Source organism: Tursiops truncatus, chromosome 16, assembly GCF_011762595.2.
Source record: "Tursiops truncatus isolate mTurTru1 chromosome 16, mTurTru1.mat.Y, whole genome shotgun sequence".
NCBI classification, from domain to species: domain Eukaryota; kingdom Metazoa; phylum Chordata; class Mammalia; order Artiodactyla; family Delphinidae; genus Tursiops; species Tursiops truncatus.
In genome coordinates, this window is record NC_047049.1 from 3,686,349 (window position 1) to 3,758,437 (window position 72,089).

Consider the following 72,089-nt stretch of genomic DNA (forward strand, 5'->3'; position numbering starts at 1 on the left):
CTATGGACATTGCCATCAGCTGGTCTGCATCTGAGTGAGGAATTCACACAGTGAGCAATGAAGCTATGGGGAAGCCTAAATGATACTATTTCAGGGGCACCCCCAAACGTCATCAGAGCCAGAGTTAAGCTTTTAGAAGGAACCTGTTACATTTTTCATTCATTTTTATTCACAGATTAATTTCCTACCTACTGAGTTGATCCAGTAGCCAGTGAACGGTCACAACTGTTCATACAACTTTTCTCCCATGTATGACAGTCGGCCATGAGGTGATGTTCACGGAAGCTGGCCAGGTGTACCCTCCTCCCCTACCCCAGTCATTGGCTTCAGTAAGAAGGAGTCTGCTTCTCGGAAACTTCTGGGGCCAGGTCATCACTGAAAACAGGATTTCCCCGTCCCATGGTCCAGGTTCTCTGCTGGCAAGACCGCAGACACCAAAGGCTCGGAGACGAACCATGGCTGCCAGATGGCGTCCGCACATCTCTGCTTCACGTGTGGAGGCCAAGTGGGCCTCCTAACAGATCCGAAAATCCATGTTTCTGGAGCTGGAGGCGGGGCAGTCCTGTGCTGGGAAGGGGCTCTGAGATGGCAGACCGTTTACACCGCACACCCGGGGCACACCAAGCACACTTCCTAAATCACGCCTCCTTCCAAAACGCATGTGGAGGCTCTTCCCAGAAATACCACCTTGCCAGGGCCGTCACTCTGCCCTCATAGCTTGACAAACAGCAGTGAGTGTTTTACACACACAGCTGAGACTTGCACGCACAAGGCATCTGGCTGGGTTGAAATCGCGTGGGGGTAAAGATGACTATGAAAACTGGGTCATCACGGACTTTCAGTTTTTAGAAAATACCCATTTCTGATCATGAGGAGAGCGAGGACGACAGTGATGGTGGTCGTGTCCCTTAGACAGCTCTGTTTCCCCTACAGTTCAGATCTAAAATAATCTGTTTCCAGATACTGCAGTGGAACCCCAGAAAATAATAAAGGTATTTTCTGATAAACTCCTTAGTCTGTGGCATAAACCTGGAGCACTGACATGTATAGCTTGAGGCTTATTTTTAGATCCTCTAGAGAATGAATGTGTGTGAGAGAGAGTCGGAGAGAAAGAGCAGAGAGAGAACGGTTTAAATCATAATAACTTCATAAAACAGAGTTTTCTTGTAATATTCTTTGGTAATGTTGAGCTGAAAATAGATTTACAATCAAAATGGGCTTAATCTGATATTAAAGAATTCTCTTAAAATTCCCCGAACAATTGAGATTTTTTTCCCCCTTTGGTTTGTTTTGCGTTAGCTCCTCCAAGAGGCTGTGGATATAAAGAAATATATTGACGTTAATGAAAATGAGTCTTATGTTTCTTAGTCGAGACAGTTTCAGCTCCAGAAGATCTGCTACAAATAACCCTCATGTTTAACTGAGAGGGTGCCTCTACCTCCCCAAGGGACAGATTACACCCAAAGGGACAGGACATGCATGACACGGGGCCTTTCTGACAATAACAGACCAGGGAGTAGATGTTCCCAAGGTTAATAGGTATTTCTGAGTCCACACCCAGAACATTTGAAAGGATTAAAAATCTATGTCATCCCTGAGAATGTGGCACCTGGGCACTAGGGTTCTGGTCTAATCCTTTGATGACTCAGATCAGAAACTGGGAAATGGGTAAATTTTAGGAAAAAGCTCCACCAGAACTAGTGCCCTTTCTCTTCAGGAAGGCAGCCTTGGCATCAAAAGTGCGTCATTTTCGCTTGGCTTTTTGTCCTCATGGAGGCCTTTTCACATCCGGGGAGCAAATCTATTTCCCTGCAGATCTATTACCTCGGTTGATGAGGTCTAATAAAAATCCTTAATTAAAAATAATCGTATTAATGATAATGTCCTAATCAGGAGCCGTAATTACTAGTTTTGCGTATAAAATCATTTGATTTTGAAACACATCATCGCCCAGATCCAGCTGGCTTCTTACTGACCAAACTCATCACATAGCAGAGAATATTTTGAAGTAAAACCACAATGCTGTAGACAGTTTCCTTCATGACTCACGGCATGTCAGGAGCTCCTGGTTTCGACGGAATCACAGTAGATTGTGTCTCCAGATCTGCACGTGGCGTCAGCGTCCCAGCCACACGGACTCCACTGAACCCAACTCTTGGCAATTTGGTCAACACCCACATCTGTTTCCGGTTAAGCTCTACCCTGGTTCACACCGGCCATAGTACATTTCCCACTGCCTCCTGTGTGTCTTCACAATCAGATGATGCTTTGGGACACAGACAACGAATCACTGTAATTACTCTAATATGGCCATCACCATGTGGCCAGATGGCTTAACCTTTCCCGAGGTGTTCCACACTCCCGTTGCTACCGACCATGCTTTCCTTTGGTGAGTGGAAGGAAAATTTCCTCAGAGCAGGAGGTGCAAACAGAGACCCAACCGGTACTCTTGGTGGCCCCAGTGGTCCACACGGGGTCTTCAGGGACCACTCAAAGATGAAGTTTCTCCTGCGTGCTCACATGGCGAGTTCTTAAGGATGTGCTCAGCCCTGAGGCTTTGCAGTCACGTGTGCGATGCCTGCTCCAGTGGCTTTAAAGGTAAATCATGACTTCAGAGGAGTGTCACAAGTGATTGATGGCTCTGAAAAGTGAAAGGCAACGAAGAAATGAACGATAAGCTGAGTATACCAGGCAGAATGTTGAATTCTTTTTTTTTTTTTTTTTGACTCTAATGACTTCATGTAAATCTGTCTTGGCTATAGAGGTTTATGAATAAACTCAGGGCCAAATTCTTAGTCATTCAAAGGTTCTGAGATTTCAGATTGCATATAGCCTGCTGTCGTGGAAGGATTCTTAAAGGATTACTGCTTTAGAGTTGCTCGGGTTTTGGCATCTGCCCCAGCCCTTTATTACATTTGGCAGGTGACACCGGAGAACACTTTGCTTCGAGTGGCTCTGGGAGCAGCATTCTGTCCCGGAGGACCTGGGGGTGGAGTGCAGGAAAGAAAACCTAGCTGCTGATAACATCTTGAGTCTCACTTTTTGGATCTTGGCAAAGCACCTCAGATTACAAGTATATCTGTAATGGGTTGAATTGTATCCCACCTCCCCCTCAAAAAAGATATATATCTACCCAGAATCTGTGAATGTGACCTTATTTGAATGAAGAGTCTTTGCAGATGTAATTAGGAATCTTGAAATGAGATCTTACTTGATTTAAGGTGAGTCCTAAACCCAAGAACAAGAGTCCTTCTAAGAAGAGGAAGGACAGAGACTTATAGTGGGATGTTCTCATGAAGATGGAAGATGGGGCAGGCCTAGGAGTGACATATTTAAAAATCAATGAACACCAAGGACCACTGGGAACCACCGGGACCTGGGAGAGAGGCAGGGGACAGTCTCCCTCAGAGCCTCCTGCAGGAGTTCTCTCTGCTGAGACCTTGATTTTGTACTTCTGGCCTCTAGAACCGCAAGAGAATACAGAGAGAACTGTTGTTCTGTGCCCCCCTGTCTGCCTACGGTCATTTCTTGCGGCAGCCCCAAGAAAGAAATACACTCCCTCTAATTGGTGTTGTGGCCACCTCCACCTCTATGAGAATTTTAAGTGAACGTAATATTTCCTTCCCCAGGTTTCTGTATTTGTATCACATGTCTGAAACCCAGGCTCGTTTCAGCAGGTAGATTTTTGTTGGCTAAAGGATGCCTCTGTGTTCTGTAGCCCTGTTTACAACACACCAGACCTCAAGGGCTCCCTAGTAGGGCTTCTGCCTTAGGTCAGATTCCCTGAAGCAGAGCCTGAGGCAGAGATTTAGATGCTTGTGGCTAATTACGGGAATGAGCTTCTGGAAACACCTTAACAAGAGTACTGTGAGCAAGATAAGAAAGGGGAAAGAGGTGAGAAAGGATATGGTCTCAGCTAAAGCCTGGCCTGCCCTGATCCAGGGGTGGGAGGTGGGAGGGAGCTATGGAGTACATCACACCCCTATGACCAGACAGCTGGTCTTGGTACCCCCATATCAGCCAGGACCAGTTCTGGCTGAGGAGGGAGGAGGGTGCACAGCCCCAGGGTGCTGGGGATTGAGGCAGTGGTGAGCTGTGAGCTGGGGGTTGGGCACTGGGGTTTGCATTAATAGCACCTACTACAGGGGGGACCCATAGATGATGGATTTCTTGACAGACACCCCTCTGCCCTCTGTGCCCCTGACCCATCTCAGAACTGCCACCCTATACATAATTTTAAACCAACTAGGACCCAGCTATTCCAGGACCACTGGGTGATGCAGTGTCCCAAGACAAATAACTCCTCAATCCCCCTAAACATGGGTATTTGACGTTCCCGTGTTGGAGAGGTGACAGGCAACATCCACGTTCTCATTTTTGTTATTTATCAACATTTCAAAATGAAACTTCAAGGGAATGGTGTGTTTTAGTTTCATCTGTTCACTCATCCATTCCACACCCACTGAGTCCTGGGCGTGGGGTTGGAAGCTGAGGATGTAACAGGTCATAGTGTACGCTTATTTTGCTAAAGAGCACAGAGACTGGGGCCGGGGGCAGACCATGACCACATCGTAGGGCCAGGTCGAGGGATGGCACCCTAGGCAAGTGGATAGGTGAGTAGGAGCGGGGGTTTTAGGAGCCTCTAACTCTGGCAGACCAGAGGAGTAGGAAGATAAGCATTTGCCGGTGGGGGAGGCATTCGCCAAGAGGAACAGAGAGTGGTGTGGGCAAAGCCTTGGAGGGTCCAGAAACTGTTGACTTTCCCGCACGCAGTGACGAGTCTGGTGGGGTAAGGATGGTGCACTAGGGTGGTGGTGCCAGGCGGGAAAACAAGGTGGGTCCTTGCCAAGCAGTTTGGTGATGACGTTTAGGTCAACAGATGCAAACTTCCTACTGAAATTTGGAAATTATGGCAACAACAATACGAAAGTGTGATGTTTCCGTGAAGTTTTAAGGCGGCGTAGCTCGAGGTTGGATCTCAGATACTAGAACTGAACCACCTGCCTGGCTCTGACCTTGGGCAAGTTGCTTGAAGTGGCTCTGTCTCAATTTTGTCATCTGTAAAATGGGAGTCCTAAGGCGGTTGTGAAGATCAAAGGAAGATAGTGAAATGCTCAGGTCAGTGCCTGACCCGTGGTGTGTGCTTGGCATGTTTTAGCTGCAAAGAGCCTAGACCAGTGCCTGACCTCTTGCAAGAGCTCCATAAATATTTGCTGAATAAAATCTTGTGTCACGTTGTGCAACTTCACACACATTTTATATTTAAGGACATAATGTCTTTATGTTTTAATATAAGATGATTTTTCTCCAAAGGTACAGTTTTAAGATAGTTGCTCCAAGAGGATGTGTCTTATTGTTGTTGAGGTTCTGTGGCCTCCCTGGGGTCCCTGTGTGTCGGTGGGATGTGATCTGCTTCTCTGTGCCTGATGCACCAACTGAAAAATGTCACCCATGGGAGGAGCTGTGTCCAGGGAAAGGATGGGATTCTGCAGGTCCGGCCTCGGTCTACCATGGCGCGTTTTGCATGTTAAAAGATCTTCAAGGTCGGGACCCTTTTTATGCCAGTGATGTGGGGCGGGCCAGGCCAGGATAGCAGATTTACATGTTGCTGCCCAAAGCTCATTCTTAGGAAGTAGAAGTGCTTGTACTTCCAGAGTGAAGGCATGAAACATTAGAAGGTCCAGGTCGTAAATCTCTTTGCTCTCAGTGGTAGAACTTCTGATACTCAGCTGGTGTGCGTAGGATGAGTTGTCAGTATACATTTTTTCTCTCTATGTAGTCAGCCGTTTCTTTAAAAATATAGCCTCGTTGTGTGTCTTGTGGTCTATTATTATGGGATCGGGTAGTAAAAGAGCCGTCATTATAAATGTGTGTAATGGAACAAAGGAGGTTGCCATGGGAACCTAGACTCTAAATTTCCAGAAATTTCTGAGTTTGATTCATGAACTTAATGTTTCAGGGACCTGGCTGTTATACTAAAGACAGAAAAAAATGCCATTTTAGGTAGCACTTTTCTATCTAAAAATCCCCCAAATGCTTTTTCTAAAACATTCTAAGACAGTTTGATGGCATATGATAGAGCATTTATTTGACACACGGATAAGCAGAAACAAGGACTCCAACTTTGCAGCAGTGACACTGCAATGCTACAGAGCACATACAAGTAAACTATTGGGGTTTTAGCAAAGTTCAAGTTCTTTTCGAGTTGCTTCCTGGGTGAGAAGTACTCTGTGTGTCCTTCTGCAAACCTGGAGGACACACAGCTATTGAATGATCCTTAGTTCTGCCCTCACAGCAGAACTAAACCTCCAATGAGAGGCTCCCAATCCAAACCCAACACGCTTTCATGATACGCTTTTGGAAGAAAGATAGCAAATTAGAAAGGGGAAGAAGGGAAGAAAAGTGAAAGGGAATTGAGTGAACACTTCGTTCCTAAATTGCTTCCATGTGGCTTTGGAGATCCAGGAAAGAACTTCAAGGAAGATGGGTTCTCATCCCCAGAGATGAGCCATGTCTCTTCTTTCTCACTCCAGGAAGTGGCTTAACCTTCCAGACGGACAGCCTTTCAGATGTTGGTCCAAGGATTCTAAGGTTCAAGCATGAAGGTTCCAGAATGGCTATGGTTGTTCCAGCAAATTCCAAGAGTGCGTGTTTCCCAAGCTGTCCTCAGACTGTGATGAAGCTTGGATTGATTCTGATCAATGAAGCTTGGATGATGGTCTGGGCAAGGGGCTGACTCACTGACCCACAGCAGGAAGACCCTTCAGTGACAGCCTGACTTCTTCCCCCCAGTTTGGTTGGGAGCCACATACAAACTGCTCCTGGGAATCAGGGGTACCAGAATGCCCTGCTCAGGGTGTTCATAATTCACCTGCTTCAGAGACTCCTGCACCAGAGCCCACAGCATCCAGAGAGGGATTCCAGAACGAAGAATCCAGAAGAATCAGGAGCCAGAAGCGAATATTTCATGAGACACATGGACAGTTGACCGACTCCCGAGTCGCCCTTGGAGTGACATTAGAATCCCCTGCAGTCAGCCTGGGGACACAGCCAAGTGCCCCGCTATGGTGCAGGCATGCGTGGGGCCTCACACGTGAGCAATACCCAAGGAGCAGCTAAAAAGGTGATGGGTTGAAATGCAGCTGTTGGATATTTTGAGGGCAGGTGGATGAATGGTCAGGCAGGGGAAAGGTGGGCAGCTAAGCATTGAAGGGGAAGGTTTCAGAGGGCCTCCCTGTCAGGAATAGCTGGAGACTCAGCCACACGCACAGGACTTGTTGTATTCGATTTGGAGGAGCTGAGAACCCCTGTCTTCTCAGTTAGTTTGTGTTGAATGTCTGGATACATGAATGAGAGCCACTGTTAAAGCATCAGGAATTTAGAAATTGAAAAGGTAAGTGTAAGCACAATGTGTTACTTCAGCAACTCCAAAGTGCTCACCATGCTCTGGAAACAATTCTGCTCAGTTCACCCAAAAAGCGTTGGTCAGCTGTTACGGGCAAGGGCACGGGCCGCCCACCAGGGTGCCCATGAATCTCAGCCTCTGCCTTCGAGCAGCCCCCGATGGGGAGCTTAGTTAAATGGGCATGACTTTGGGTTGAGGACTGAAGTGACGATACAGGCCATTCTGCTCCTGAGTTGACGGTTAAAGACGCCCACGTGCAAAAGGCCCCCAAAGCACGGAAAGACTGAGTGGGATTCAGCACATCTTCCTAAAAGCCTGGCACAGAGAGTGGGTCTCACTTTTCATTGCAATCAGAATTGGGGCAGAGGGGGATCCTAAACAAGGGCATATTACAATTTCCCTGAAACTGCCCAAGCCAGGGGGCAAACGGCAGTTAGAAGTAATGGAGGGAGGACATCCTAAAATCTTAAGGTGTTGCTTTTTCTAAAATTAAGCTACAGCATCTAAGGGGACATCCTTGCTGATGAAGAGACCCAGAAGCTCTAGGTGGCTTGAGATCCACTCACATAATCAGTGCTGAGCCTGAACCAGAACCCCACCCCCCACCTCCCCAGATCCCCTGATTCTCAGTTGAACATTCTTTATATTGCTCTCATGTGTGGAACCTTGTTCAGTGTTTGTCCTTAAAAGGACACCATGGAAAATAACTTGAATTAGGGCCATGCTCTCCTTCTGGTGGTCTGTGTCACTTAGGAAAGGCAAAATTGTCTGGTCCCCATCGTGCTCTCTGGGTCTTAGTCTCCAGGGTGAAGGGAGTACTCACGCTAGGACCATTGCCGTAGGCTCTAGGTGTGAGTAGACATCTCACTAGGGCGTAAAGAAGAAAAACATCTGTGCCTCATGTGCTAGTTCATACCCCTCGGGGAGCCCCTCGACAGATTCACATGTACTCCACTTTATCCCTTCCCTGTTGTGTTGCCCTGAAGATGACTCTTCAGTGATTGGACCAGGGGTCCCATGGTTGTCCCCACTTGTTAATCCAATCTTCCCACCCTCTACATCTTGCCCACCAACGGATCCCCATCTCTGCCAGACACTTGCAGCAGAAGAGCTCCTGGGATCCTGTTAGAACTCTCCCTCTGAAGACTCCAAACCCACCTCCGTGAGCTCCTAACCCATGATCCCTTCTTTTGTCCCCCCGATGGTACAGAACAAACTCAGACCTTCTTCAGTGAGACAGACACTTACATTCTTGATGTCATCCCCTGGATAAACCCCGACTCTTTTCTTCGCCAGGAGAGACGTCACGGGTCCCTTTAGCCTTTCCTTGGTGCTGAGCATCCACCCCCTCTCATCCGGGACCCCCTCCTTCAGACAGACGAGGGAGTTTGCCAGAGTATTTTTCAGTGTTGCTCAGAATTGGATGTAGGTGTAGTAGGACTGTGTAGATGGACGTCCAAAGTGGGCATCCTTTTCATTTTGGTGACCTCCTGTAGGATCCAAGGTAGCCAGTGCTGTGTGGGCGCATGCGTGCAAGCGCGTGGGTGAGGCCTGCCTAGCAGGCGTGGATGCATCAGGCAGTGCCCCGCGACGATTTCCCGGACTTTCCGACTCCCTGTGATGAGTGAGAGAGACGGGAAGGCAAAGACGGCTGATACGATGGTGGTTTCCTCAGGACTCCAGGACTGAATTAATTGTGTACACCTTGAGGAAAGTGTGGAGAAAACAACAGGAAAGCTCCCTTTAAAGTCGTCTTATTAAGGGAGAAGCATCCTGGCCTCTCTCTCGCAGGGAACTTCCGATCGGCCTTATCAAACACGAGGTGCTTGCTAGATGCAACAGGTTCCTTCCTCCAAAGCTGTGTTCTCACATCCTCACACCCCCTGTAGGCTTTGAAATCAGTGTTCAAAGTGGACTTTCTGAATTCATGAAAACCCACAGGTCTGTAATTCATCCCTAATGGAAGTCAAACATGACACTGGTGAGATAGAACACGGTGACCTCCCCCTCTCTTCACAGTAGGTGTCTGGGATAATAAATATTTTATTTTGCTACAAAAACAAATAACTAAACATACCCTCTGTGTTTGTTCGGAACTCGACAGTAGCTTTTGTGTGTTTACTCTATTTCAAAGCTGAGTAAGGAAACCAGAGTGTCACGTCGGTAACTGGGTGCACGCGTACAAAAGGAAACCAAAGCTGCTTTCATTCTCTACAAACCGCGTATTACAGGGATGCCAGCCAGTGCCACTATGTGGAGGGACTTGGCCTTCTTCATCCAAGCCCTGGTTTGGGGTGCAAAGAGTAGCCACCACAAAAACAGGCAAAGGGCAATGATGTTCGGAATTCATTATCTCTTGACCTAAGTGGTTACGATCAACTTTCCATAACCAACGTTCACCAAGAAAACACCAACACGTTGACTGACTTGGTGCCGCGTGGACCTCACCTTCCTGTGCCCAGGATGCGAGGTCTGAGCTCTTTGGCATGCTCTAGAGCAGAGAAAACTGAGTGAAATTCTCAGGTTACCAGTCTCCAGGAGGATTAAAGGCCAACTTTGATGAAAATCACCCTGTTTCATGGTCTCCATCATGCTGTAACAATTGTATAACTGTAGTATTTTAATAGCTTCAAGAAAGTACTCCTGATAAGTTATAAGCTTTAAATCAAATAAGTGGTCAGGTGAATAAAATGGGAAATACAGGCATCTGTCTGTTTATGCTGCTACCTTTGTGACTATTTGTGATTTGTCTGATCGTGAATGGTCTGAGCTGGTGACTACGCTGACAGTTCTTCTAGAATTCTATTTGACCTTCTGCTTCTCCGGTCATGTTGCTATGACTTAAGGACCGAGGGAAGATTTTCATGTGACTAAGTCTCCAGTGCATTTGTACAAACTAGTGGCCACATAGAATACTGCCCCGGGAACTCAATGTGGCAGCGACCAGAGTAGGCCAGGTCTGGGTGAAAAGAGTTGGCAATAGCAACATGATATTTAGATTTCATTATAGTCTGCCAGTTCCACCATTTCTTCTGGCTTTCAGAGTATATGGATCTGTGTGAATTCTCAGAACAGTACAGAAGAATGGCCCAACATATTGCCATCAGGGCATACCCTCGAAACATCTGCTCTACCTCTGCAATGATTAACTGTTCACATCAACTTGGAGGGTGTTTTAGATGAGATTAACATGTAATTCAGAGAACTTTGTGTAAAGCAGATTGCCCTCCCTTGTGTGATGGGCCGCATCCAATCAGTTGAAGGCCTGAATAGAACAAAAAGACTGACCTTCTTGAGCAAGAGGGAATTCTCCAGCAAACTGCCTTCAGATTGGAACTGCACCATTGGCTCTCCTGGGCCTCCAGCCTCCTGGCTCACACTGCAAATTTGGTCTTGCTAGCCTTTACAGTTGTGTAAGCCAATCCCTTGTAATAAATCTCTTTCTTTTTATATACGCATCTTATTGGTTCTTTTTCTCTGGAGAACACTGACTAATATGATCTCCTAGCCAAACCCAGTCAGAATTAGATGCTATCTAATAACAAAAACATAGTAATGTGGTTGCTGGCTTGTTGTTTCCCACTTTGCTTTCTGTCTTCAAGTGGCTGACACTATTTTGGGGAGATGGGGTAGAAAAAAATAGCATTGGCTATGGCTCATGCTTGGGGTCCTCCCTCCATCCTTCTCACTCTTGTCCTCAGCCTGGGATTATTGCTGTGGGCTCTGCTGCATGAGGTCAGCCAACTGGGGATCCTCACAATATCTCTCATGGTTTCCAGCCCTCCCACCACACCCCTGTAATTAGATCCTTTGTAAATAAGCTCTCCTTGAATTATTCTCATTTGAGTGTGTCATCTGTTTTCTGCTGGAATTGATGATATCCAGCTACGATTTTTTTTTTAATATGTATGGGTTTTTTGGACTGGAGAATGGCTTAGGATTGAGGCATTAATCATTGAAGGTCTAAGTCCACTTCTGAGGGAGTTGGCCATGGCTTGTAGTAAGCCAGCTTGTCTTCAGCAGAAAGATGGAACTAATTCCACTCACACTCGGTCTTATGAGGGATCCTCTGGCAAGCATTATGAGGTGACAACCTGGCTTTGCTCTCCAGTCTTCAGGAACAAGTCATTGCCCTGCTGTCCTCAGTCAGCCCTTGGCTCTGCAGAGTCCCAGCACTAGGAGTCTGCGGCCAGTGTCTTCCATCTTCCACCATGCCCTTAAATGTATGCACAGCAGCAAAGCACTTTCTAGAGGCTCAACTTTGGTAGCCAAGGGAAACAAGGGAAAGGGTGTTTGAGGCACAACTGAAGATATTCATGACCTAAATCAAAGCAGAGTTTGGATTTTTAGCAGGAAAAGTCTCAGAGACAGACCTATGCCAAGGTCATTGCCAAAGAATGACAAAGGAGAGGAGGTCCAAATGTCATCACCTCCAGGAAGCCTCCCTGGGTCTCTTAGGCAGGCAGGTCCATGGAAGATAATGTCCAGGATGGCCTCGTGGAGCTGGCAGGCCGATAAGCCTCAGGAGTCACGTCACTCTTCACCTTAACCTGGGCAGTGTGGTCTTGGCCTCTTGGTCTGAGAAATGTGGTCCTATCACATTGTCCCCATTCTCTGCAGTTGTCAGCCTTCCTGTGGCTGCCCTAACAAATTATCAAAAACTGGATGAACTCAAGCAACAGAAATTCATTTTCTCACATTTCTGGAAGTAAGAAGTTCAAAATCACTATCTCTGGGCCAGAACCAAGGTGTCCCCCAGCTCCCCCATCCTCTGGATGCTTCAGAGGACAACCTGTTCCTCGTCCCGTTTAGCTTCTGGTGGCTGCTGGCATCACTTGGCTGAAGCAGCATCACTCCCATCTCCGCCTCTGGGATCACAGGGCTTTCACTCTTCCATCTGTGTAAAATCTCCCTCTGCCTCTTTCTAATCAAGACCCTTGTGACCACATTTAGAGCCCACCCAGATAATCCATGATCATGCCCCCATCTCACGATCCTCAAGTTAATCACATCTCTAAGGTCTTTGCCATAGAAGGTAACATTTACAAGTTCCAGATATTAGGACATGATATTTTGGGGAGACATTATTCTGTCTACCACAGTGTGTGATTGTGTTTGTGAGTGTGTATACATACCTACATACACACATATACATATATTTAACTATTTGAAATACCATATATAAATATCATCAACGTATACACTTAACTTTACATAGATGTTTACACATATAAACATTATATTTTAATGTGTGTATATTGTATATTTAAACTAGGCTTCTCCAACTGAAATTTCAGCCCCTTTGCTATAGGGATTGAGTTTGCTGGTCCCTGTACCTCCAACACCTGGGGCAGAGCTAGGCGCATCGCAAGGGCTCTACGTGAACTTGCCATGCACACCACCGACTTCAATATGGGATTGGCTTTGCAGGGGTAGCAGCGGTAAGCAGACTCTGTGGAGCTTCTCCCAGAGGCCTGGGAAAATGTCTCTGCCTGGGGCTGCCTGGAGGCGTGATGGACCGAGGGCTCCGAACAGACCTAGATGCCCTGCGGTCTGCTACCTGGCAGCTGGCTGGACGATGGCATCTGGAGGGGACCCTTTGCAGAGAGACCTCTGTCGAGCCCACTGTAGGCCAGTGCTCCCTTGCTTCAGCTGGGCTCTGATGTGGAGAAGAACAGTCTGCTTGGCTGTTCTCCGGGCCACACAGAAAGGTATCGGATGGCACGTGCCAGACCCTGGCGTGTACCCGGCCACCCATTCCTTGCGTGGATTTTTCTGAGTTGAACTATGCCACCTTGATTGTCCTAAGTTCCCCACACACACTGCACTACACGGCCAGTCTGTTGGTCCTATGTGTTTAACTAAGACCCTAAATAGTCCTTTAATACAGTTTGGGGAACTTTTTTTATGTGTTCCAGGGGTTTATATCATCATTCTTACTGTACTAAAATTTACATGCCCTTTTTTAAAAAAAAAAATATTGTCGTTTAAATTTTTGTAAGCTCCAGGGTTATTTTATGACCCATAAACTGACACAGTATATTAAAATCTTGGAAGAATTTAATATCAGCACAGATTATCCTAAAAAAAGAAAAACCCACACCTAATTCCTGGGTATTATAGGGAGAGAGGGGTATCAAGTATGTTAAAAGGTTTAATAGCTGTTAGAAAATTTTACTGCTGCTGTCAATAACTCCGTAATATATTGGGCTAGTTAATAGGTCAATGGAACATATTTATATCTTGCTATAAACTGTTTACCCAAGAACGAACTAATTTCTAATGATAATGAAACACGGAGTCAATAAATATTAATTTTAGCATTTCTAATTTAAATACAATTTTTTACATCTGCCATAAATGTTGGGATGGCAGCATTAAGATGTGTATTGTTGGTTTTGTGTACCAAGGGCAAATGTGTTAAAAACTAGCTGTGATATTTGGCCTGTAACACAATGTTTGTGACACAGTCTTCAAGGTGTGTGATTCTTTGTTATTAAACTCATAATATTACTAAGGATGTCATCTAAAATATTTGTTCCATCACTATTCATTTTAATATATCTTTGAAAATAAACATCTTTTAAATGCATCTTTTATTCCTGTCCTGCCCACGCAGACGTAGACAATGGACTTGAGGACACAGTGGTGGCGGAGAAAGGGGAAGCTGGGACGAAGTGAGAGAGTGGCATGGACATAGACACACTACCAAATGTAAAATAGATAGCTAGTGGGAAGCAGCCGCATAGCACAGGGAGATCAGGTCGGTGCTTTGTGACCACCTAGAGGGGTGGGATAGGGAGGGTGGGAGGGAGACGCAGAGGAAGGGGATATGGGGATGTATGCATATGTATAGCTGATTCACTTTGCTAAAAAGCAGAAACTAACACACCATTGTAAAGCAATTATACTCCAATAAAGATGTAAAAAAAATAAATAAATGCATCTTTTAAAAATATATCTTTTAAAATCATGGCAAATTTTTACATTTAATACATTTTGAATTCATAGATCACTTCTTTTCTTGATTCTAAAGCTTTTCACTTAATTAATTCGGTTTTGCAACCCAACTGCACGAACCCAGCAGATGTAAATCTCCCTTTCTGTGAAGGGCATGTTTCCGGAAGAAAAACGATGTTATAAATTGATTGTGTTTCCAATAGATTTGAGAGGTTAAGGGATGAATTGTCCATGATGAGTCCTTTTGGAAACAATAACACTTGGAAAGTAGATGTTTATAAGTTTTTTTCATCCCACGGGGTCTCCTGAAGAAGGATGCACATGCACATAAAAACATAAGGAGGGGACCTGACCATGGCTCTTTATTCATGGCAGGGAAGATGTCGTGGTGGACAAGTGTTTATGGACCTCCCTCTGCCTGGCACGTTACTGGGCACAACAGCCATCCATCTGTCCATCCATCCGTCCATCTGTTTGTTCCCGTCATTGGCGTTGCCTCCGTCACCACTCCACTCAAGTCCCCCTGGTTGAGTTTCACCTCTTCTTATTAATTCTCCTAATGCTGTTTGCTGGTAGAAACTGAATTGTGCTCCCACTTAGTCCCCAAAAGCCACAGGTTGAAACCCTAATCCCCAGTATCTCAGAATGTGACTGTACAATGAATGAGACTTTAAAGAAATAACTCAGGTAAAATGGGACCATAGGAAGCTCTAATCCAAGATGACCAGTGTTATCATAAGAAGAGGAAGAGACACCAGGGATGCAGGTGCAGAGGGAACACAGTGAGAAGGCGGCCACCTCCACGCCAAGGAGAGAGAACTCAGGAGAAGCCAGCTCTGCTGACACCTTGATCTTTGGACTTCCAGCCCCCAGAACTGTGAGAAAGTAAATTTCTGTTGTTAAAGCCACCCAGTGTGTGATACTTTGTAATGGCAGCTCTAGCAGGTGGATACACTTGCTAAATCATGAATCCTATTTTTTATTTTAAGAATATATCACTCTAGTTTTGAGAAAAGTATAAGTCAAAAATACTTCCATAGGTAGCCAGCGGTTCTCAGCCTTAGAACTATTGGCATTTGGGATGGGATAATTTCTGTGTGGCAGGGGCCGTCCTGGGACATGCAGAAAATTCAGCAGCAGCCCTGGCCTCTACCCACTAGATGCCAGTAACATCACCTGACTCAGAACAAAGTTGTCCCCAACCATTGCCCAGTGTCCCCCAGGGTGGGGATGGGGGACAAAGCTGTCCCTGGTTGAGAATTGCTGAGGTGCACCTTCGTTGAAGACACAGACCCCAAGCGTGTGCACGTGTGTGCCGCAGGTATGTGTGTCCGTGTCCACGAGGATGCAGCACGGTGTGCACACATCATGTAAAGAAAGAGAATAAACAGGGCCTCAGAAATCACCCGGGTTAGGCCCCTACTCTTCAGATGAGATCACAGACCCAGAAAGAAGGGCTTTGCCCAGGGCCATGGGGCTCTGGTGCCGGCACCGGAACAGGACTTTGCCCTTCTCCCCCTGCAGAGCAGAGTCACCTCTCCCTGGTTTCCACGGGAGGACAGGACAGTGGCTAAGGCAGGTTTGCGACCATCAGGGAAGCCAGAGGCGATCCTGCGACTGACCCGTACTGGGAGGCTCGTCCTGTTTCCTGGTACCTCTCTCCAGCGAAGTTTATGAGTTCAGGCGCACTGCACTCTTTCCGGCTACCTCCAGCTCCGACACACATCATTGTACGTAGCCCTGGAAAAAGCAAAGAAGATCAACTTGCCATCCACGGGGGAGCAGCTGTGGAGGTTGTAGCAGGGAGAGAGATGATACCAAGCAGGGTGGTTCCCTTCCGCCCCGCCCCCTCCCCGCTCGCACCCTGCTCTGTGCTCCTGGAGGAGCCTGGCGTCCTCAGCCTGCATCCTCCAGGCTTCCAGGTGGTGTGGCCAACAGGGGGCCAGTGGGAGCTCTGGAGGAGGAGAGCAGGGTCAAGGTGGTGATTCCCTTACGCTCTCCCTGAGAGCCTGCGGGCCGGGCAGTGGCTGTATTTCCTGGAATCCTTCTCTCGTAGCCAGAGCCCTCGGCAGCCTGGCCCTTCAGGCCGGATGGGAAGGGTTCCCCGTCGTTGCTGCCCTGGGGCTTCACTACCCTTCACTACTCCCTGCAGCTCTTCTCTCCAAGCGCTTGCCTGTGCCACCTGTGGCTGCCGGGACCTGGCTGGCGGGGACCATTCTTTGATTTCTACTGAGCTGAATCTCCAGCTGGTGGCCATCATCATCCTGTTCTGTAAGGGTCACTATTGCCCTCCATTTTCTCTTTTTCGTTTAAACTGACACAATCCCCCCAATGAATGTGTTATATTAAGGATTAGGCTTTAATAATCTAGTATCTTATTAATATATTTTAATATTTAATGCTAACATTTTATGTGGAGTTCTCAGTCATATTACTCTAGTAAATTTTTGCTAATAAAATTAATTGTTTTTCTATGTTACCTTTTGAATAGTAAAGATTATGGTGGAGTAAAAAATAATTAGATTTCTTTGGGGTGAGTGATGAGAAAGGTTTATTTCTCTGGAAATGATTCATCCTCTGCATCCTCTTCTAATTTCTTAAGCCTCCTGTAGGCATCTCATGCCCTCCAAATGGGCCCTGAAAGGAAGGTGATGGGTACCTGCCAATGTTCCTTCGATGATTGTTAAAATTTTAGAATTGGGGAAGCCTTACAGAAAATCTAACGAGCCCTTAGTTTTATAGGTAAGAGAAGGGCATCTTCTGTCCCTCAGCAAACATGAGCTACCTTTGCTGAGAAGCCTCTCTTTCCTCCTCACATCCTCCCTCCTTGCATAAGGAGGCTGACGCAAATCTTTGCATAATCTGATCTCTGAATTAGTAACTCAGTCACATAGCGCATTGGAATATGCATGTTGCCTCGCTGAGGATGGGGCCTCGTCTTCTCGGCCTGTAGGACTGTTTGATGTGCATCCTTTCATCCTCTTCCTACCCCCACTCAGGACAGACTTTCCACAGGGGCGTGATGAGGACCAAAGCACGTGGACAGAGGGGACGCTCACACGTTCCCACCAGAAGCTCCCCAGATCGTGGTAGGAGGTCTGCGTGTTATCATGAGGGTCTCCCCTCCCCAGAACCTGGGAACCCTCGAGCTCTCCCCATGCTGTGCTCAGCACCCCTTCTCCTGTTGGAATCCCACCCAGAATTGAGGGGCGATCCTACATGATCTGGAATTTTTCCTCTCTTACCCCCTTCAAAACTTTCCCTGGGGGTCATCCATCCTATTGAATCGTCAGGCTGGAAAATATTCCTACATTCAACGAAGACTTGGAGCTGGGAATTTGGGAAAACTAGTATCTAATAAGGTGTTACTGATGACTAAGTCCTTACTGTGCCAGCAGCCCGCCAAGTTGTTACATTAAACCAGCCCCAAGTCTCCAATGATGGAAGGAACACAGAAAATGAGTTGGGGAAGTGGACTGTTTGCGCATATCAACAGTCCTGCATCTGCATCTCCTGTGGGGGGTGGAAAGTCCCCAGCCTGGCCCCCAGCCTGCCGTCCCAGCCAGTCCCGGAGCTTTTCTAGAGCAGATACCCCCAGGACCCCAGGGCTGCCTCTGCCAGAGCGATCCGCGTCTCCACGCCTTGGCTCCCTCTGCCTTTTCTGCCTGGAATTTCCCATTTCCCTCTCCTTGCCCATGTTACTTCCTTACTTAAAATGTGTTTCGTTTTTTTAAAAATAATGGATCATAAAGAGAAGAGGATCTATATCGACCGTGATGTCAATACCCAAAGTTAATATTTTGCATTTAATTTCGTCCCTTTTTATTGCACATATATTTTTGTATTTTTTAAGAGCTTCATAATTTAATATTCAGAGAAGGATTTCTATGAAGCAAAAGAAGCTTAAGTCTCAGACCCTCTGGCCTGTGTGGGGCTCCTTCCTGGATGGCTGATTTATATTCTCTCTTGAAAAGAGGCCACACAAGTTGTGTAGTTTTCAGTGCCCCCCAAATCTGGATCTGCCCTTGTTCATATTACCCATGAGTTTTCCCAAGGTATTAAAATCTCTTTATGAAGAGGATTCTGGGGGGTTGGCGAGCGGACCCCGGGGGTGCAGCAGAGTCTATTCCCTTAGTGCTGGTCTAATATTTTGCCACCACAAATTACATAGCGTGCGACACATTTATGCATTAACCTTTGTCCACATTTCTTATTATTTCCTCGGAACAGACTTCCAGGAGGAGAATTACCAGGGAAGAGAGGAGATATAGATTTATGGTCCTTGGTAGTCATTGGCAAATCACTTTCCCTGATGGACATGTTGTCAGCATGATGACCATTCTACCCAACCGTACCCTTGCTGGTAATTAAAAATAAGTATTTTAAAATTCCTCTCAATTTGGTAGGTGACAAATGGGATCTTCTTTTTCTATCCTTAATTATTTGATAACTTACGAGGCTGAACCTTTTAATAGCCACCATCCATCCGTATTTATAGTTTGTAAATATTCTGGCTGTATCCTTGAGTCTTCACACTCTTTTAATCAACATATATGCACTTTGTGTATTAGGTATGTTGATCCTTATGCATCATACTGGTTTGAAATATAGTTTTCCTAGTTTGATACATGCTTTTTCATTTTCATATTGGAAGTTTTTAAAAAAAATTTTTTTCTATTTATTTATTTATTTGCCACGCTGTGTAGCTTGCGGAATCTTAGTTCCCCAACCAACCAGAGATTGAACCTGGGCCCCCAGCAGTGAAATCGCTGAGTCCTATCCACGGGAATTCCTTAAAGTTTTGACATCAGTAATTTTGACATCAGTTTCAAGACCTCAAATGATTCTTTTATCGATGTTTTTACTATACTGTTTTCTCCTTTGCATTTTTAATTAGAAATACTTCCTACACCCAAAGGTCGAAGCATATAATATAATACTTGATTTTTATACTTAACTTATTTTTCCCTATAGTGTTTGCTTTAGTATATGATGTGAGAGGAGTTTTCAGGTCAACGTTTTGCCCGTTGTGCCAGTCAGTTGCGCTGGCACCATCTATAAAATGCACAGTCTACCCTCCCTGGTTTGAAAAGACGGCACCTCTGCAGGGCTGGTGCTTCTCAGGGGCTGCGAGGTGACCGGCTCTGTCTCATGGACACTGTCCCTGATGCTGGCTTCATGACCGGAGACTCTTCTGCACAGTCAGCTATGGGAGGGCAACAGCTCACCCATTACTCTCATTGTGACAAACTTATTCTTTTCTAAAAATTCTCATTTTCTTAAGAAGCTTTGTTATCAAATATAACATACCTATTAAAAAGTGCATAAAACAAATGAAGAACTTCACAAATTACTAAAGGTGAGTATTTATGTAACTACCACCTGCATCAAGAAATAGAACGTTGGAGGCCCCCCGAAGAGGAGAGGCCTGGCATGCTTTGACCTCATCCTTCCACGCTGCTCCCTGCAAGGAAGCTCTGGCCTGACTCTTAGGGCAGTCACAGCCCTGCTTTGCTTTATTATTTTTAACTAAGTAATGTAATGTCATTTTCACATTTTTAAACTTTATGTGAATTAACTTTATATAAAAGGACTTTTACGTTCTTTAGTATATGGCTTTTTTTTGTTCAATGTTTCATTTTTTTGTTGTTGCTGTTGCGGTACGCGGGTCTCTCACTATTGTGGCCTCTCCTGTTGCGGAGCACAGGCTCCGGACGTGCAGGCTCAGCGGCCATGGCTCATGGGCCCAGCCGCTCCACGGCATGCGGGATCTTCCCGGACTGGGGCACGAACCCGCATCCCCTGCATCGGCAGGCGGACTCTCAACCACTGTGCCACCAGTGAGGACCCCAATGTTTCATTTTTAAAACTCATCCATATTTTTATGTATAATTTTAGTTCAACTGCTTTCATTGCTATGTAGTATTCCATAGAATTAAGATCCTATAATATATGTATCTCTTCCACTGTTGCTGGAAATTTGGATTGCCCCCAGTGAAAGGCTCCTATGCTTGATGGTTTCTATTGATGAAAAGACGCTCTTATTCTTAAGTTATTAAAAGGTCTCAATCAAATCCTTTTGGAGTGCTGTATGTGTCCTGTTTAAGAAACATTTTTCTACCCATAAGTCATGAAGGAGTTTTTCTACAATGTCTTCTAAACACTATATTCTTTTGCCTTTTTCATTTAAGTCTATAATCCTTTGAAATAGAATTTTTTGTATAGGGTGAGTTAGTGATCCAATCAAATTTTTTCAGTATGGGTACCCAATTTTCTCAGCATTGTTTTTGAAAGTTTACCCTTTGTTTTGCAATTAGACCTTTGTCATAAATCATCATCTATATATATGGGTTGGTTTCAGACCTTTAGTTCAGTTCTTTTGGTCTAAATCACTTTACCAACACCTACCATCTTAATTAATACATCATTCTAACAAGCTTTAATTTCAGGGAAAGCAATTCTTCTCACTTGTTCTTCTTTTGTAAGATGACCACTTTGAATTTCCATATGAATTTTTAAATAAGCTTTACAGTCAGTCCACAAAGAGAGCTTCTTTGGAACCAGTGGAATCCCACTCCTAGTCTACTGATCTTTACAATATCGTATCATCCAATTCACAAACTTTGTCTTCGAGTGTCCTGTTAGCTCAGTTGGTTAGAATGTGATGCTAAGACCAAACAGTTAGTCTTCATTATTCACCTCCCATCTGATGCACAGTATTCTATGCCCTCAATTTTAAAAATAATATTGCAAATGATACCTTTATAATTTTCAGTTTTTGGTTAACGGGACTATATAACTGTATAGGATGACTTTTGTATATTAACTTTCTACCAAGAAAAAGTTTGAGGGTCACTTATTAATTCATTAATTAATCTCAAAATTCTTCTGGGCGATTGACACACACAATTATTTATTATTATCATTTTCAAAAACAATAGGCTTGTTTCTTCCTTTCCAGGGAACTGTTCAGCTTTTCTTTGTCTTGCCAGCTGCATTGGCGAGAACGTTTGGCACCATTTGGAACAGAAATGGGGTTAGTGAGCACCTTGACATGTTTCTTTACAATTTAGTCTCTTCCAGATGCTTTTTAGCATAATTGTTTTCAAGCGAAATAAAACCCCACTGAGATTTTAATAGTGATTTCACCAAAAAAAAAAAAAATAGCGATTGCACCTTGGCACCTGTAATATGTATACTCTTCCCAACTAGGAGCAAGGCTTTCGATTTATGTCATTCTAGAAATATTATAACATTTTCTTCTTATGGTATCAATGCATTCCTTACAGGTGTAATCTTAAATTCCTCTTTTTTTTTCTGGTTTTGCTTTCTAGTGTGAGACGGATGTAAATTCCCAAGTATCTTCTCACCTGTTGTTGCTGGTATTTAGAAGTCTATTAGTGCTTATATGTTTGCTTTGCTCATTTCTAAATGTTCATTGTTTCCCAGTTGATTCTTTTGGGTTTTCTAAGTACACATAATATTTTCAGCAAATACACGTTTGTCTTCTCTTTAGAGTAGTTATATGTCTTAGATCTGAGATATTTAGGAAAGCTCTCTTACTATTCTCTAGTTATTTATTTCTAACATTATTAAATTTTTGCTTATAAGGATTCTGCAGTTTGAAATCTATTAAAGTTTATTTAGGTTTTCTTCTGTGATTTTGTGTCTGGCCTGTCATGTGGGTAATTTTGTGCATATTTAATGGATATTTGAAACAAAGTAAAAATCTTTATCTGTAGGATAAAACTGTGAGTGAGTGAATATGTGTGTGTGTGTGTGTGTGTGTGTGTGTGTGTGTGTCTACACACTTTCATACACATAGAAACACATATATAATAGTTATAAAGCAGTAACTCTAGCCCCATATGTGTTCATGTTAGGTGTTTGTGTGTGATTGAACTTGTTAATCTTGTCAATTAAATCCTCTATAGGCTCACAATTTTTTGTCTATTTGATTTTCCAGTGTTGGAGAAAGTAGATTAAATCTTCCCTCTATGCCTGTGGTTTCATTAATTCATATTTTTATTCATAATTATTTTCCTCAGGGTAGTTTGATTTATGCTGTTCACTGATTCTAGGATGATGACTCTGCTATTCCTTCTCAGGTGATTTTAGTTCTTATCAATAGCAAATACACACTCCTTTGTCCTATTTAAATCTTTCTGGTTTGAAGTATACTTTTCTGTTAAGCCTAGTGCTGCATTTACTTTTCTTTTTGTTAGCATTTCACTGTCTGACTCTTTACAAATGTCTCTATCATTTGGTTTGACGGGCAGGCATAAGCAAAGCTGTGCTGTGTGTGATACATGTTTACTCACCTGCAAGCCGTTTAATAAAAAATTAGAGTCAGTTACAGTTATCATCACTAATATATTTTTGCCTTATTTCTGTCCCCATTCTTTTGATTTGTTTTCTATTTGGTAATAAAACTGAATTTTAATTATTTTGGTTATATGCTGGCCTCACCCATAGCAGCCCTCCAGTTGCACTGGAGAATAACGTCCATACCGACCGCCGGCTGTGCTGGGGACCTTGGGGAGTGTGAGTCTGGGGCAGTCTCTTGCCAACACTCTTCTGACTGTGCAAGCACGAGGCGAGATCCCTACGGAGCCCACAGCAAAGGCTTGAACCTGCGAAACTTCTCCTTTCCCAAGGTTATTGTCTCACCGCTGGGGAATTCTGGTCCATTTTTAATGAAAGCAACAAGAACAGTGTTAATAAAGTCAGCATCGTCTGAGAACTCACCCTTATTTGCTGAACGACAATGTCAGAACCCCCGCTCAGCTAGAATGAAATAGGCAAAAGTAAATTTACTTGCTTCTGCCCCAATTCAATCTGATTTTTGTGGCTAATTATAGAATGTTTTTCACTAGATCACTTCCTACCCACCAAGCATTGGGACATTTTTTATAAAGCAGTTGGTATAATTTAACTGAGAAGAGCAGTTCATCACGTGTAATCAACTCAACCTACTCTGGGTCCTGAAAGCAGCAGAATTACTGTGGGAAGCTCAGTACCAATAATTATCATTCATAAAAATCAACATTTTGAGCAAAATGTTTGTCTAAAGGTTTTTTTTTTTTTCCCTCACATAGGTCATTTCAAGAATCTAGCCACAAGGAGTGGGTGATTGGTGTCAGAAGACCTTAATGTAAATCCCAACTCTGCTACCAGCTGAGCCTCAATTTCTTTATCAGTAAAATGGGCACAGTAGTGTTTGTCTGGTGAGCATATGGGGCTTATTAAATGATATTCCACTTGAAGGTGATTAGCAAAGAACCAGACATATTGTAGGCTCTCAATAGAAGCTTTTCTCAATTAATTTGTAAGTCGCAGCAAGATGGATACCATTGTTTGGTTTTGAACATGGATGGCCATAGAAAAGATTAACACACTCAGTATCACCTTGACCAGATTACCACTGGCATCTAATCACTTGAATCAAGGTATGATAGTCAAGAAAATACTCATTTTGTAAGTTAAAGAATCCATATACATAGATTGAAATAGACCCTTACAATGTGATATTATTTACATTTTCTGAATGCATACATTCAAATGTAGACTAAATAACCCAATTTACATCTTATCTTTAGAAAACATACTGCAAAATGCATTGACTGAGTGATTTAATTCCAATCTTGCTTCCTTGAAATAGTCTCTGTTCAGTTTTCTTATGCTTGGTTTTAATGGATGTTGGGAAATATAAGCTACTTCCAAATCCTTTGGAAGAAGGTCAGCTCTGAACTTACCAATCAATAAATTTGCAATATGTGAAGATAATGCTTTACATAAAGTATAAGATTTTTAAAAAGATCAAAGAAAGAGGAGCTCTTCCAGCCCATTCTGCTATTTTGAATATATCTTCACCCCCCTCCTATCTCACTTTCAATGCACTAATGGAAGAAACATAAAAGGAAGACTAAACTTAAAGCAATGTTGGGATGCTATGAAGGGTGTCATCAGCAGGCAAAGGTACTGAAACAATTCTGGACAATATAAAGTAGAAGATAGATAGATGTCAAAGAATAAAAGAGGAAAGGAAACAGCAACCTCTGAGAGGTAAATGTAGGATCCTTTAAAAAGTGATTTTTTTCCCTGAAGAAACCAAGAATTACGCAACTGGTCAGAGACAGCAGGGGCAGAGAGGAGGATGGGGCCTTGGCTTTTTGCTAAGTAATTACATTCAGGAGTGTGGCCCTGCTGCAATAATTTCCCAGTCCCATAGCTGTCTTCTCTCCCAAGAGGAGAGCCATGGAAGCAGAACTTCATACTAATTCACTCCTGGACACCTCCAGAGTGGAGGAGCTTTGGGGGCTGAAGAATGGTGAGGTTGCTTTAGGTGACTGATACCAGTCCACAAAGATAGAAAGCTCCCAAGCCAAAACGCAAGTTACCTGCACATCCTAAACAAAGGCATACTTTCCTTGCATAAACACAGGAACGAGGGCTGCTGTAATCAAAACCTGCACCAACCACACACAGGATGGGGATTTTCATTCGGACTGAGGCATAGTATGCTAACCTCCAATACCAATCAATCTAGAATTCTACTATAGAAATAAACACAATTTCAAACACAGAATAAACAGAATTCCACATATTAAATAGAGGCACTAAACGAACACTCTAGAAAAGTTCAAAGAAGACTAAGTTAACAAAAAAACAGAGATTTGAATATCGTCTTCTGAGGGTTCTCACTATTCTTATTTTAGGTGACATATACCTACAACAATGAAAAACATTATAATTCAAAAGAAAAATTAGAATTTTAGAAATAAAAAATGGTATTATCAGTGTAAACCAACAAGGGAAACAAAAAGAAAACCTCAACCGTCTGGCTAAATAACAGAGCAGACATGGCTGGAGATAAAATTAGTGAGATGGAAGATCTATTCAAGGGATTTTCTCATGCCACACTGCAACAGGTTAAAGAGTTAGAGGATACAAGGGAAAAGTTTAAATGCTAAAATAGGTACCCAGATCCAGAAGTCCAGCATCTGTCTAACAGGAGTTCTAGCAGGGAAAAAGAATGGAGAGAAAATGAGCAAACATTAAAAGAAAATTTCTGGAAGTGAGGAATTTCTCAGATCCTGTTATATACTAAGCAGAAATAATAAAATACAACTCACCTAGATGCCTTGGTGAACATTTTGAATGGCAGGGTGTGCCAGATATTCTTCCTTGACTCTTAGCATCACTCTGGCTCTTTTCAGCTCTCTCCTGCACTGAGGGAACTAGAATTCTTGGATCTAGGTTTAGGAGACTCCCTCCTCAGCAGATTTCAGTTTGATGCCAGAGTCTAGTTTGAGGTTGCTGATGAGAAGCAAAACTTGTCTCCAGCAGCAGCTATGGGCTGGAGTGCGGGTTCTGGCAGACAGACAGCTATGGGGGCTTCTGGAAGCACACACATCAATGTTATGGGGAGTCATGGTCATGAGGAAGCAGTTCTGCAATTGCTGTCCTACCTGAACGCCCAAAGCCTTGGCAGTCCTGCTCATCCTCTCTCTCTCAGTGGGTTAGAGCCTTCAATCTTCTGCATTAAATACCTTCACACTTGAAATACTTAGAAAATAACCTGGTTTCCTGACAGAACCCTAACTGATATGCAAGGAAAATAATAAAAACTAACAGAGAAAGAGAAAATAGACAAAAAGTTATCAACAAAAGAAATAAGACTGGTATTAGAATTCTAGCTTGCAACATAGGATACAAAAAAAAAAAATAGTGGAAGGGTGTCTTCAAAAGGACATTTTGAACCAAGAATTCTCTGTCTATCTAAATCATTATTCAAACTAAAACCAAAGCCAAAATAAATGCATTTTTACTCTTGCAAGCATTCAAAACATTTATTACTCTCTCTTAAGGATTCTCAAGGATGCACTCCAGCAAAATAAAAACATGAATTTGATAAATACAAATATATGAGATAAAAGAAGCAGTAGTGAGCAAAAGTACTATAAAGCATTTTATAACTCATTTTAGTATATTCTTGGTAATGTGATTGAAAAATTTTCAAGCAATTATTAATAATTAATGACTCAGAAAGTAGAATGAGGATAAATCTGAAAAAATATAGGTATTTTCATTTAAACTTAAGATATAGGGAGAAAGATAAGTTGCCTTGTTTGGGGAAAGGGATAAATTATAGTTAAGAATCGTCAGCATCGATATAAAAACATATTTAAGTGTAATATTAGAAGAATAGATATAATATATATAAATTCCAAAGCATTAGCTCAAATAAGTAGGAAAAAAAAAACTTAATTCATCTATAGCTAAAGCATGGAAGACAAAAAACAGTCAGGAAATCAAATATATCAATTAACACAACACATGAGCATTTATGCACTGATTCTGCACATTAAAGGACAAAGAGCAGATTGGAAATAAAGAAAAACAAATCGTGATATGCTATATACAGGAAAGACACAAAGTAACATGACCTTGAAAAATTAAAAGATTAAAAGGTAAAAAAAGCTAAAATAAAGCAATAGATCATAATAAATTTGACAAAAGGTAGTAAAAGAAAAAGAGAAAAAAGATGAAAAGAAAAGAAAATAAGCAAGGAAAAGAAAGCAGGAAGATTTCCAAGTGGGAAACCAATATAAATATGCAGAAACATGTGAGTCTATTCTTTTTTTTTGTTTTTTTTTTTGTGGTATGCAGGCCTCTCACCATTGTGGCCTCTCCCGTTGCAGAGCACAGGCTCCGGACACGCAGGCTCGGCGGCCATGGCTCACATGCCCAGCCGCTCCGCGGCATGTGGTATCTTCCTGGACCGGGGCACGAACCCATGTCCCCTGCATCGGCAGGCGGACTCTCAACCACTGCGCCACCAGGGAAGCCCCATGTGAGTCTATTCTTAATTCAATAATAGAGCATATCACAGAGTAGATTAGTGATTGTCAGGGGATGGGGGATGGGGGAAATTGGGAGAGAACGGTCAAAGAATACAAACTTTCAGCTAGAAGATGAATAAGTTCTGGGGATCTAATGTACAACATGGTGAATATAGTAAGTAATACTGCATTGTATACTTGCAATTTGCTAAGAGAGTAGATCTTAGGTGTTCTTAGCCCCCATCAACCCCAAGCAAGTAACTATGTGAACTGATGGATGTGTTAGTTAACTTGATTGTGGTAATCATTTCACAGTGTATACATATATTAACTCATTACATTGTACACCTTAAAAAATGTGAGCAATTTACAGAAAAAAGTAGTAGGGAGTATATTGCAAATTATAACAGAAAAGAGATTCTATATTTTGCTAATTCATAATAATGTAACATGGAGTGAGAGCAATGGTAGGGAGCAGTAGGCACACTCATACGCATTCGCTGTGGTTTAGTGAGTAGACGTTGCTAGAGCATTTTTGGAGGGCAATATAGCAGCAGTTATCACAGTTTACAGTGTGTATATCCTCGAGAGCAAGTCCCTTGTAGAGACATCCTGTAGAAATATTAGGACAATTACATAAAGCCAAAAGCATACGGGTACTCACTGCAGCCTTATCTGTACAGCCAAGAACTGAAGCCAGTTTAAGTGCTCATGAGTTGGATAATGGTGAAATGACTTATGGTACATCCATTCTATGAAATACTATGCAGGCATCAAAAATCATCACATAAAAAAATAACACTGTAAAAGGTGAAAGATACACTGACAGAGGGGGAAACGGATGCAGCAGAACAATATGAGGAATATTTAATAAGAGCAAACTTGCATGTGCAAAATATTCACTTATGAATTTCGACATAAAGATATAAATCACACAAACCAACTGTTTTCAGTGGTTATTTTTGAAAAGGTAGGTGGGTTTGGGAGGGGCTGTGAAAGGAATCCATCATTTAACTCAGTATGATTCTGCATAACAACTTTTTTTTTACAAGCATGACTCCATTAAAATTTCTGCTAATTAAAAAATAAGAAAAATATCTGAAGAAGTAGGGGGCAGCCTCAGAATCTTTGTTAAAGGAGCTCTGGTGAAAACCAGGGGAAATATTGTTTAATGTGTGGGGCACAAGGGGTTTGTCTGTGAGCTACTTAGGTTGATGGGTTGAGGTCAAGTGGAAAGGAATGTTCACATCCAATAGGAGAAACTAAGAGCAGCTAGTATAAATTTTAATGATTGTTTTAACAAAAAATAATTCTTTATGAGACTGATGTTTTCAAACAAAACTGAATCTGATTAGCTTGGGTGGATGCAGATATAACTTACCACTTAAAAGATACTTACTGGGCTTCCCTGGTGGCACAGTGGTTGAGAGTCCGCCTGCCGATGCAGGGGACGCGGGTGCGTGCCCCGGTCGGGGAAGATCCCACATGCTGCGGAGCGGCTGGGCCCGTGAGCCATGGCCGCTGAGCCTGCGCGTCCGGAGCCTGCGCGTCCGGAGCCTGCGCTCCACAACGGGAGAGGCCACAACAGTGAGAGGCCCGCGTACCGCAAAAAAAAAGTTTCCTGACTTCTTTTGTGTTATTTCTCATTATTTACCAAGGTAACTTGTGTTTTATTCACTCTGTAGACACCTAATAATTACATATTTATCCACATATATCCCAATAGAAGCATCACTGTGTCCAGTTCTCTTAGACCTGCGGCAACTAAATGTTGTCAACATTACAGATACTAGGAATCATCTTTCACTTTAGCAGCAAATAGGTTTGAGACAAATCCCCCAGGATGGAGTAAAAATCCTAATTCCCTACAGGCTTGCCTGAAACGCCAAGCAGAAAATTAAGCATATTAGCCCATCAGGATAGGCTAAGTGGCACAAAGGAAAAAGTTAAAAAATAAAAATCTCCAAATATCAGTGGTTTACAACAAACATCATGGGTCTACTGTGGTTTTCTCCAGATTGTCTTCACTACAGGACCCAGCCTGAGAGAGCAGCCCATGTCTGGGAGGCTGCTGGTCTCCTGGCAGAAGTAAAAAAGGAAATCACTGACAAGCAGCCCTGGTTCTAACAGCATCTGCCTAGGAGTGGCTTGTGCTCACACGCCATTGGCCAAAAGAGGTCACGTGACCAAGCCTGCCGTGACCGGGCAGCCATGACAGGGAGTCACACCCTGAATTCAACAGTTTTTAACAGTACTGAAGGATAGCTCCTGTCACCTGGACTGTTATTCACAGGCCCGTGCACACACACACACACACACACACACACACACACACACACAGACTGACAGAACTCACTAGTCTATTGAAAAGCAGTAAGAAGAAAAGTGTGTAAGAGTATTGTTTGGGTCCACTCAGAACTAAATATTTCGTTCGGAAAATTGTAGAGAGCTCTTTGAGTTAAATGAAAGACAGAACTGAAGAGACAGTGGAAGGGTGACTTAACACCAGCATTTTCCCAGCAAGGGCACACACTAGAGTGCCATCCTGTGACAGCAGAGAAAGATGCACTGAGCTCTGATTCCTCCTGATCTTAAATACGTGTGCGTGTATACGTGCACAGACATGTATTCTGAGTTAACATCAGTTAGAAGCTCTCCTTTCCTAAAGAAAAATTCCGACATTAGCAAGATTCCCTGATAACCTGTCCACCTCCTTCATCCTTATCTATCCTTATTTATCCTGATTTGGGAAATGGCATCATTTTTCCGAAGGACCTCCTTCACTACTGTCAGATTTCATAGAGTTCCCCAAAAGTGTCTTCCGGCATGCTGTTCCTTCTTCCTGGCATCTAATAAATCCTCAATAAATATTCATTTAAAAGTAATAAATGAAGAAAAACTGAGATGAGGAGATGAAGTTACAGGAAACCAGGGAATGTTGACAGGGAGCAGCAGGGTCTTTAATCAGATCAGGCTGGAGATCTTGGCGGAAGGATCCGTTCTGTTCACTCCTCCCCCAGGGGTAAGAAAACAGGCATGATGTGATTTTTTTTTTTAATTTTTTGAGCCCTAAACTGTCAGGAAGAAGACATGGAGAAGTGAGTTGTGATCCACCCGAGGAAAGAGGGGTCGGGAGGGAGGGAGGTGGGAGCAGAGTCACTGCCGAGGGTGGGATGGGGCGACCGAGGAATGACGGCAAATTTGCCTAAAACCGGAGCAGGGAGTGTGGTCCATGTCATGCAAAGTCTCTGAATGAGGGGATTACACATATTCTTCAGGTCACCTTGCTTCTTTTCTTTTCTTTTCTCTGTTTTTGAAACTTGAAGGAAATATTAATAATTTGAGAAAATTCACAAAAGATTTACAAACTAATAAAAGTTAGAATTGATGGATTATCTAATTATACTTTTATTATAAAATGTCAATTATGTATGATCATGTTCATGCAATTTTGCTAGCCACTATACATATTCAAAACAAACTACCAAATCTTTGTCATCTATATACTCTAAAGTCAAGCTTTCATGTATTTTTTTTTAAATGCTATGCTGGTGTTTATTAGACTTCTCTTAAGTTCTTTAACCCTTCTATGAAATAAAGCCTATACCCCTGTATCAGCAAGTAATGAGTATGCTACTTGGCGAAAACACAATGATTATGTACATTTTAAAAAATTTTATAATTTTTCTTTTTTTTACAATCTGAGAAACTGGAGAGCTTTACTGCAAAAACAGCCGATGTGCGTCCATCCCCCGCAGGATGTGTGAGCCCAGGTTCACCGACCCAACACAAGGACCACAAGCTCCCCTTTTAACGAGTGAAGCATCCTCATCATTGGCCGTATAAAGGTGTACAGCACAGACTGGCTGGTCCACCAGGCTTCAAGGGAAGACCCTCTCTGGCACGGTGGGTACATTTTGTCCCTGGGCTGATTTCCGCTGGCTGCAAAGTTTGCAAACGTGTCCAAGTTATTTCTGTCATGTCTCTACAACCGGCCTTCAATTTTTAAAAGAGCCCTTGTTTAAATCCAACTCAGTTTCTACACTGGCCAAATTGAAAACATGAGTCCACCCTCCAGAGCAAACCTACTTTATCATGATTTATACATGGGAACGTGAGCCCTGCCAAGAAACACACAACCTCTGCCCAATGTTAATAATTGCAGTATGGAGACAAGGTCCATTACATTGGGATAATTCTGTACAGGGTTGAATCTTTTTAAAGAAAAAAATAAATAAAAAGATGAGACTCTCACTTCCCATGAATAGGAGTGAATGAATGTTAGCAGATAAATGTGGATGGGCAACAGGTCTGATGAGTAGTACCAGTGAAGAAGCAGGGTTTCTGAGTCCTTCCCAAAGATTAACTGAACATGAAATATTTCATGTAGGCAGTGCTGTCCTGTTAATTACTCAACAACCAGTTCTCCAAAGGGGAAAAGCCCTGATCTAGAGTGTTTGCCAATTTCTGTGGTGTAAATACTGCCACCACGTAGCAAATCAGCGTGTAGTATTTTCACCGTATGGATAAAATTGGCATAAATAACTTCAAGCGCGTAGAGAGTAAGAAAATCTACTAGAGCAATTAGAAAGTGAATTATTCTGGGAAACTGTTACCTTTTTCAAAGTATGATTTATATAAGTTTATAGAACTTAATATATAATAACAGCTCTGTTTAACAGCCAGCTTGCAAAATTCCTGAAAATTTAACAACAGACTCTGGACAGTCTGTCCAAGCCAGCCCCGGCACACCACTGGGTCGTCGGGGCAGGTGATGTATGCAACTGTGGGCGTTTTTAAGAAAAAAATCTCACTGACGGAAGAGTGAATCAGAGTGCCACATGATACATTTTAATCGATTGTACCTTTTCCTAGGGTCTGGTTGCAGATTAGCCTGTGCTCAAGTTGGCAGTCTTGTAGACGCAGCCATGCTTTCAAGCACGAGCCAGCAGGCTGGGGCCTGCAGTCCTGGACCTGAGTCGCGAGAGCCTTCAAAACCTCTTGTGCGTGTTTCTGAAAGTAACTGTCTCAGGGACATTTTTTTCTCAGTATCTAAACCCTTTAAGTTGTTCTTGCTTTGCGTAAGATGGAGTGATCAGCGTGTTATATTTCCTTATATCATCTCTAGGATAGGAATCAGAGACGGTAAGAGACTTGGACTGTTTTCGAAGGCGGTGTCAATACACAATGCCCCGTGGAGTCAGTGTTGCTGGATGAGGAACAGAGGAACCGGGGACCGAGGGGCATCATCGGTCGGGGCAACACGGAGGGGAAAGGCTGTTGGGAAGGTGACTGGGGTTTCCAGAGCATTTGGGAACTGGCGGGAATGGGTGGGGAAGGCCGGATGCTATGGGCTCTGCATTCTGTCTCATCCCCGCTCCCTCAGATCTAGATAAGATGGAGCGGCAGCTGCCAGGACTTCACTCGAGAAAGGGCACCTATGTCTGCTCCGAGGTTTCTCCTGGGCTGGAGAGTATTCATCACAGAGGAAGGGGGCAGAGGCCTGTCTGGCGATACAAGATACCTACAGGCTGAAGCCTAGATCCCCCTCAAAGTTAAGGGTCCCAAATCCACTTTCACGATAGGAAGCGGGGGACTGCAAAAATTCCCCAGCTCGGGTAGCATTACCAAAGGTGCCGCAGCTGTAAGGGTGGTCGGGACACAGGCCAGCCCTGGACTCAGGGCTGGGCTGGTGTTCAGAGCCTATGGGGTAGGGGAGCAGGTCCACACGGACCCAGCCTCCTGACTGAGTCATGGATCTTGGCCTGGACCTGCTGGAAGAGAGAAGGTGAAGAGGAAACCGTCTTACTGAGGGTTTTAAGGAATTTGAGTCAAAAACTCACTCCTGCCTGATTGGCGAATCCTGAGTGAGTACACGTTGGAAGCATCATTCAGTGGCAGGTGTTCCCAAAATACAGCAGCAGTTTCCTCCAACACCCGCACCCACCTAAGGCTCATTCACATCACCGATGCTGCACTAGTCAGAGATCTGATGGGAATTCAAGGGAGCTTGGGGCTTCTGGGTCACGTGGGAACCTCAGGCAAGGGGAAAGGGCGTCCTAATTTGCAAGCTCTTCAGAAGGTCAAAAGTTCATACAGATTTTAAGATTGTTTTGTTCTAGTTCTGTGGAAAATGCCATTGGTAATTTGATAGGGATTGCATTGAATCTGTAGATTGCTTTGGGTAGTTTAGCCATTTTCACAGTATTGATTCTTCCGATCCAAGAACATGGTATGTCTCTCTGTTTGTATCATCTTTGATTTCTTTCATCAGTGTTTTATAGTTTTCTGAGTACAGGTCTTTTACCTCCTTAGGCAGGTTTATTCCTAGGTATTTTATTCTTTTTGTTGCAATGGTGAATGGGAGTGTTTCCTTAATTTCTCTTTCTGATCTTTTGTTGTTAGCGTATAGGAATGCAAGAGATTTCTGTGCATGAATTTTGAATCCTACAACCTTACCAAACTCATTGATTAGCTCTAGTCGTTTTCTGCTGGCATCTTTAGGATGTTCTGTGTATAGTATCGTGTCATCTGCAAACAGTGACAGTTTTACTTCCTTTCCAATTTGTATTCCTTTTCTTTTTCTTCTCTGATTGCCATGGCAACATAGTTTTTTATTCCAAAACTATGTTGAGTAATAGTGACGAGAGTGAACATCCTTGTCTTATTCCAAAGGAGCATATTTCTTGACCTTAGGCGGTGTGCTTAGAAGATGCTTTTCTGAACGCTGTTGAGGTGGGTTGGATTACTGTTGCAGGGGCTTGGTTCAGCTCAACCGTTTACAGGTGACAACCTTCTGGGTAGAAGGTTCTGACAGGGGCACGGTGCCCTGGAACACAGGACAGTCCCCTGCCAGAACACCACAGCCATTGCGGTGGGACAGGAGATCAATCCAGCTAAGAGTGTCGAATGTAATTGACCTGCTCAGTGACAGGAAAACTGCTCACATGGTCCAGGAATGGAGAAAAGTCAATTCCAGTTTTGAAAAATCCGTCAGATTAATTAAACTACAGTGTAGTACAGGAGAGCTAATTAATACATGCTCAGCCCCCCTCTCCTGATCCACGGCTTTGTTCTCGCCTCAGCCCCCGTTCACACCATGCCAGGGGCACAGGCTTTGGGATGCTGGCTTTGCCTGATGGAAAAGTTTAGCACTGAGAAGAATAAGGTAAACTGACACAAACAATTAGTGTCTGTTTCTAGAACAAATAGAAGTCAACTAGCGATTAGTGTTGTCGTTTCTAATCCTTTTAAATTATTTGATTATAATAAAAGCACAGAAATCAGAAGGGGAGGCCGTTCTTTATGGCATAATTGATCCTTTAAATGATCCTATTTGATTTTGCATTTTGTCAAAAATGAAAGTAACTCTTGAAGCTTTGCATGAAGACATTCATAGAAATTATTAAAGCTCTGACACCAAATTACCTGAGAGATTCCATGAGATGTTTGACCGGTTTGCCTGTCAACCTGTAGGCGGCTTCTACGATGGTTGTTAACCACCCTTGATTGGCCAAGACAGCAGTGCTTCCCCAGGGGAAACTTTTAGGATGAAAAAACATAATCAGAGGGGACCCTCCAGAAGACGGAGCCAGAAGGATTCCAACATGGACCACTGCGGGCTGGATTGCTGGGGAAGTCTGAACAGAGCCTGTCAAATCACCTGTCTGTGGCAATTATTCTGATAAATTTGCCACGCAGTTGCATCTTCTCACTTGCATTATTTCACGATGCGACACCAGGAAGCACAAGCCTCCATCTGGGTTCCCTCCAACTGCGAATGGGGAAGAGGAACCAGCAACTTTTCCCACGTTGGGTCTTTTTTGAAAAATCCCCCAGAATACTTGCCTGATTTACCTCCTCTCACAGATCCGACGGCTGAATCTATCTGTGTCAATGGAAGGCCATCTTCTGTGGTTTAGCATCTTCTGGCAGCTCCGTCTCTTTACCAAGAGTGTTCAGAATGCCACAGTCAGTAACCTTTGCCAACATGGAGCGCCTTCAAGGAGGGCACAGGATGCTGCTTCACATCTTCGGTCAATTTTATGTAGTAAATTAGAACACGAATTGGATAGGATTTTCCATTTCACTGGCTAAGGAATATCTGCATTTTAAAAGGCCCAGTTAAGGTATTAAGAGAAGGAATTAATGAATTTCCTGAATTGTAGAAGGGGAAAAAAGTTAAAAAACACATGGAACTCCAATCTAGGAATCTGACATGGCCTGAATGATCCAGGTCTTGCCTGTGAGGTAGGCGTGGTTCTGATGGTCAGGGTGCCCCAGGCAACTGCAGCCCTGTTATGTGGGGTATTTTGTAGTCTGTATTGCCTCATTAAAAAGGTAGTTTAGGGCTTCCCTGGTGGCACAGTGGTCGAGAGTCTGCCTGCCGATGCAGGGGACACGCGTTCGTGCCCCAGTCCGGGAAGATCCCACATGCCGCAGAGCGGCTGGGCCCGTGAGCCATGGCCGCTGAGCCTGCGCGTCCGGAGCCTGTGCTCCGCAACGGGAGAGGCCACAACAGTGAGAGGTCTGCGTACCGCAAAAACAAACAAAAACAAAAATAAAAACAAACAAAACAAAACAAAAAACCAAAAAAAAGGGAGTTTAAAGCCAACAAGAGCCAAGCCTTGCTTAGTATGGTAAACCCAAAAGAATCAAGGAACCAAACCTGCTTGACAAGGATCTGCTGTTTTCATGACATACTGGAACTTAGAATAGGCCAGGGGTCGGGGGACTGTTAAACAGTAAAAAGGAGGCCCTCTCTATGGTGTGTCCATCTCCTCCTAGACATCCACCTTCCTGGCGGTGGGAGGTGGGCAGGGCAGGTGGCAACGGAACACGGTGATTCTGTGAGAGCACAATGGATTCAGACACAAGTAAAACCCAAACCTTGGTCCCAGTAGCTTATAGCCCATTAGAGGGACATGGGGGTAGAGAGATGAAATAGAAAAGAGGCCCCTGCAGGCTTTCGAACCTCAGGCTAGTACTTAAAAGCTATGCCATCTTGAGGAAAGTCATTGTTCTTTCCAACCCATTCCTGTGTCTTAATTTTTACTGAAAGTTTTCAGTCTTTCACCATAAATGGGCCTTTATCTTTATAATGATAAAATTTTATTTTGATGAATGGTGAATAAAATGATGAATATTATTTATTTCTAGACATCACAGAGAAATCTAGAACCTGGGAGGCCCACTCAGTGAATCTCTGTTGGTTTAACACACACACACATACACACACACACACACACACACACACGAGGCAGCATCTGTAGCCCCACCGCATTCGAGGTGTCCACACAGCTAGGTCTGTGTCCACCTCCCAGCACCCCTCCAGCCCTGGATCCCAGGTTTCCTGAGCAAAGCTCCTCCTCTTTTCCCTCCTGAGGTCCCGGCCCAATCAGCAACTTCTGTGTTTCAGGACCTTCAGATAACCTGACTGTTGTCAGCACGGCCTCATCATTTTGATAAATATTAATGAATGTTTTTTTTTTTCATTCCATGACAGATAGAAAGAAAAAAGTATGTAGTAAAACATTTAATTTGATAGCAATTGTTTGCAATTTGTTAGGAGCTATAGGCAAAAATAGACAAGTGTTTTGGAATATACGGACCCTTTATGGCCACGTGATTTGGTCACTTCCCCCTCTGTTATTTCTTCAGCAGCCTCTCTTCCTTACTTCTCTGTCACCCACTCGTATTATTCACTCATTCATTTGCTGTAATGGGCTGCATGTCCGCGTCCCCCCAAAATTCATCTGCTGAAGCTCTAACCCCGGATAGGGTAATATTAGGAGGTGGCCCTCACGGAGGTCATCAGTCCCGAAGGGGAAGCCCCCGACCGTTCAAGCTGCCTAGTCTATGGTCTTCTGGGACAGCAGCTCAAGTGAAGACACTCACCTCCTCATTTCTTTGTTCACAGATATGTTTCCAATGCTCTTCCTGGCTGCACATTGACCGTGCAGTGGGGACCACACCCAGTGGCACCAATCACTCAACTGAGTCGGAATTGACTGCCCCCCACCCCCAGCCAGCAGGAGACTTAGGAGACAGGGTCCTTTCAGCCTGATGGCGTCAGAGCCCAGCACAGCACCTGGCACAGGGCAGGAACTCGGCGATGCCACGTGGGTGTGGTCTTAGAGGTAAGATGCAAACACTGACCCTGTCCCAGGCCCAGGTGACACGGCCGTGTCCCTGGGACCCACCCAAGCTGTGACCTCTGTCCTTGCTGTGTCTCCCGCCATGCCTCCTGCTGTGCCTCCGCCGTCCCTGGCCTCCTGGCTTTAACGTGGTTTGTTGTTCGTTCTTTGCTCTTCTGCCTCTGCCCGGCCCCTAACCCCAAGCCCGGCCAGCCTGGAATGCCACGCTGTCACTGCAGGCCATTCATCCAAGTCCTTCTGGCCTGAACCTCTGCTGAGCTGTCAGGCTGAGGGTGACATCGCTGCCTGTGTGACTCATCTGCCCCCTGCTTTTCACTGCTCCGGGTTCGCAGCCCAGCTCTGCAGGCCCAGGGGCTCAGCGATGCCAGCAGTTTTCTGGACGGTGGCCTGACTTCTCTCCTCTGTCCCCGTGGGCTGTGAGGGTGAGTACCAGGCCCCTGATGGTGGCTGAGTGGCAGTCTGTGGGGAGGGGAGGGTTTCGCCCCTTACCGCACTGGCTAAAGCACCTCTGGGCAGCTGACGGGCCGCAGGGGTAGGGAAATAGGACAACGTGTGACTTTGCTGAGTTCTAATGAAGCCGGCAGTGTGTGAGGGGTCCTCAGGACAGAAAATGAAAGGGAAAGTGTGGGTGACTTTGGTGACTTGGAGGGCCAGAGTAAATGTATTCTAGATGAATCTGGGGGGAGGCTGTGGTGGGTAGAGTGTCACAGGTTGCACACGAGGAGGACCCTGGGCTGCCCCTTCCAAGACCAACTTCCTACCCTGAGAAACCCTAGACTGTGACAAAGGGGCACACTTCAGGGCTGGGGCAGCCTTTCAGTGGCACAAAATTCACTTTTCAAAATGGAATTTGGCCTCATTGGCTTATACACATTTACTTTCCACTTTCCACTTGCAGTGGGAGAGCAGCATTTTGCATTATATCAACGTTTTAATATTCTATGGGAAAATGCGAAAAGACGTGGGGAAATGTTTAAGTCGTGTGCAGAAAAGCCGAACACATAGGACGTGAAGAATGTGTGTCAGTGAGGGTTTGGCTACTGAAGAAACTAGGACATTTCCACAGGTTGTTTATGCTGTTCAACCTTCTGGCTTCCTCTGCGCTGATTAAGTGTAGCCATTTGTCAAGCTGAGGCCTGAAAGTAATGCTGGGTAGAGTCCTGTGGTCTGGTTTCTTCTGTGTCTTCTTACTTTTCTGGTTCCTTCCTTCCTTCCGTTGAGGAAATCTCTGCTGTTCCCCAGGCCAAGCCTCTGAGCAGGTGTATATGGGCCTCACCTCGGGCTCCTCCCATTCAGAGCAAAGCTGGAACAGAGCAGACGAACAGCAAATGTTTGTTGAATGAATACAGGCGGGTGGCTCCCCAGGCTTGGTCTCTAAAGGTTCGACAAGACCTCCTCAGGTAGAGAGGAGGCAGCTGCAGGAGGCGACCGACGGCACAGGAGCCCTGGGTGTTTGGAGGAGAGACGTCAGCGGCCGCTGCCCTGTCTGGGGGCCACCACCCACTGGCTGCACCAGTGTCGTCTGTGGTCTGTCCTGTCCATTCCTCGCATTCCTGGTGACAGGGAACTTTTCGTTTATTTTCTCTCTGAAGACAACCGGCAACGAGCTATTAACTCCCCTACACACCTACAGCTGGCACAGTTTGGGGGCAGTGGTTTTCTGGCCTCTTTCTGGAAGGGATAACTGGTCCCTCTCAAGTCAGTTCTTGCTCTGGAAGGAGGTGTGAAAAGGTTTGGCTCCAACCGTTGAGTGAAAAGCAACTTGAATCCTGTGTGGAACAGAGATGTTGACTTAACTACTGGCGTTCCCAGCAATTAAAACAGTATATTTGGGTAGGGAATTTTAATTGAAGAAATATACAGTGTTCATCGGTATAATGTGTGTATTAATTTAATATAATGTGAATAAGAAGTCGCTTGAGATGAGAGCTGCAAGCGGCCCCCGTAGAGCTATTACTGTGACAGCAGCCCAGGCAGAGCCTTGTTAACCCCTTGGAAGGAGGGTCCCTGCTGCCAGTAGAAAACAAGGTGATGGCTGGCTTGGCCAGCAGGACGTGCCCAGCCCCCGCTTGCCCTGCTGGGTCACGATTAAGGGCGGCGTCAAGTAACAGAAAGCCCAGGCACAGCCAGTAAACCGCAAAGGACTGAGCTAGGCCACGGTACCCCGCAATCCACAGAGCACTTTGGCAGTGGAGAGGGGGTCCTAGGTAGCTGACGTTCTTTTTTTCTCTCTTTTTTCTTTCAGGTTATAAAGAGAAATGTATTTCTCACAGTTCTGGAGGCTGGGAGTTCTCACCTCAAGGCTGCAGCATGGTCCCATTCCGGTGAGGGCCTTCTTGCTTGTTCACAATTAGCACCTGCTCGCTGCGCCCTCACGTGGTGGAGAGAACTGAGGTTCTGATCCAATCAGAATTCTGCACCAGAGAGGGACCACATTTAATGAGAAGAATAACAATAACCACCACCACCACAATAATAATAATCATAGAGGCTTACCGTCCAACAGATATGAAGGCTCTTAAGAGGTCACAGAGGTAATATTTGAAATCCAAGCTGCCTGAGAAATCTAAAATGTGTCATTTCTACACCCCTTGGACTGTGTATGCATGTACTACCATCTTCTAAAAATTGAAAACAAAGTTAAATGTACTCAGTACAAAATGGTACTACCCACAGCTCATTCCGGAATCTTCCAGAAGGTACACTGGGTGCTTAGAGACCCTCAGAGTCCTCAGGGGTACTTGCACCCTCAGCCCGGGAAGCAGGGAGGTGGGTGCCCAGCCCGGTGGTTTCGCAGAAGAGCTCAGCTCGGAGATGCTCCTGAAAGGGTGTGGCCGACAGCAGCTTCTCTCTCCTTGGAGGAGGGGAGGCAGGGATGTGGGCTCCTCTGCCCCCTTGATTTGTATTCCAGACAAATAGACATGAACTCTGACTCTTTCCCCAAAAGGTGAGATAATGTGGGTCCTTCTCCTGAGCTCTCTTCCTCTGATTTAATTGAAACAACGTTGGCTTTTTTTTTTCCTAGAAAGATTTGTCTAATTCTCATTTCACATTAAAAGTTGCCAAATAAAAGACATTTAGGCCAATCTACAAACATTCCCATCCATGCATAGATCATATTTTTTGCTAGCGTTGCCAATAATATCATTACTATTTTAATATCTTAACTTTCTCTCAACATCTCAAAAATGTATACTTAGGGAAATTTTGTGGTTGTGCTTCGCATTAGATCCTGTGTCACCCATTACACATCTCCTGACGGTTGTTGCTGAAATATTCTCCTTACATTTTTGGCTTCCTTTAAGCCCCTCTATAGCTGATATTGAAAGTGAGATGCTTCTGCCTTCCTGGACTTATTTTGAAGCTTGTTTCTTCCGACTGTGCGGTTGAGGGATTATTTTCCATCCTTTTACCTGCTCTGGGTTTCAATTTTTCTTTTATCTAGATTTTTTTCTTGAATATATATTGCACCTTATTCTTTCAGTTATGTTGTCCCACCATTAAGTATCTTAAAGCAGGGAACATTTATGCAGCAGCTAATGAAGATCGTGGGACCAGAAGGGAACTTGGTTAGAACATGTCCACAGATACAGACAATGATCCTTTAAGGAAAAGTCTGGCTACAGGGTTCAGTCAAAATGAGTTTTAGCTGTTGAGTGCCCTCCCGTGTTTAGCCGGGTGCTGGTGGGCTAAATGGCTCCCATCAGACATGTGGGAGTGAGGTTGGCCTTGGCTTTGACTAACGGGCAGGGCTGGCTTCTTGGGCATGTGACCTGTGAGGTTTCTTTTACTGAACCCCATGCTAAGAAGGGACATCTATACCTCTGCTGTTACCATCTTGAAATTCTTAATAAGGTTTTACAAAGGGGCCACATCCTCGTTTCGCACTGGGCCCTGCAAATGACTCAGCTGGTCCTGATGCTGGGGCGTACAGAGCAGGCCTGTGGCCTGCAGGCATCACTGTAGACCTGCCTTCCCCACGCTCTTACCACATCTTCACATCTTTCTGTTGGAGGTTTTACTCTTAATGTAAGACAGCATTTCATTCACAGGAAACACAGAGCAGCCCCAGAGCCTCAAGGGTTACTTCCAACACAGAGCCTTTCCTGACTCCTCACCTTCGATCCCTGGGTCCCACCCGGGCGGGCGGCCTTTTCACTTACTTCCCTGCGGCGTGCTCGGTTGTGGATGCTTTACTGCAAATCTATTTTCTCCAAAGAGACTGTGATCTCATTGAACGCAGGGACAAGCAGGATCCTTGCGGTATCACCTGTCCCTTGGGTAACATGGTGGGTGTCACTGAGATCAAGAGGATTCTGTTTAGTGGGAGGGGGGAAGTGTGTCTGAGTTAAGGTATTAAAAGGAAGAAGTGTGAGCCGTGAATTCAGGGGGCTGCCTATCCAATGTCCGGCTTGATTGCCTAGAAGGTGTGGGTGTGCCAGGGTGACACCGAGAGTGGAGCCCGGTGGTGATACCCTGCTCATTGCACGGTCTGTCTTAGGCCCTCACGTTGTAAGTGACTAACAAGGGACCACACCGAATCCACCTCCAAGGGCAGCGTCCTTGCCTAGAGAAGGCAATGATTTATCTTCGTCTTACTCATCTCCTGGTTGCATTTCATACAGTTACTTTTTCCCTGAGATTCTTTTCTTTCTCTTCCGTCAAGCAATTAATTCTCTGGCGACCTCCTTTGTGTTCAACATCACAGAGGGAGACTGAGAAGATGCAGGACTCACGACCATCCTCTTGGGGACTTCCCAGTCCACCACCTGGAGAGATGTGATTAGTACTCATTCATTTACTCAACAAATATTTACCCAGTGCAGACCTGAGCCAGCACACCTCCGGCCATTAGCCTAGGGGGTGATCGGTAAGTCAGCAGGGTTTGGGATTGAGGGTGGAAATTATTAGGATGATGACCCCTGTAGATGGTGGGGCTCCTGATTTGATTTCATGGGGATCAGGAATGACTCCTTGGGAGAAATGACATTGAAACCGAGTGAGGCCCAGTAGGCACTGGCCACATCAAGAAAGCAGAGACAGGGGCTTTCCTGGTGGTCTAGTGGTTATGACTCCACGCTCCCAATGCAGGGGGACCTGGTTCGACCCCTGGTTGGGGAACTAGATCTCACATGCATGCTGCGACTGAGTCCACATGCCACAACTAAGAAGTCTGCATGCCACAACTAAAGATCCCATGTGCCGCAACTAAGATGTATTGCAGACAAAATAAATAAATATTTAAAGAAAAATAAAAAGAAAGTAGAGACAAGTGTCGGGCACAGTGTGTGCTGGCCTGGAGTCTGGGGAGAACGTGGTCTATCTGAAACCTGGATGTAGTGATGGAATAGCTTCACCAGAGGTTTAGAAGGTGGGCAGAGCAAGAGGGAGGTGGCAGGGGCCTGAGGAGGAGGGGCTGTGCCCGCCCTGGTGAGGGGCCGGCTTGATTCCGTCCTGGCCGCAGATGGGACACCTTCCATTTGCTGAGGGTGCCCCCAAGGCTGGGCCTGCCAGGATCCCTTAAGCCTTAAAAGGCCATCATTCTAAAAATACTAATCTAGGACCTCCTCCATCCTGCCATTATTTTAGACTTTACATCTTGAAATTACTTCTATTAGTTAGGGTTCTCCAGAGAAACAGAACCGGTAGGCTATATATAGATTTATATAAGAGATTTACTATAGGCATTGGCTCAACCTCTTCTGGAGGCCAAGAAGTCCCACGATGTGCCGTCTGCAAGCTGGAGGCCTAGGAGAGCTGGCGGTGTAGTTCTGTCTGAGTCTGGAGGCCTGAGACCCAAGGGACTAGACAGTGTGCATCTCAGTTCCCGGCCCAAGGGCTGAGAATCAGGCGCTCAGATGTCTGGGGGCAGGAAAGGATGGAGGCCCTGGCTAAAGAAGAGAAGGGGATTGACCCTTCCTACACATCTTTTTATCCCTAATTTGGGTCCTCAACTGATAGGATGAGGCCCACCCACAATGGGGAGGGCCATCTGCCTTTTTTTTTGATTCCATATATATATGTTAGCATACGGTATTTGTTTTTTCTCTTTCTGACTTAGTTCACTCTGTATGACAAACACTAGGTCCATCAGTCTTCTCTTTAATAAATTAGGGATTAAAAATATGGACCACTGGGCTTCCCTGGTGGTGCAGTGGTTGAAAGTCCGCCTGCCGATGCAGGGGACGCGGGTTCGTGCCCCGGTCCGGGAAGATCCCACGTGCCGCAGAGCGGCTGGGCCCGTGAGCCATGGCCGCTGAGCCTGCGCGTCCGGAGCCTGTGCTCCGCGACAGGAGAGGCCACAGCAGTGAGAGGCCCGCGTACCACGAAAAAAAAAAAAAATGGACCACTAAATTGAATGCAGTGTTCCAGATCACATCCTGGAACAGAAAAAGGGCATTCTTAGAAAAACAGGTGAAATCTGAATAAAGTTTAGTTTATAGTAGGGTACAAATGTTAATTTCCTGTGGTTATGCAAGATGTTAACCTCAGAGGAGACGGGATGACAGGTGTGTGGGGTACCACAGGGATGTGAGCCTTCATTTTCTGTGTCAACCTGACTGGACTAAGGGATGCTCAGGTAGCTGTCTGTGTTTAGAGAAGAGATTAGCATTTGAACCAGTAGACTGGGGATATATGTCTATGTATAGCTGATTCACTTTGTTTTATTTATTTATTTATTTTTAAACATCTTTATTGGAGTATAATTGCTTTAAAATGGTGTGTTAGTTTCTGCTGTATAACTAACTTTTTATATTGCCATATCTCCTCCCTCTTGTGTCTCCTTCCCTCCCACCCTCCCTATCCCACCCCTCTAGGTGGTCACAAAGCACCGACCTGATCTCCCTGTGCTATGAGGCTGCTTCCCACTAGCTATCTATTTTACATTTGGTAGCGTATATATGTCCATGCCACTCTCTCACTTGGTCCCAGCTTCCCCTTCCCCCTCCCCATGTCTTCAAGTCCATTCTCTACGTCTGCGTCTTTATTGCTGTCCTGCCCCTAGGTTCTTCAGAACCTTTTTTTTTTTTTTTGATTCCATATATATGTGTTAGTATGCGGTATTTGTTTTAGAAACTAACACACCATTGTAAAGCAATTATACTCCAATAAAGATGTTAAAAAAAAGAGAGAGAGAGAGAGAGAAGACAGAGGCTTTCAGAGTTTCCATGGTTTTGCTCCCAGGCCCAGAGCCATCCTGCCTGACGCTTCCCTCTGCCCTTAACCTCCCAGGGACGTCATCTGTGTCAGGCGTGCAGCCTGGGTCCCCATTGTCTGCTCCTGCAGAAGTTGTAAGACATTGCTCTCAGTACCCCTCTCTCTGTTAAAAGGTTGTGGTTCAAGAGCCTTTGAGGAGACTTACCTTTTCTCTCTTTTTCTACAGAAATTTACCCGGGGAACTGGGCAGGATAAATTTAATCAATAATTAAGTCAGTGAATAAAAGTGGTGGTTCCCTCTTGAGTGCCTGGAGTCTCCTTCACACAGTTCCTTCATCTCCTGGGGTTCTGAGGTGACTGATGGGTCCGTCCATCCACCCCCAGCCATCACCTCCAGCCTGGCTGAGCAGATCCCTTCCCTGGGACTTTACATGCTGAAGACAAGAGGGTTGTGAGGTGACACACTGTGACACAGGATGACACCTGACAGGGGTCTGGACGAGGCAGAGAGGAGGGTGCAATGACTCCTTCTGTCTGTGTGTGACCCGGGATCACCCTGGATGCCCAGGAGATGCCCAAGGTTGAGTCAGGTGCTGTTACTGCATCCAAAGTTCCCCGAGTCATTGGAGGCTGTGCCCTGAGGTCCCTGGGCCCAGCCGGCACTCTGCCCAGTGTTTCCTTCTCTGCTGGAGGTGTCGCCACGAGGTTGGTCCCCATTCCACTCCTTCTTTCTAACTACTTCAAATTAGAAAATGCTGACAAACCTTCTTCTTTTGAATTCAGAGCCCTTCCTTCCAGTTTCTCCCCCATGGTCTCTCCTCTCCATTCTTACCAGATGGAGACAGACCAGTGCAGGGCAGTGAGCTGACAATTACCTGGTGAGTTCCACATCGTGAAAAGCATCTCAGCCAGTTGTCCCACCATGACTGCACATCACGGTTCTCTGGATGAGAGGGGAGGGCAGGGGTCAAAGCACCCGGCCTGGAGCCTGCACTTCCTGGATCAGAAGCTCCAAGGGGAGACTCAGCAACCTGTGTTGAAATGTCCATCACGTGAACCCCTTCGGCTCCGGCCAGCACTGGGGACTTCTGAATTTCTCACCATTCAGGTATCAGAGTAAGAGGCAGAAAAGTTAACTTAGACAATAAGTGGAATCATCAATGCAAAGCTCATCACAGATTTTTTGGTTCAAACAAAGAACTCCCGCCCCAAACCCTAGTCATGGAATAGTGCACTAATTAGCCACTGGATTCCAGAGGGAGGATGAGGCAGACTCCTAGGAATGGGTCATCTATGATGACTGGCTGACAAAGGGTTAATATCCAAAATATACAAACAGCCCATACAGCTCAATATCAAAAAAAACCAAAACAGAACAACCCAATCAAAATATAGGCAGAAAACCTAAATAGACATTTCTCCAAAGAAGATGCACAGATGGCCAAGAGGCTCATGCTCAACATTGCTAACTAACTATTGAGAAATGCAAATCAAAGCTGCAGTGAGGTACCACCTCACACTGGGCAGAATGGCCATCAACAAAAAATCTACAAATAAATGCTGGAGAGGGAAAAGGGAACCCTCCTACACTCTGGGTGGGAATGTAAATTGGTGCAGCCACTATGGAGAACAGTATGGAGGTTGCTTAAAAAACTAAAAATAGAACTACCATATAGTCCAGCAATCCCACTTTTGGGCATATATCTGGAAAAGATGAAACACTAATTTGAAAAGATACATGCACCCCAATGTTCATAGCAGCACTGTTTATAATAGCCAAGACATGGAAGCAACCTAAGTGTCCATCAACAGATGAATAGATAAACAAGGTGCAGTATACCTATAATATATATATAATATATATATTCACACACAATGGAATATTATTCAGCCATAAAAAAGAATAAAATAATGTCATTTGCAGCAACATGGATGGACCTAGAGATTATCATACTAAATGTAGTAAGTCAGAGAGAGAAAGACAAATATCATATGTCTTACATGTGGAATCTAAAAAAAGATACAAATGAACTTATTTACAAAACAGAAATAGACTCACAGACATAGAAAACAAATATATGGTTACTAAAGGGGAAAGGGCAGGGGAGGCATAAATTAGGAGTATGGGATTAACAGATACACACTACTATATGTAAAGTAGATAAACAACAAGGACCTACTGTATAGCGCAGGGAACTATACTCAGTACCTTATAATAATTTATAAGGGAAAATAACCTGAAAAAGAATGTATGTATGTATGTACATATATATATATGGATCTGAATCATTTTGCTGTACACTTGACACTAACAAACATTGTAAATCAATTATACTTCAATAAAAAAAAATGACTGTCACAGATACTTTGGTTCAAATGAAAAATCCCCACCCAAGCCCTAGTCGTTGAATAGTGCGCTAGTTAGCCACTGGATTCCACAGGGAGGTTGAGTCAGACTCCTAGGACTGGGTCACCTAATAGATTATTAAAAATTGACTATATATGTGTAAGTGCATACATAATGTAACATTACATCTATACGTGCGTTTTAACATTATGTATATGCCTCATCCTCCCTGTGGAATCCAGTGGCTAACTAGCGCACTATTCAACGACTAGGGCTTGGGGTGGGAATTTTTCATTTGAACCAAAGAATCTGTGACGGCCTTTTTTTTTAATTGAAGTATAGTTGATTTACAATCTGGGTTAGTTTCAGGTGTTTTTTAGGCTGTTTTTCTCAGGCAGGGCCAGGTGGTGTGTAGCCTGGACCATTTAGGTGCCGGGCCAGGAGCTGAGAACAGGACAGACAGTCTTTTATCCTCATGGAACCGGGGATCTGAGAAGTGTTTTTCCTGTAACTTAGGTTGAGGAATGTGAAGCTGGCAGTGCCAGGTGGAAACTCCACTCGTATCTCTTCTGCACAGTGGCCGTGAATCAGTCAAAGCAGCTGCTACACCGTATCAACCCACCCACCCTGTGTCGAGGCCATCTCCTCCCGCCCAGCAGCCTTAGTCAGGGCCCCTGAAATCCATTCGATTTTGTGCCACACACTCATCAGGGGTGCCCTCCCCTCTGCCCTGGCGAGGACACAGCCCAGTGACCACTTAAGGCTTCAGTCACCATTGGTCATTGACCGGAACAGGGCCACAGGGGGGGCCAGCCAGTCTGGTCATCCCCAGTGTCCAGAGAAGCCACGTGTCCAGGGACCACAGAGGATGGACAGCCTATCTCCTAACCCTCGTCTCAGTGTCCCAGCCCTGGGTCTCTCAGCTTCCTCCTCTAGCTCTGCAGGTGCCAGCTTTACCCTACACCTGCTGGGAATGAAGCTTCTGGAATAACAGTCATGTTCCAGGGTTTGACTATGTGCTAAGTTAAGGCCGGGTGCTGCTGCAGAACCAGGGAAAGGCACCTCCAACTCTGTGTTTGGTGACAGTGGTTTTCCCATACTCGTCAGGGCTCTGCATTCAGGGTGTGACAAACTTTCCAGGGTCAAGAATCCTCAGAGCAGTGAGACTCCCAAAATAAGGGAACATGTGCTCATTCAGATAACAGATTTGGGCACTTTCTCTGCCCAGGCATTGCTGAGAATGCTTTGCAATGGAAATTGGTTCTGGACAAAGCCAGAAGCAGAAATGAGCCGCTGCAGCGTCTACAAACTACTAGTTGCCAACCGTCTAAATATTTCCAAATACTTTTGCTAAAATATTTTTTCTTCAGCATATAATGAGATTAATTTTCCCATTATTTCTAGTATTTTTTTTTAACCGATAACACTTTAAGCGTCCAGTCATTATACATTCATTTAGTATTCATGGAAATAGCAGAGATCATAATGAATTCATTTGCTATTCATGTGGTTGTCACAGGCACTTTCATAAAGATACTACTGTAATGCGACCTTCCTTGGGCTGGGTGCCTTTTCATGAGGCCAGCTATTTTATTGGATCTGATTTGCAGACTCCAGGAGACAGTGTCTTCCAGGTAGTTGCGGCTTTGTCTCAAGCCAGCTAAGGTGCTTTAGAAAATCTTCTGATACAACTGCCACCTTGCACCTCGCAGCTTCACACCTACACCCAATCGCATTAGACCCCTTGAAGCTCATTATCCTCTTACTGTCTCTCTCCAGCACACCCAGCTAGGCTTCTGGCACACCACCTACTCCCTAAATACTGATTGAATTCTTGAGCATTTGAGATTCCAAGGATTTCCTGAACTGAGCATGCCCAAGCCCTCTCCCCTTCAGGACAAGGAGGACAAATTGAGCCCTGGTTCCTTTGCTTCTATGTGGCATCCGCAGCTGTCTTCAATAAGGATGTACCATTCAGGAGTCCCCAGTTCACGTTAACGCAACATAGACATGAATCCTTATTAGTTTAGAGATGCATAGGGTCGGTGGTGATGTAGTCCTAGAAATTTGCAATGAAACCAGGCCAGTTTCATCAATGTGATGAGGCAGATGGAGTAGCCTTGTACTTTCTTGGGCGTGGCCTTGCAATGTACTCTCCATCCTGCTGGTATCTCATGTGCTCAACAGCCCTGAGAGACAGGAACCATTTTCTCCACTTCATAAATGGCCAAAGTGAGGCTCGGTAAAGCCAGCGTGCAAACAGTTATCCACCTTCTAGAACTGCCTCATCTGTTCCCCCAGGAAGAAGAGAAGCATTTTGTTCAGTGAGGGGAAAGGCAAATGTTGTGGTCCATCATGAGTGCGGGTCCTACCCCAGGAATTCTGAGAGGCATTGCAGTAGCTGACCCAGGGCCCGAGAAAAGGGACGTTCCTCCAAGTGGGGATATGGAGAAGTAGGAATCCCCACACGCTCCCACAGTCACGTCGCGGCAAGTCAAAAGGGGAGTTGTTTCAGTGCGTCTCCCTGGGCATCATGGGACTCATATCCGGGGGACTTAACAGAACCTTTGTAAACTAGTCCAGGGCGTGAGCTTCTGGGCCCAACAGTGTCAGAAACTCAGAGCAAGACAATTGAGGAACCTTGGAGGAGAAGAAGCTGGTGGAAAGCGGACCCCATGGGAGGGCTCTCAGTGATGTCCTTTCATTTTGATTTTCTCTTATGTTTTCCCAACCCTAATCAAATGCATTAACACATATTTAGTTTAATTACCGTATCAGGAGGAAATTCATTTTTACTGATACAATTAGGAGACTAGCAGATAGTGTCTTACAAGTGGTTTGGAGCCACGTTAACAAAATGTGATAGTAATTGATGTGATACTCACAAGATCTGGTGGCAAAATGGATTATTTTAATTGTGTCAAGGGGAATCCTCTGCCTGGTTCTCCTGACTCCCTTCCATCAGCCAAGTGTCAAGCAGCAAATGTGCCACTTATTTGTGCCTGGGGTTCGGTGGGCACAGAGTGATTGGACGTGCATACGGCTCCCTGGATGAGATCCTGGGATCCAGTTCACCCATCCTTGCCTGACTCATGTGCAGACGTGTCTGCTGGTCAGAAAATATTTCACTTAAATTAGTTAAAAATGCAATAATAACAACAGCAGCAGAAACCCATTGTACGATCAGTTCAGATATTTTAGTACCTAGAGCTTGATAAATCTAGTGCATTTATTTTTAAGTAAAGCCAGGGAATGATTTCTATTTTTTTTTACATCTTTATGAATTGCCTTTGTAGTATCAGTACATTCAAAGTAAAAGCTATTCAAACATGTATTGAATATCTTCACATGACACCAAAATGGGCCATCTCTCCTCAAAGCAAACACATTATTAATTTCTTCACAAAATATCTGAACAGGATTTTTCAATTAATTTTTTTTCCTGTTGTGTTTGCCTCCATCTGACACCACAGATGTGATGTTGTCTTTTTCACAGCTGGAGACCAACTAAAATGGCCTCTGGGATAATGTGAATATGTCAAGCAACAAAGAATATGGCATTTAAAGCAAGAGAATTCCTATCTTCATGACGAAACTTTGCCCTTTTCTCATGTTCTTTTCCTAGCTCGTTCAGACGAGTGTCTGCAATTTCCTGACCTACCAATTAGTTCTTGAATGAGCAGGTTGGAAAACCACCCCGTGTCACATCCATGGCTGATACCTTCACTTATGGGACCTTGACCCCAGCCAGCCAGCCTTCTCCTGGTCTGCAGTGTGATTAATAGTTGCATGCTGGTCTAATTGCAGTCTGCGTGTTGATCCCCATCAGAGCATTCCCCGTTGACTTTGGAGCCATCTCAGACTCTGATTACTTGCTGCTAGCACAATAGAGCTTTCATGCATGCCTGTGCATGTGTATACATGCATGTGCATGTGTGTGTGTGGAGCATTTCCGGTCGGGAATCACCCTGATCTTTGAGAGCAGCGTGTATCCGGTCACACCGTGGTCCAAGGCCTATAAAGTGAACTTAATGACTGATTCTGCCTATATCTGTGGCTCTGTCTACATAGCTTCTAAATAAATGGGAAGGAAAATAAAATCGTTTGGACTGATGACTCTGCATTAGAAGATCCAGGAAAGCCTGTTGTTTGAATTTATGTAAAAAATCAAATTTGGTCTAGTGGGTTGATTTGTGTAAGCAGTTGGCAACGGTGACTCCAGACGGTTTGCCAATGTTGATGCTGATTATTTTCCGCCGAAAGCTCCCCCGGCACCTGAGCTCTCAGCTCTCAGCTTGTTTGCTGCAGCCTCATGGCGTTTTTGCGGATGGTCTTCGATGGGGTAAGTTTAACTAAAAGGTAAAAGTTGTATGAGGTTTTGTCCTGTCTTCTCTCTCTTGTGTTTGATTTACACACTGCATCTTTTACTGTTAATCAAAGAAGGTGATCTATTCATACTTTTAGTTAATTATTTACTCAATTAAAATAATTTATTGATCATCTACTCTGAACAATAACGCTTAATACTCACTTATGCATTCACTCATTCAACAAATGTTCATAAGAGCACTGTCTAGAGAGCTTCACGAATCCCTTAAGAGAGGGGGGAAAAGAAAGCACGTCCTTCCCAACTCTTAGAGAATATCACCACCTACAAGGTGACAAAAACAACAAAAATGTGCATATGAGATGCCAGCCTGGAATGTTCTCCCACCAAGTGACGCTCCTTCACCAGCCTCAGAGAAGGGAGGATGCCAATTTTTACCTCCCCAAAGGACAGACATCTTTTGGCCCCTGTGTGTGACTCACTCATGGTCAAAACCCTGAATGTTCAGATTGCGAGTCTGAGGTCTTCAGTAGGAAACTGTGCTGGGTGTCCTGTGAGATACAAGGCCCATTAGTCAGTCATTTATTTCCTCAACCATGTGTAACTAAGGACCTTCTGTTTGTCAGGTACTGTGATGAGTGTCTCAGATGCGATGAAGACCCTGGTCCCTTCCATCTAATTGGGGAGACAGGAATATTGCCTTGTAGGCAAAACTGATGAAGAAAATTCAGTGTGGGGCTACCTTAGTTGGGAGCATCAGAGAAGGTCTCTACGGATGTGACTTTCAAGCTAAAATCCAATGAGGACAAAGAAACAGTTTTGTAGAAACCTAAGGAAGAACATTTGATAAATGAAGAACCGATAATAAGCAATAAAAAGACCCAAAAGAGAAAAGAAGAAAAAGCAGAGACTGAAACCTAATAGGAGGGTGGGTGAACCATCGACTATTTCAACATGGCAGCGCGCAGAGGAGGGATCACATGGGTCCAGGGAAAGTTCCCAGCTGTGTTTAGTGCTAACGGAGAGTCCATGGAGGGTTTTACACGGGAGAGCATCATAACGGCATTTAAGGTTTTAAAGTTCCCTCTACAGTGGAGAATGGATATTGGGTGGGTTGGGGGCAAGAATGGAGCCAGGATGGCTCTCAAGAAGATTCAGCTATGTTTTCACCTTAAATTTCCTACTGACCTTAATTCAGTTCTCAGTGAATGATGTCCTCTTTCTTCAGGTGTCCTCAGCGACCTTCAGCTCAGACCTACGGCAATGGTAGATGTGAAGCTAAGGGCATGGTCCATCAGTCAACTGAGCTTCCTTAGCTTGAGGGTGGCAGGTGTACACTCAGGCTGCTCAGGCTCAGGCCCCGACTGCTGCGTAGACAAGCTCAGTTCCCGTGCAGCGGGCACCCCTTTTCCCCAAGAGCAAACTAGGGTGCTGCTCACATCAATTCACCTCTCAGTGCTAAGGAGACACCGTGGGTGACAGACTTCACACTCATACACGATGCAAGAATATACTTCATACTGAGAGTAATATACAGAGACCGTTGGAGCATTTATGACCCTAAACCACTTTAAACTTTTGCATGTACCTTGAGAACCTGTAGAAAGAGACACAGGTCCTCTATAAACGCTGTCATGAAAGTGTACTGCTTTGTGTTGGCTCAGCCGTCAGCCTATCGTCCCTTACTCTGGGGGGTTTTCCCACTACAATCAAGTATCTGTCTTGGGACCACCAATCCCAGGACCCATCCAATGAGTAAAGGAATTGGTCTAAACGGTGGCTTGTGACCCAGAAGGGACCACGCACAGCCCACGTGGCAGCTGATACATGTGCGCTGCAGGGGAAAATGTCTGTCTCTGCTGGGCTCTGAAGCTGGGAATGCAAGGCTGTTCTTGGCTACCTTTGCTCATGTGTGGAGCCTGCCTGTTTGTCTGTCTGTCTGCAGAAGGAAACCCGATGGAGACCCAAAAAGAGATGAAAAGCAGATGTGAGGGGGAGAAAGAGAGAGAAAGAAGGAGAGAGGAAGCCTGGTCTCCCTGAGTCCGTCACGGGGCTCTGGTCTCCACAGTTTTCTCAGTCTGTAAACTAAGCCCAGTTCCCTTCCCTGCCACGAGAACTAATAAATTCGTGTTTTGCAAAAGTTATTTGACACAGGCTTCTGTCCCTCAAAACAAGACTTGACTAACAGCTACTGCTACACGTGCCTTATGAAAGCCTAGATGTGTCCAAGCTTCAGACGTCCCAAGCACTGGACTGAGCCCAGCCTCCCCTCCTCGGCCCTTTTGGGGAAGGGGAATTTTCACACTGGCTTCCTTCCATCTCTAGCCAACTGCCCTCAAACACAGGCTTTGACTACCATGAAGTAATTTACTCACCTGGCCTGTCCTAAGCCTCACTGCGAGAGGAGTTGCCGACACGGGATGATCAGAACGAGGCCAGATCCTCAGCGGCCCTTCCTTCTGCACCATCTCCAGGCACAAATTCCACCCAACTTCTTAGACAGCCTTTACGAACAAGGCTGGCTAGTTTATTCCTCCAGACGTTTGTGATCTCATCTCTTATTAATGTCTCTAGGAGTCTGCCTACCACTGGGGTCAGATGTGCTGTCTCTTGGCCAGGGAGTCTCTTTCCTAGAGATTGGAGTTTGCCCTCCTTCAATCCATCAGCATCTCTCATTTCCAAAAAAAACCCTTTAAAAACATCTATTCTCAAAAAGAGTAATCACTTCACTCGCCTTATGAATGATTCTGGACAGAGTGTAATTGATTGAGGATCTTGTTTTCCTTTCTAATATTTTAACTTTAAGAAGCGGTCCTGTGGCCCTTTGATTTTTTCCCCCCATCGTGTCTAAAGCCCCAGATTGTTTCCCTTTCAATTATAACCCTTGAGCCTGCCTTTTGTCTCCTTTGTGTGAAATGTTTGGTCTCCCTTCCCAAGCAAAGCTCTCTCAACCTGGCAGTTCTGTGACTGCTAATGTTTCGGATGAATCAGCAAATGGCATTTAACGCTTCACTACTGTTTTATCTCACGTTGCTCTTTCCTCTTGTGACCTGTTGAACTCCGGGCAGAAAAGCAAAGGAATCATGGAGGGGGAGGGACGGACTGGGAGTTTGGGGTTAGTAGATGGATAAACAGGCAGGTCCTGCTGTAGTGCATGGGGAGATATATCCAATATCCTGGGATACACCATAATGGAAAAGAATATTAAAAAGAATGTATATATATATATATATATATATATATATATATATATATATATATATATATATATATATATATATATATATATAACTGAGTCACTTTGCTGTGCAGCAGAAATTAACACAACATTGTAAATCTACTATACTTCAATTTAAAAAAAAGAAAAATAAAAAGAAAGGAACCAAAGTACACTTGCACGCAAATGAGCTTGCAGTTGGGCTGCTGGCTTGGCTGGAATTGCAGTCTGGGGTCTTTTCCTCTTTTGACATGACTGTGTCCCATCCACCAGGGAACTTTCCCTTTGAGATGCCACTGGGAAAAGGCTCTTCTCTGCCTGAACCATTCTGCCTGGAAATTGCACTCTGGAGTGTAACTGCTCCCGGGTGTGGAGATGCAGCCTGGACAACGCTTGGCTACATGTCTTCCCCGACACTGACACACACACTTGGAACTTAGCAAACCCTGAAACTTGGGTTTCTCCTTCCTACCAAAACGTGTGCTTTTTAAATGAATATTTTAATGTAAAAGAGTCATGCCCTGAGGGGATCTTTGCAAAGGGGAAATGGAATTTGAATAAACCAACAACCTCCGTTGGCGCCCAGGTAGAGTCTTTTCAGTTACAGGAGACATTATTTGGGATGCCACAGATTGTCTGCCACCATCTCCTTGAATTCTTAAGCAAAACATCTATTTCTAGAGGCTGACAAGGTGTTTGTTGTTTCCATTCAAGATGCAGTAAATCAGGAAAATCACAGGAAAGATTAGAACTAAATATGATGGGAAGAAAGAAAATCTCCAGGTACTTGGCATAGGTGGGAAACTTCCCTTCATTTTGAGGACTATCCTTCATAAATGGACAATCTATAGGCCCAAGTAACCTCCTTGCCTGTGGGGTCTGGGAGGAGAGCTTATTTCCACAACAAACTTGATACCCAGGCCACGGTCCCAAATCAATCATCCCAGACCTTGAAAATGGCATCATCTGTCCTAAGTAACAGCATTCAGAACGTGCAAAGCAAGATCTAAATTACAATTACCAAGCCTTCCAATCTAAAACTGAACTGAGATTATGGCCATCAAAGCCTGGCAAAGGAGACCACTAGGTAATTTCACCTGTTGAATTTTTTTTTCCCTCCAAAGCACCACGGTTATAACTAGAGTTAGGGGGCTTCTTGCTCCCAGGTCCTCTGATGATGGTGTGGACGCACAGGTAGGAGGCTGCAGAATGTTCATACTAACAGTGTGTATGACAGGCAATTCTTCAGAGGGTGAAGGACCTTGTCTCTAATTTTCAAGGACTGTTCTCTATTTCACTAGGGCTAATTAGCTGTGATCTTCCCACAAGCAAGAAAAGCAATACACTTGCTCTTAAGCTTTAATTATTCAGCAGGAAAGGTTTTCCAGGAATCCGTATCTTTCGGTGGGGTCATCAATACCTTAAAAATCCCCAGTGGATGCTTCTCCCCTTTCATTAGAGTGCGGTGGTTTGGAGGCAGGTCTACACACTGGGTTTGTGGGAGGAGGAACTTCTTGCCTTCAGACTGAACTCCCAGGGCTATCTGCCCACCTCGCCCCCTCCAGCTTCGCAGCTCCTCCTGAATCAGGGTATGCTCAGCTCTGGAAATCGGAAAACAGTTCCACTCCTGCAGCTTCTGGACCAAGTCACTTTAAAGCTTCTCGTGCCTCTACTGCATGGACAGATTGCCTGCTTAATTACTCTTCTTGGAGTCACTAATACGCCTTGGATATCACCTGAAGGAAGAAAGCCAAACCCACATCTTGAGCTGCAGAGGACACGGCCGCTTTCCACGGGAAGCTCAGACATGTCAGCAATAGCTGTGATGCGGTTGCATGTATTGTCTGAATTCTAGTTATCTGATACCTTCATGTTGGAGCTTTCCTTTTCTCTTTCTAATCCCTGAAAAACATGTGTTTGAAGCAAATGCTGCTTTTCCCTGAGAATGAATAGCGTACTTTTCCTAAAACAGGGGAAAGTCGGTGCTCTCCTGTTTTGCAAGGCTGAGAGGTGCCTACGGACCCCAGAGGCTCCCGCACCTCCACTGCCGGCCTCATTCACCACCAAATCCAGCTCATGTCTTCTGTTCTTTTGGGAGCTGCTCTTTCCTCCGTGATCGTGGCTGTAATTACACAAATGATCTGCTCCACTGTCACTTCTAGTCAAAGGTGTCATCTAAAATTAAAAATTCATGTAAAATCTGGAGATGCAACTTTTAAGCAGACAGTGGAGACCTGATCTGATTTTACAATCAATGTTTTACTTAACCCTTTCATGCCTCTTGGACTACACATGGGAGACGGGAGATTTCAGGGATCCGGCCACCTGGAAGATGTCTGTGTGAATTTGCTCGGGCTACTGCTGCAAAATACCACACACTGGGAGGCTGATAGAACAGAAATTTATTTTCGCACAATTCTGGTGGCTATTAGCCCAAGATCAAGCTGTCAGCAGGGTTTTTTTTTTTTTTTTTTTTTTCTGACGCCTCTCTCCATGGCTTGTAGACGGCTGTCTCCTCCCTGAATTTCCACGTGGTTATCCCTCTGTGTGTGTCGGTGTCCAAATTTCTTCTTTTTATAAGGACCCAGTCATATTGGATTAAGGTCCACTCTAATGACCTCATTTTAACTTAATTATTACTTTAAAGACCCTATCTCCAAAGACAGTTGCTTTCTGAGGTTCTGGGTTTAGGGCTCCAACATATGAATTAGGGGGAAAGCAACTCAGCCCATAAAAATGTCCCACTACCATCTAAGATGAGCAAGTGTCCAAATGGGAAAGTCCAATGGTCTGGGGACACCTCTGTGTCTGGTGGATCCAGCCACACAACACAACCATTGGATTCAAGTCTCAAGAAATTATACTCCTAACTATATGCAATCAGGAGCCTTAGATTCTGAAAAATTTCTTGGACATTTTAAATATCGAGATTTGCAAAGCCAACATAAGACCAAGATGCTGACTTTTATAACAGCATTTAACATTTGTTTTGGCTTTAAGATCTTGATAAATCCATGCATAAGACAAGTGAAGCATATTATTATTAATTTTAATCTTACAAATATTTAAGTTAACATACAGCAAAGTTAACTGGGGGGGCATTAGTGTTTGATTCTATGAGTTTTAACATATATGAATTCACGTCACCAACAAAGCAATCATGGTAAATACAATTCTATCACCCCCCAAAATTTCCTTCTGTTGCCCCTTTGTAGTCATATCCTCAACACACCACTGATATGTTCTCTATCCTTATAGTTTACCTTTTGTGAGAAGGTCGTATAAATGGAACCATATGATATGTAACCTTTGGAGAGTTACCTCTTCAACCAGCATAATACCTTTGAGATTCAACCATGTTGATGTATCGATAATTTATTCCTTTTTATTGCTGAGTAGTATTCCATTATATGGAGGTACCCCACCTGGTTCATCCATTCATCCACTGAAAGACATTTGTGTTAGTTCTAGTTTTCAGTGATTAGAAATAAAACTGCGGGCTTCCCTGGTGGCGCAGTGGTTGAGAGTCCGCCTGCCGATGCAGGGGACACAGGTTTGTACCCCGGTCCAGGAGGATCCCACATGCCGCGGAGTAGCTGGGCCCGTGAGCCATGGCCGCTGAGCCTGTGCGTCCAGAGCCTGTGCTCCGCAACGGGAGAGGCCACAACGGTGAGAGGCCCGCGTACCGAAAAAAAAAAAAGAAATAAAACTGCTATAAACATACACATATAGGTTTATATGTGAACTTACGTTTTGAGTAAACACCTAGAAGTGGGATTGGTGGTCCACATGCTAAGTGTATATTTAGCTTTATGAGAAACTGTCGAATTTTTCCAGAGTTACCATACCATTTGGCCCTTATACCAACAATGTATGAGAGTTCCAGCCACTCTGCATCACACTGGTCTTGGTATTATCAAGGTTTTTCTTCATTTGTTTTTTGCCATTCTAATAGGTATATAGCTGGTGGGCTTGATTTGCATTTCTCTGCTGGCTAATGATATTGAGCATCTTTTTATGGGCTTATTTGTCATTTGTATGTCTTCTTCGGTGAAGTGTTTTTTTCAAACCATTTGCCCATTTCTTAATTGAGTTGCTTGTTTCCTTATTATTTCATGTTGAGGCTTCTTTATGTATCCTCATACAACTCCTTTTTAAGAATTTGCAAATATTTCCTCCAAGCCTTTAGCCTGTCTTTTAATTCTCTTTTCTGAGTCATATCTGAAAACTCTTAGCTAAACTAAAGTCATGAATATTTTCCCAATGCTTTATTCTAAAAGCCTTATAGTTTTATACTGTATATCTGTGATCTATTTTGAGTTAGCTTTTGTATAATGTATGGGATATATGTTAGAGTTAATATTTTTGCAGGTGAATGTACAACTGTTCAAAAACTATCCTTTCTCTATTGAACTGCCTTTGTACCTTGGTCAAAAATCAATTGCCTTCCCAGGTGGATTCACTGGTAAATTCTACAAAACATTCAAGGGGGAAAATTATACCAATTCCCTGTAATCTCTTCCAGGATAGAAGCAGAAGGAATAGTTCCTAACTCATTCTATAAGGCAACATTACCCTAATACCAAAACCAGACAAAGACATTACAAGAAAACTACAGACCAATATCTCTCAGGAATATAGATGCAAAAGTCCTCAACAATATGTTAGCAAATAGAATCCAAAAAAAGCATAAAAAAATTTTACAACACAGCCAGGTGGGACTTATCCCAGGTATGCAAGGCTGGTTCAACATTCAAAATCAATAAATGTAATCCAACATATCAACAGAGTAAAAAGACATGGTCATATCAATAGATGCGGAAAAAGTATTTGACAAAATCCAACACTGTTTTATGATAAAAATTCTCAGTAAACTAGGAATAGATAGGAACTTCCTCAACTTGATAAAGAACACCTACAAAAACTCTATAGTTATCATAATACACAATGGTGAGAAATTTGAAACTTTCCCAATAAAATCAGGTATACAAGCAAGGGGACCCCCTCTCACAACTCCTTTTCAACATTGGACTGGATGTCCTTGCATAGCAATAAAGTAGGAAAAGGAAGTAAAACTTACACAGATTGGGAAGGAATAAATAAAACTGCTTTCATTTGAAGATGGCATAATTATCTCTGCAGAGAATCCAAAAGAATTGCTTGAAAAATATCCTCCTGGAACTAATAACTGATTATAGCAAAGTTATAGGATACAAGGTTAATATAAAAAAAAAGTGAATTGCTTTCCTATTTACTAGTAGGAAGTAGTAGAATTTGAAATGGAAAACACAATACCATTTACACTGGCATCAAAACACTGAAATACCTAGGTATAAATCTTATAAAACATGTATAAAAAAATATAAGTAAAGCTGCAAAACTGAAGCATGAAATCAAAGAGATAAATAAATGGAGAGATATTCCATGTTCATGGATAGGAAGACTCAAAATTGTCAAGATGTCAGTTCTCCCAACTTGACCTATAGATTCAATGCAATCCCCAATAAAACCCCAGCAAGTTATTTTGTGGGTATTAACAAACTGATTCGAAAGTTTATATGAAGAGGCAAAAGATCCAGAATAGCCAACACAATATTGAACTAGAAGAACAAAGTTGGAGGACTGACATTACATGACTTTAAGACTTACTGTAAAGCCACAGTAATCAAGACAATGTGGTACTGGTGAAATAATAGACATATATATCTATGGAACAGGATATAAAGCCCCCAAACAGACCCACACAAATATAGTCAGCTGATCTTTGACAAAGAACCAAAGGCAATACAATGGAGAAGAAGTAGTCATTTCAGCAGATGGTACTGGATACCTGGACATTCATTCACATGCCAAAAAATGAATCTAGACACAGACCTTATGCCCTTCATAACAATTAACTCAAAGTGGATCACAGACCTAAATGGAAAATAGAAAACTATAAATCTAAAAGATAACATAGGAGAAAATCTAGGTGACCTTTGGTATAACAATGCCTTTTTAGATATAACACCAAAGCCACAATCCATGAAAAAAATAACTGGATTTCATTAAAGCTAAAATTCTGCTCTGCTAATGACAATGTCAAGAGAACAGGACCACAAGCCACAGACTGGGAGAAGATACTTGCCAAAGACACATCTGATAAAGGATTGTTATCCTAAATATATGAAGAACTCTTAAAACTCAGCAATAAGAAAACAAACAACCCAGTTAAAAAATGGGCCAAAGACCTTAACAGACACCTCACCAAAGAAGATACACAAATCACAGATAAAAACATGAAAAGATGCTCAACATCATATACCATCAGGAAATGTAAATTAAGGCAGCAATGAGATAGCACTATACACCCATCAGAATGGTCAAAATCTGCAACACTGACCAATCCAAGTACTGGTGAGGAAGCGGAGCGACAGGAACTCTCATTCATTGCCAGTGGCAATACAAAAGGGTGCAGCTATTTTGGAAAACTGTTTGGTGGTTTCTTATAAAATTATTTATACTCTCACCATACAATCCAGCAATCACCCTCCTTGCCCACACCTGGATGTTTAATGCCGCTTTATTCATAATTGCCAAAACTTAGGAGCGACCAAGACATCCTTCAGTAGGCGAATGGATAAACTGTGGCACACCCAGACAGTGGAATATTGTTCAGCACTAAAAATAAATGGACTATCTAGCCATGAAAAGGCATGGAGGAATCTGAAATGCCTATTACTAAGTGAAAGAAGTTGATCTGAAAAGACTACTTACTGTAGTAAGTAGTAGTATATGATATTCTGAAAAAGGCAAAATTTTGGAGACAGTAAAAAAGATCAGTGGTTGCCAGGGGATTAGGTTTGGGGAGATAAATAAGCAGAACACAGAGGAGTTTTAAGGCAGTGAAAATACTCTGTATGATGTTATAATGATGGACATATGTCATTACATATTTGTCTAAACCCATGCAATGTACAAGACCAAGAATGAATCTTAAACTATGGACTTTGGGTGATTATTCAGTGTAAGTTTGTGCTTGGTAAAAATTGTAGCAGTCTAGTGGGCTGATTATAGGCAAGGCTATGCACGTGGGCAGCCAAGGGGTATATAGGAAATCTCTGTACCTCCCTCTGAATTTTGTTATAAACCTAAAACTGTTCTAAAAATATAAAGTTTTTTAAAAAACTCAATTGTCTATGTTTTGGTGGATCTATTTCTGGACTCTCTATTTAGTTCCATTGATCAACGTATCTATGATTTCACCAGTATCACACTGTTTTGATTACTGTAGCTTTAAATGCTGTCTCAAAGGGCAGTGTGAGCCCTGTAATTTCATTCTTCTTTTTCAAAATTCTTTTGGCTGTTCTCTCTTTTGCTTCATATACATTTTACAGTCATCCTGCCAGGATCTACAAAAAAAAAAATCCTGTTAGGGTCTTACTGGAAGTGTGTTAAATCTATAGGTCAGTCTGGGGAAAATTGACATGTTAACTACCTTGAGTCTTCTAGCCATAAATGTGGTGTGAGTCTCCACTTACTTAGGATACCTTTAATTTCTTTCATTAACATTTTGTAATTTTGACACCAGAGCCTTTACATGTTTTATTAGATTCACAGCTAAATATTTTTGAGGTTTTGTAAATGTTTTCCTTTTAATATTAGTTTCCAATTACTGTTTGCTAATATATAGAAATATGATTGAGTTTTAAGTGTCGCCCTTGAATCCTCTGACTTTGCCAAATCTACTAACCCTAGATTAGTTTTAGAAGCTTTTTTCCTATAGGTTCTGCAGGGTTTTTTACATAGACAATAATGTGGTCTGTGAATAAGGAGAGTTTTATTTCTTTTTTGTCCAATTTGTATGCCTTTTAATTCTTTTTCTTGCTTTATTACACTAGCCAATACTTTATTTTTCCTGGTTTCATTTTTGAATAAATGAGGCAATTTTATTTAGAATGTCCAAGGACTTAACCAAAGTCACATGCTTAGTAGTTGCCATAATAGAGGCTGGAATCCAGGCACTTGGTTTTGGTGCCAATCTACTTCCAGCTCTGTCCCATGAGATGACAGATACAAAAGAAAGAGGATACTGTCAGGATCCTTGTGTAGTTTTTCTACTGACTTTGCAATAACATTTGATTGAACTTGATCACTGACGATGCAGCCCCCTCCCTCTCATAGTTTTAAAGTCAAGCAGTGTCTAGGGTGACTTGGGGCCTCAGCCCTGATGAGGTGGTCATTTCCAGGCATGAAAACTCCCAGCAGTCACTGTGCAGTCCCCAGACTTGCAGAAAAAATTCTGAGTGCTTCTAAGGTGATGAGGTGAATGAAGAAGTGAAAGCAGGGTGGATTTCACCCATGACATCTTCTGTTAGCAGCATTACACACTCTCTGGGGCACTGGAAGGTGGTGATGGTGATTCAGAAATGTCTGCTGCAATTTAGCTCATCCACTCATGGTTGCTGTTGGGGGCACCGGAAATATTGACTCTACTGACTGGAGTGAGTGACAACGCACTGGCCTCACCAGCCAGTATCACTGGCCCAGCAAAGCCATAACCCCAGGCAAGGTCTGATGGGGATGGAGGCACATCCAGCTGGATGCTCAGCATCTCCCCTAACAGGACAGACATCCTGCCTGGTTTTCTGCTTCAGGATCATCCCTTTCCCTGGAGAGAGCCCTCCCATCCATAAAGCGGTCTTCTGACTAAGGAAGAGCTCAGGATAGGGCCCCTGGACATGTCCCTGAACCTACCCCCAAGACATCTCATTGCCTGTGTAACAGTAGTGAAATCCATTCTGTAAAAACATAGTAAGATATAAAAACTTTGTTTTGGAAACAGTTTGAAGGTTGATGGGGCCTTTTCTTCAAAGAAAAAGTACATAAGAGGAAACGTTATACTCCTCGAAGTTCACTCATACAGTATGTACTGGGTAGGGAGGAAATGGAAAAATCAGAAGTCTTAAAATCTGTCAACAAACATTTTCATTCTCTTTTCTACCTGGAAATGTTTGGGCTCAATGGACTTTGTTTCAAATGTGTTTGACCGAACAGAATATAGCGAATCATAGAGCGTGAACGTGGACCACATACTCTGCAATTTACATCAAAGAGCTCCTGGTGCCCTGGAAGGAGACTTGTATTTCGTGCACCATTTGCAAGTTGCTGCTGTAATTCCACAGAGTCCACCATCCCTGTTAAAAAAAAAAAAAGGAGGGAGAGATTGATTTGGTTATTGCAATTCTGAAAGGGAATTTTTGGGGTTTTCTGCCATTCCTTGCACTGCTACAAACCGTATTGAACACACACTCGGGTTGCTTTCATCAGTCCAGTAGGTTGGATTGAGGGGAAAAAAAAGCAAAACAAAATAAAAAAAGGAGAACGTGTGTGGTTTCCTATCTCCCAGATTTTGCAATTTCAAATGCACACGAATTTAATTTTATTGACCTAACAAATGATTGTCCTAGGGGTGCTGCCTTTCTCTACTTTTCGGGTAAGCTGTGACAAAGCGAGAGAGAGGCATGGACATATATACACTATAAATAAACTGTTAACTCTTAAAGGAGTTTCCAGAGACATGAAGAGACCTAGAGCCTTCAAGAAACTTGTTAATTAGTTAATGTTTTTTAAATGCCTTGGAAATGAAAACTGTCTTAAGTGTGAAGGGCCAGGACTATGCCATTGTTTGCCATGACAGGAGCGGCTGCTGCTTCAGCGAGCTTTAGCACTAAAACGAGAAGTACCGGCATCTGCCTCATGTACTGAATTGTAATGGGAAGGAAAGCAAGAGGGGCTTCATTGCAGGAACCCCAAAATGAGAACCCAAGACGCTGGACAGGGAAGAAAGGGGCGGAGCCTGTGAATCTCTTAGCTGGAGGAAGCCTGGCCCCAGCTCCCTTCTTCTCAGGTGTCTCTGTGTATCCCCTTCGGTAGCAGATCTCCTTAACGTGGGGAGAGTTTGTGCAGGCAGGGGTCTTCCAGTCGCATTCACAGGGGCACCAGGGCAGGCGCGTTGGCAGGGCAGCCCGGGGACCCATCTGGCCGAGTCGGTCTGTGGCTTCAGCAACAGCAGCAGGTACAGGCGTGGTTGTGTAACTTGTAGGACATCAGAGTCTGGAAGGCAGAGATGACACCCAGAGATGTGGCTGGTGTCCCACCAGAGAGAAGTTTTCCAGGGGGCATGAGATCTAAGCCACACCTTGTTTGGTCTTATACAAAGACCACTGCATCAGGAAGCAGTGAAAAATTCCGAAGCATTGCGCACCCTTGGGCCGGCGCCTGGAAAGGGCCGGGCTGGGGAGATGGCAGACGTATTTTATCATGCCTTCAGGTGTCCATGTGAAGATTGTGAGATGGGACGATTCTATTTTGCAGGCCTGGCCAACCCTGAATTTGACTCCAAAGGTGGTTAGCTGGTCAGCCGGAGGAGATCAGTGCCCTGGACGGAGTAAGGCAACATGCCACCTCCATGAACATGACCTCTTCCAAGGGAGGGAGGTGGCCTAATGCTGTGTGCCCACATTCAGGTGAAGACCAGTGGGAACTGGTGGATTGCAAATGATCGGTCGGAATACAGAAGTCGGTATTTATACTTGCGGAACTCAAATCTAGAGCGTAATCTATCTTACACTCAAACTTTAACATATATGGAAATAAATCAAAGCAATGAGTTCTAGAACTCAAGTGGCTTACAGAGCTTTGCATTTCTAAGAGTAAAACTATTTGGGTAGGAGCAGAAATAGGCAGTCCACCGTGAGCCAAGAATCACCAGGGGATCCCTGTGTTCTGACTGCACTTCTTGCTGTGTGACCTCAGATAAGTCACTTAACCTCTCTGAATCAAAAGTTCAAAAAATACTAGCCCCACTGGTTTTGCAACAAGACTAAAGGAGATATTTCTGAGGCACTTTGTAAATTGCAACACAAAGTTTTATTCAAATTTTACTCCAAAGTCCAGTGGAGAACCGTGCTGTCATTCATTCCGCCGGTATTTATGAAGAACTGTGTCTTGGTCTCAGTGGTACAGGGGTTCAGAGGAGAAGCCAGGTGCTGGCCCTTGACATGCTGCCATCTAGGCTGGGATGCCTGCACGTGTTGCTTTTGCTCTAAAACTAGCAAATTTGTGCGGCGAAGCACAAAGCCATGCCTCTGTCTTGTCATCTTCCTATAAATGTCATTTGAGCAAGAAAACAAAGAGATACCGGGATCCAGCTAGATGGCGAATTTAAGATAAATGATGTTTTTGTACTCATTTTGTATTAAAACATATACTTCTTTCAGGTTTCAGGAACGTCTTAGGCTACTTTTGGTGGGTGTGTCAAGTCGATTTTTTGACCTGCATTTGTGAATTAACTCTGACATTTAGTTTACACAGAATTGGACAGATAACCAGGTTGTGATCTGTCTTACCATATAGACTGGACAGAGCATAGTGAGGAGAGACTTGAGTTCACTGGTGGATGCTATCAGAATCCACTGTAACATAAGAACGAAAACTGCAGTTGGACTAGGAATTGCACTTCCTCACAGGGGCCTGGGCTAGCGTATTCCTCCCTGAGAATGGCCAGGTCTTTTGTGGATGTGTTAATGTGGCCATGGTACCCAGCTGTCAGCGCACGTCCAGGCTGCTCTCTTGCTATGGGTCCACGCGGGCTTCTCCCGTTTGCAGGCTGCCTCACTAACAAGGCAGCCCATCATCTCGGTGTCATAAACGACTCTGTGCTGCCCTTCTGTCAAAACGGATTTTCAGGCGAGAGATACAATCCCTTCCCATGCATCACCGTGTGTGACAGTATTGATTTGATATTGACTCTCTGCCGTCTTTGTGGGCTGCATTCCAACAGGTGTCCGGGCAGACACATCTTCCCCAGAGGGTCAGTCCAAGACGATGTGCAAGCCTCCTTAAAAAAAATCCTCCATTAAAACAAACTTTTGAAGACTATTTCTGAAGGTGAGGTGGCCTTCAGGGCAAAACTGGGTGGTAGGGTGGGAAAGGGGGACCGAGCAGTGACACTGCAGAGAGAGGACAGCAGGACCGGTGTTTACTGGAATCCACTTGTTCCTTTATTCACTGGACGAACGGCTGAATTGAATGGTGCCTGCGTTTTCCCTAAGCACTGTCTTTCGGCTTCTGAATCCTACCCTCCTTGTGTCTGTCCTGTGCTCTTCCGCTACAAAAGCACTCTTGTTAGCAATGGGACCCAGGAGAGGGGGCCTGTCTTCGCCCCAGCGTCCCCCGGGCACAGCCGAGGTTGGATTTGTGGCTCTGCCCGTTTCCCACAGCCTAATGAGCCATCACAGGGGACAAACCCAGTCGCTGTTGTACCTGCCATTTACCAACCCCCGTGTGGGTCCTTGAGGAATATGACTGCCCGTGTCACACTCTTCCTCATGTAACTCCTAGAATCTTGCCAAAGTCCTGGCAAATGACACGTACCTGGTAAATAGTTCTATGTTCTCTCAGAGCCCAGCCATCTTTCTGAGCTCAGCGCCCAGGCCGCTGAATGAGACACTGCAGAGAGAAGCCTGGTTTGCAGATGAGACAGTAGAGGGGCAGGAACGTGATGCACAGCCCTTCCCAAATAATCGGCTTTGTCCCTTCCCAGGACGGAATACTGGAAACTCACTTGACAGCTCCCCAGAGGGGGACATCTGGCTTCATGACATAGCCTTTATTTCTTCATCAAGAAACCACATCCAACGTGGATTTTTGCCTTGTTCGTGATGTGACCAAATGCATCCCTAAGCAGTGTCTTGCCAGAGGTTCTCAGCACAAAGTCTCCTGCAAATGGCTGATTGCATTGGTGGGGGGATGAATAATATATTACATACAAGGTGCACTTGGGTGTCTTTTGTATCTTCCTGTGTAGTTTTATAGCCAATTAATCAGGTGACTGTCTATACCAAAAAGCTTTGAAACCATGAAAACCAATAGGAATTTTCTCTCAGACAAAGGTGCCACAGGCAGGGTGTTGAGGAAGGAGGTCTGACACAGGCTCTCATAGCTGGTAAACTCATCAAAAGCCTGCTGCCATCATTCTGGGAACACTTGAAGAGGTAGTCTTCTTGATATACATTTGTCCTCTTTTCTCTAAAGTAAAAGTTACAGAGAAAGTGTTTTATGATTAAAATTATGTCTAATTTTAGTGGAAGAATTTTTAAAATAAATTTATTTATTTTTGGCTGCGTTGGGTCTTTGTTGCTGTGCGCAGGCTTTCTCTAGTTACCGTGAGTGAGGGCTACTCTTCGTTGTGGTGCGCGGGCATCTCACTGCGGTGGCTTCTCTTGTTGCGGAGCACGGGCTCTAGGCGTGCAGGCTTCAGTAGTTGTGGCACACAGGCTTAGTTGCTCCGCGGCATGTGGGATCTTCCCGGACAAGGGCTCGAACCCGTGTCCCCTGCATTGGCAGGCAGATTCTCAACCACTGCGCCACCAGGGAAGCCCCTAGTGGAAGAATTTATGGAATTATTAAGTGGAATTCATAAGTTTTTATGAACTAAGGAAAGAATGCTGATGAGGGTGAGGAAATTTATATTGTCCTTAAAAAAAAAATTTACCCTAGTCCAGTTTAATAACTACAAAAGTAGCAGTTACCATGTCTGCTGGTTTTCAATCAAGAAGCAGCATTGCATCTGTTAGGAGAGACCTCTGCCTGCAGACGGGGGTCTCCCGCATAGAACTGTAGAATAGGACACACATCCCTGAAGGTCCCTCCTCAGAATCAGCGTGACAAAGTCAACTTGCTGTTTTTCCGGGGAGCCCCCGTCCCAGTGATGAGACACCTGTGTAGGTGAGCTCCTCCCATCCTGCCCTCCCACCGGTGCCTCTGGGCTTCCCTGACAAGCCCTGGACTCTGCCTACGGTAGCTCTGCCCTCAGCTTCTCCTCAGCTGCCCTGGCCTAAGCTCTCAGCATATCCTGGTCCTTCCTGGATCTCATGGCACCTGTTTATTTCCTCCAGCCCCTCCACTCATGCCCGCTGTCTGCGCTTCTCCCAGAATAATTTGCCTAAGGTACCACCTCAAACACTTGACGCTGATCCCGGTGTTGAGTGGCTCTCCATCACCTGCAAATAAAGTTGGAGCTTCTGGCGGCCCCAGCTTCTAACCTGACCTGTCTGTTGACGTGTCCGTCACGCCCCCTCCAGGTTCTCCCCTGCAAGGACCAGCTCCAGCGGTGAGAAGCCTGTTCACACCCCACTTGTGATGAAGTTCCCCCTTCCTGGGGAACCCCTCTCCCTCCAGCTCCTGCACCATCTATTGCTGACTCCACAAGGGGGAGAGGGGACAGCAGCTGGGTCTGGGTCCGGAGCCAGAACCAGACAGCTTGGACTGCAATCCACTTACAGGCTATGTCACAACAGGACTAAGTCATTGGCCTCTCTGTGCCTCAGTTTCCTTGTCTGTAAAGAACATCAGTATTCACCCTAGGGGTGGCTGTGGTATTACCAAGTTGATGCCCCAGTGCTGGGAGAAGGGCCTGCACGGGGCAAGCCCCAGGTACGTGTGCCGGGTGAGCGCCCAGCAGCGCTTCCTCGAGACTTCCAGTCTCAGTGCCCTGCGCCCTTTCTCCTGTCTCTTTTGCATTTTACAGCCCATTCAGAGCCTCCCCCTGTGCCAGGTGCCAGGGTAGCTCTTCTCCTTCCCACCCCAGTCAGATGTAAACTCCTGAGGTCAGGAGACACACATGTCACCCTGTCACACTCCCAGCACACAGGGAATGGTTAATGTTTCCTGACAGCAACACTGCTTGATTTCAGGTGAATTTCGCAGAGTAAGGGGGAAGTTGGGGAAAGGACACGGACCTCCTCACATCCATCAAGAACGCTGATCAGGTGGCCGGAACAAATTTCTCCAATGCCGTTTCTGGATGAGACAAGGACCGCTAAGTCTGCCGAAGTTACTGTAACTGCAAGTGCGGTCTGCTGCTCAGCACTGAAAAGCCATTGAAGAGGCAGCGTTGGTGGAAAGGAAAGTTTGCTTTATTTGGGGTGCCGGCCCCAGCGGGGTGGGGGAGGGCGGACGCCTGTCCAAAGGCCGACTCCCCCTCCCCCGACAATCAGGGGGCAAGAGCTTCTATAGACAGAGGGAGGGGGCTGCGTGCAGAAACAGCCCAGGCAGCTCTGACAGTCATCTTGAAACTGGTCATCGGTGGTCTGACCAGCGTCCTCTTGATTGTTTTAGGTACAGGGACTCTTCAGTTCCAGGGTCGTTTGTTCCCATTTCCTTGAGGCCAGTTCTCAGGATCGTGGCAGCTTATGTCATGGCTCCAGCCTGGTCATCATGGAGTAACTTCCTCCACCTGGCGGGGGTTTCAGTATCTATACGTCAGCTCCCAGGATACGGCTCGGAATATGATCTACAGCCCTTGAGGAGGAACTAAAGGTCCTTGACTTTGCTTAATGACTATATTATTATTTAGTCTTGTTGAGCTGTTTTCCTTTGTTTCTGCATTTTCTCACTTTTCCGATTAAACTTATTCTTTGGATAAAATTTTTCCACAGACAAAAGGCAGGCGGAGGACGTGGCACGGGGCGGGGGCGGGGGAAGGAAGGACCATAGGGTCCTGCTCCGTTTCATTATTACTGCTTTTGCCAAAATTTGGAATCAAAGGTATTGCACCGTTCGCGTGCAAAGGACTCCTTGGCAATCCCATGAGGTGTGAAATAGTTCAAGGGATTTTTCTGTCAGGCCTTTGAATTGGCCACTTTCTTTGGACTGAATTGAGTCAATTTCATCAAAATTGAAGAAGCAATTGTGCATGTAGATACAGTCTCTGATGGTGAATTTAATCAAATCCAAATGTCACACCATTAGGGATTCAAACCACCACCAATTGTATCTTTACTGCCAATTCAAGGCCTGCCTGCATTTAAAAAATTCTGGAGATCTTAACCAATTTATCTTCCTTTGCTTCATATCTGAGGAGCCAGGTCGCCTCACCAAAATGTACTAACAGGTCACAGGCAGGGATGACTTTGCTTCCCCAGGGCCTAAGTCACCCCTGGGCTGTAAATTAGGTGCCGAGAGAGCTGGGTCAGTCCCCACGTTGCAGGTGGGTGCGCTAGAGGCTTCCGGGCATAGTTAATTCACACCCCTAACCATCTAATCCTTCAGCCTGACCCAGTAATGAATGACAGAGAACAAAGCCCTGTCTCAGGAGAAGAGAAATCATCTACACAGGTAATTCAACTTTCGAGGGGCATGGGGTTTCATCTTCAGTGCCGAGGAGAGGAAATTCTCCTGATGGGTTGATAGTGCACGGAGAGGGTGAAGGTGCTTCTCCTGGCAGCATCTTTTAGGAAGCTCACCCTGAATTGTGAGGGACACCTGAGCCCTTCCACGCTTCCCTTCCTTCCTGCAAAGGCCTGGGGAGAATATACAAGACAGCATTAACCCAGACCCTCGCTCTCTAGGTGTGAATGTCGCCCAGACACTGGTCTCCCTCCAAGTTCTATACAGCCCTCTGGTCCACTGTCCACGCCACGATCCTGCCAGCACTTCTGATTCCAAATTTTGGCAAAAGCAGTAATAATGAAACGGAGCAGGACCCTATGGTCCTTCCTTCCCCCGCCCCCGCCCCGTGCCACGTCCTCCGCCTGCCTTTTGTCTGTGGAAAAATTAGAGCCTTTTCCTAATGACAGTGCAACGCCTACTGGCACATTTAGTTCACGTAACTCCACGTAAGGCTTATCCACTAAAACCACCATATAATTTTTTTTTCTTCTTTTTTTGGTGCTTTCAAGGCGATGTACCTGCAGTGCGGGGCACGCGTCTGATCCTGTGTGCTTTTAGTATTTGTGGCTCCTAAGTGAGCTGGATATGTTGTACAGTGGAATTTACTAGATTTGTATTAAAGTGTAGCTCAGGGACCCATCGCTGTGTGATGCTAGCTCCTTTCCACTTGCTTTGTTTATCACAGAGAAGGGAACTGCATTAGCATAAAATGCTACAAAGTAGTAAAAAGGATGTTTCAGCACCCTATCTATTTGACCTACTATTGACCTGGTCTAATTCGTATTATCTCTGGGACAGTTTAACAGATCATTTTCCTTTGTTAAAATTAGGTCACATTAGAGAATTATGACCCCCCATTTATTCTGCTCAAAAGACAGTCATTTCTGCTTCTAAAGTAATAACCTCATCTGCACTGAGATCTTTCTTGTTAAATAAAAACACACGCTTTGCCTTGCCTCTTAAATGACTTAAGCGTGGCGCTGCCTCTCACAGCTGTGATTACTGGTGAATGAGGATTTACCCAGCGCCGTCTTTCGAGGCCCCTGGGAATGATATTGGTCATTCATAAATTGCCTATTGATCAGTGGCAACTGGAAATTAGATCCAAATCTTTGAAAGGAATTATTAGACTTTGAGTCACATTTGCCCTGCAACATTCAGAGGTCTGAGTGCACTTTTCTCTCAACTGCAAAGCTCCCGATTAATGACTTTTTCATGCAAAGCACTCAGAAATGGAAATGCCAAGCCAGACCCCTCCTTTCTCCTGGGCCCCCCATATCTCCAGTCCCTTTCTCAGGCATGGCATCCCACCCATTTTCACAGGGGACTTTTTTTAGACAAGAGATTTACGAATTAAAAAAAAAAAGATGCGTACGTGAATAATGATCTGTGTAATGTTTAGACATTGGGTAATTTTGTAATTGGCACAGTGTTTTTTTTTCTCTTTTAAATAACCAC